General features: G+C 41.9%; 15 protein-coding genes across 15 annotated transcripts; 9 read left to right on the top strand and 6 right to left on the bottom strand.

Annotated features, from left to right (window-relative positions):
• Positions 1 to 21,835: 21,835 nt before the first annotated feature.
• K441DRAFT_571567 (uncharacterized protein) lies at positions 21,836 to 22,585 on the top strand (the record flags this gene model as incomplete). Its single annotated transcript, XM_067643988.1, has 2 exons — positions 21,836 to 22,135; positions 22,187 to 22,585. Coding segments are annotated over 2 exons (699 nt in total), but the record flags the coding sequence as incomplete, so codon positions are not given.
• An 842-nt stretch (positions 22,586 to 23,427) lies between these two features.
• On the top strand, positions 23,428 to 24,341 carry K441DRAFT_189634 (uncharacterized protein). Its single transcript, XM_067640429.1, has 2 exons — positions 23,428 to 24,228; positions 24,290 to 24,341. The coding sequence occupies exon 1, from the start codon at positions 23,668 to 23,670 to the stop codon at positions 24,148 to 24,150; it is 483 nt and encodes a 160-aa protein (XP_067501781.1). The 5' UTR covers positions 23,428 to 23,667; the 3' UTR covers positions 24,151 to 24,228; positions 24,290 to 24,341.
• Positions 24,312 to 26,038, top strand: K441DRAFT_189643 (uncharacterized protein). Its single transcript, XM_067640430.1, has 2 exons — positions 24,312 to 25,266; positions 25,315 to 26,038. The coding sequence occupies exons 1-2, from the start codon at positions 24,472 to 24,474 to the stop codon at positions 25,951 to 25,953; spliced, it is 1,434 nt and encodes a 477-aa protein (XP_067501780.1). The 5' UTR covers positions 24,312 to 24,471; the 3' UTR covers positions 25,954 to 26,038.
• Positions 26,039 to 27,575: 1,537 nt separating this feature from the next.
• Positions 27,576 to 30,122, bottom strand: K441DRAFT_640490 (gaba permease). Its single transcript, XM_067646617.1, has 9 exons — positions 29,744 to 30,122; positions 29,632 to 29,688; positions 29,481 to 29,569; positions 29,262 to 29,427; positions 28,881 to 29,204; positions 28,765 to 28,820; positions 28,421 to 28,709; positions 27,928 to 28,369; positions 27,576 to 27,865 (listed from the first exon to the last, which is right to left on the bottom strand). Exons 1-9 carry the CDS (start codon positions 29,835 to 29,837, stop codon positions 27,703 to 27,705), a joined length of 1,680 nt encoding a protein of 559 aa, XP_067501779.1. The 5' UTR covers positions 29,838 to 30,122; the 3' UTR covers positions 27,576 to 27,702.
• A 1,291-nt stretch (positions 30,123 to 31,413) lies between these two features.
• Positions 31,414 to 32,346, top strand: K441DRAFT_706881 (Prefoldin, subunit 4). Its single transcript, XM_067653687.1, has 4 exons — positions 31,414 to 31,550; positions 31,602 to 31,736; positions 31,789 to 31,856; positions 31,931 to 32,346. The coding sequence occupies exons 1-4, from the start codon at positions 31,536 to 31,538 to the stop codon at positions 32,121 to 32,123; spliced, it is 411 nt and encodes a 136-aa protein (XP_067501778.1). The 5' UTR covers positions 31,414 to 31,535; the 3' UTR covers positions 32,124 to 32,346.
• Positions 32,347 to 32,666: 320 nt separating this feature from the next.
• K441DRAFT_688541 (MFS general substrate transporter) lies at positions 32,667 to 34,446 on the top strand (the record flags this gene model as incomplete). Its single annotated transcript, XM_067652201.1, has 6 exons — positions 32,667 to 32,837; positions 32,968 to 33,214; positions 33,291 to 33,315; positions 33,365 to 33,482; positions 33,532 to 34,038; positions 34,078 to 34,446. The coding sequence occupies 6 exons, from the start codon at positions 32,667 to 32,669 to the stop codon at positions 34,444 to 34,446; spliced, it is 1,437 nt and encodes a 478-aa protein (XP_067501777.1).
• A 735-nt stretch (positions 34,447 to 35,181) lies between these two features.
• K441DRAFT_688540 (TGF beta receptor associated protein-like protein 1) lies at positions 35,182 to 38,955 on the bottom strand (the record flags this gene model as incomplete). The annotated part of the gene is made up of 4 exons (XM_067652200.1): positions 35,182 to 35,376; positions 35,426 to 36,016; positions 36,079 to 38,714; positions 38,808 to 38,955. The coding sequence occupies 4 exons, from the start codon at positions 38,953 to 38,955 to the stop codon at positions 35,182 to 35,184; spliced, it is 3,570 nt and encodes a 1,189-aa protein (XP_067501776.1).
• A 369-nt stretch (positions 38,956 to 39,324) lies between these two features.
• Positions 39,325 to 40,089, bottom strand: K441DRAFT_663546 (uncharacterized protein). Its single transcript, XM_067649213.1, has one exon. The coding sequence runs from the start codon at positions 39,751 to 39,753 to the stop codon at positions 39,523 to 39,525; it is 231 nt and encodes a 76-aa protein (XP_067501775.1). The 5' UTR covers positions 39,754 to 40,089; the 3' UTR covers positions 39,325 to 39,522.
• Positions 40,090 to 51,048: 10,959 nt separating this feature from the next.
• On the top strand, positions 51,049 to 54,018 carry K441DRAFT_640480 (putative Golgi membrane protein). The gene is made up of 4 exons (XM_067646616.1): positions 51,049 to 51,365; positions 51,420 to 51,587; positions 51,638 to 52,494; positions 52,547 to 54,018. The coding sequence occupies exons 1-4, from the start codon at positions 51,221 to 51,223 to the stop codon at positions 53,678 to 53,680; spliced, it is 2,304 nt and encodes a 767-aa protein (XP_067501774.1). The 5' UTR covers positions 51,049 to 51,220; the 3' UTR covers positions 53,681 to 54,018.
• A 660-nt stretch (positions 54,019 to 54,678) lies between these two features.
• On the bottom strand, positions 54,679 to 55,365 carry K441DRAFT_189545 (uncharacterized protein). Its single transcript, XM_067640428.1, has one exon. It carries the CDS (start codon positions 55,093 to 55,095, stop codon positions 54,724 to 54,726), a length of 372 nt encoding a protein of 123 aa, XP_067501773.1. The 5' UTR covers positions 55,096 to 55,365; the 3' UTR covers positions 54,679 to 54,723.
• Positions 55,366 to 55,427: 62 nt separating this feature from the next.
• On the top strand, positions 55,428 to 56,214 carry K441DRAFT_679170 (uncharacterized protein; the record flags this gene model as incomplete). The annotated part of the gene is made up of 2 exons (XM_067651233.1): positions 55,428 to 55,617; positions 55,673 to 56,214. The coding sequence occupies 2 exons, from the start codon at positions 55,428 to 55,430 to the stop codon at positions 56,212 to 56,214; spliced, it is 732 nt and encodes a 243-aa protein (XP_067501772.1).
• Positions 56,215 to 56,555: 341 nt separating this feature from the next.
• On the bottom strand, positions 56,556 to 58,507 carry K441DRAFT_189542 (glycosyltransferase family 4 protein). Its single transcript, XM_067640427.1, has 5 exons — positions 58,365 to 58,507; positions 58,280 to 58,311; positions 58,198 to 58,232; positions 57,752 to 58,140; positions 56,556 to 57,703 (listed from the first exon to the last, which is right to left on the bottom strand). The coding sequence occupies exons 1-5, from the start codon at positions 58,379 to 58,381 to the stop codon at positions 56,614 to 56,616; spliced, it is 1,563 nt and encodes a 520-aa protein (XP_067501771.1). The 5' UTR covers positions 58,382 to 58,507; the 3' UTR covers positions 56,556 to 56,613.
• Positions 58,508 to 58,642: 135 nt separating this feature from the next.
• Positions 58,643 to 60,957, top strand: K441DRAFT_571110 (P-loop containing nucleoside triphosphate hydrolase protein; the record flags this gene model as incomplete). The annotated part of the gene is made up of 2 exons (XM_067643961.1): positions 58,643 to 58,936; positions 59,014 to 60,957. The coding sequence occupies 2 exons, from the start codon at positions 58,643 to 58,645 to the stop codon at positions 60,955 to 60,957; spliced, it is 2,238 nt and encodes a 745-aa protein (XP_067501770.1).
• A 2,769-nt stretch (positions 60,958 to 63,726) lies between these two features.
• Positions 63,727 to 65,232, top strand: K441DRAFT_570921 (Asp-domain-containing protein; the record flags this gene model as incomplete). The annotated part of the gene is made up of 2 exons (XM_067643950.1): positions 63,727 to 64,055; positions 64,368 to 65,232. 2 exons carry the CDS (start codon positions 63,727 to 63,729, stop codon positions 65,230 to 65,232), a joined length of 1,194 nt encoding a protein of 397 aa, XP_067501769.1.
• Positions 65,233 to 65,651: 419 nt separating this feature from the next.
• Positions 65,652 to 66,857, bottom strand: K441DRAFT_663540 (signal recognition particle, SRP19 subunit). The gene is made up of 2 exons (XM_067649212.1): positions 66,385 to 66,857; positions 65,652 to 66,198 (listed from the first exon to the last, which is right to left on the bottom strand). Exons 1-2 carry the CDS (start codon positions 66,815 to 66,817, stop codon positions 65,888 to 65,890), a joined length of 744 nt encoding a protein of 247 aa, XP_067501768.1. The 5' UTR covers positions 66,818 to 66,857; the 3' UTR covers positions 65,652 to 65,887.
• Between the last annotated feature and the right edge of the window lie 1,198 nt (positions 66,858 to 68,055).

Raw genomic sequence — 68,055 nt, 5'->3', positions numbered from 1 at the left:
TAGAGATATATAGAATAGTTAGCGGAGTTAATATAGCAATTGCAATTGGAACTACCCTTAAGATAATTATAAATTGGCTTAAACTTCCCGCTATTCCTATAATCGTATATACTAACTTATATTCCCTCTATAAGTATTTAGTTAAGCTTAGTACTATAAAGGAAAAGCGTCTTATAATTAATATTATAGCCCTTTAGCAATCCTACAAGCGTTAAGAACTTTTTAAGATTTAATAAATTAATAGCTAAAATAACCCGGTAGATGCGATAATAAAGGCAAACCTAAATAAGGCACTAGAGACGTTCGTTAATATAAATACTCTATATATATAAGTTAAAGGTTAGGTTAAAAGGGAGTAGAAGGATTCTGTAGACCCTAATTCTAAACAGCTAATTAGGATTTTCCATCCCCGGGATGGAAAATTGCTATTTGCTCGCTTACGACTAGCGCCTTAACGGCCTACTTGTCTTTACGTTAACCCCTAACGCCCTTCTTCTTCTTCTTCCTTCCCTTAGCTTTATACCTTTATATAGTAGCAATCTATAAGTGTCTATAGATAGTAACTATAAAAAGAAGAGTTGCCAGTGTTGGGAATAGGGCAAATTGCCGCCATGTAAGGCAAATTGCCGTCACGTAGGGCAAGTTGCTGTCACGTGTCGCCGTGGCGCTAGCGTGGCGAGGAGCCTTAAGCTCTTCGCCCTTCCTAATAGAAGAAAAATATATAATAACAATTATTATACTATCTACGAACCGTAGCTACGTAATATCCCCTTGTGAGTCCAATAAAAAGGAAGGTCGTATTATAACTCTAAGAGCTCCTTTTTAAGTATCTAATAAGTAGGAGATCGATGGCCTTATTATAAGAGGAGTCTTTAAATTTAAGAAGTATAACCCTACTAAGTTTAATAAAGTTCGTATCTTTAAGTTAAAGATAGTTAATAAGATTAAGGGCAAAGCTACTAATGCCCTATTTAAGAAATTAAGGCTTATTATCTAAGGTTATAANAATAATAGTAAAGAAATAATTCTTATATAATCTCCTATAATTTAATAAGCTAGTTAGCGAGTTATTATTATATTAGCTCCCTCCTTAATAAAGAATAGAATAGCGGTTTATTTATAAGATATTACTTAAGCCTACACCTAATTAGAGACGCACCTTTAGCGCTTAATATTAGCATACCTTCTGGAGTAAATTCGCCACTAGTATCCTAAAGATATAATTATAGTTATGCTTAAGCCATTATATAGAATTATAGAGGCAAAAACTTACTAGTAGGCTACCTATAGTAAGCACTATAAAGAGAAGCTTTTAATAACTACTTCTATATTTAATCCCTACTTCCTTATTATAACTATAGAAACCCTATTTAGAATTGTTAGTATATAAACTAATAATATAATTATCTTAGGAGATAACTAATTCTTAGCTCTTAAAGAGGATAAGCTAGTAAAGGTAAATCTTATAGTAAAGCCAAAGGAAAAGCTTAATTTAATAACACTATTACTTTTTAATAGATGCATCCTCTCTTTAAATAAGGATTTTATTACTTTGCGCCAGAAGGGTTAAGGTAAGAAGATTAACGTTATTAACGTTAATTCTCTAAAGTAAGGATATATGGAGTAACGCGCTTATAGAGCTTATATTGCTTCTATCTATTAACCTAAGGCTTTATTTAATCTCTTTATTGCCGCCTAATACTAGAAACCAATTAAGGATAACGTTCTTACCCTAAATAAATATCTTTTCTAGTAAATAAACTATCTTAATTGGGGACTACTTTATATACCTATTAATCTTCCTACTATTAAGCTCTTTGTATTTATTAATAGATTATTTATAAATAATAAAGATTTTAGCTCCTAATTAGGATATAAGATTATTATTATAAATAAATTTACGGGAGAGAATAACTTTATAATCTATAGTAATCTTATTTATTAGAGCTTAACTAAGAGTAAGCGCGTTACCTAAAGTATTTTAGCGTTAGAGATATATAGAATGGTTAGCGAAGTTAATATAGCAATTATAATTGGAACTACCCTAAAGATAATTATAGATTAACTTAAACTTCCTATTATCCCTATAATCGTATATACTAACTTATATTCCCTCTATAAGTATTTAGTTAAGCTTAGTACTATAAAGGAAAAGCGCCTTATAATTAATATTATGGTACTTTAGCAATCCTATAAGCGTTAAGAACTCTTTAAGATTTAATAAATTAATAGCTAAGATAACCTAGTAGATATAATAATAAAGGCGAACCTAAATAAGGCACTAAAGACGTTTATTAATATAAATACTCTACATATATAAGTTAAAGGTTAGGTTAAAAGGGAGTCCTTAGAAATTTCTTAGTTATATAAGGTCTTAAGATGTTTAGGAACTTTAACTAGTAGTTAAAGTTATCTAATTAGTTAGATTCTCTTACTAAGACTTTTTAGGAGGGGGGATTTTATAAACCCTAACTTAACCTAGCTAATTAGGATTTTCCATCCCTAGGATAGAAAATCGCTATTAGCTCACTTACTACTAGCGCCTTGGCGGCCCTCTAAATAAAATACCTACCTATAACTTTTAAGTAAGAGAGCTACGTGCTAAGAGGCAAATTTTAGGATAGTAAGACTTATATTATAATAGCAATAGTAAGTAAGAAGAATTTATATTTATTATAATCATTAAGTAGTATTTATATATAGATAGCAACTATAAAAGAAGAGTTGCTAGTGTTAGGAATAAGGTAAGTTGCCGTTACATACGGCAAACTGCCGTTACGTAATGGCAAGTTGCTATCACGTGTTGCCGCGGCACTAGCGTGGCGAGGAGCCTTAAGTTCCTCGCCCTTCCTTATTCCAATTAATAAGCTTTATTAATAAACATTACTGTAACCTACTTAAGTAGTCGTTATTAGTAAGTCACCCTATATGACCAATATATACAGCCCTCTTTATTAATAAGCTTTTTAACACTAATAGCGTCGTCTCTAAAGCACTAAAAGCCGCCGTTACTTCACTAATACTCTCGCTTAAAGCCTCCGACCCTTTTACCGTCCTTAATAAATAGCTTTAATTAGCAGCTTTAGCTACGTTCTTTATTAACCGCCGTATTATATTAAGGTCCTTTACTTTCTAAGTATTTTAAGGCTTCTTTTTTATAGCTAATAATAGTAACTAGCTAACTAGAAATAACGCTATATTAAGTACTAATAGGAAATATAAGGGTATTAAAAGCCTAGATAAGGAAGTAGGTAAGGGAGTAATATTTTAGCCTTCTATTAGTGTACTAGATGGACTCTATTTAATTATTTAAAGCGAAGTATTTAAATACTTAGTATCCTTATTTTCCTTCCTATACTTTATATCTATATTAAATAAGCTAATACTATTATTTTCCTAATTATTTTAAGCCGAATTCTTATTAAGCGTGTTATTAATTAACGCAGCGTATTCGCCGCTAACCATCTTGCCCTTAAGAAGCTCCTTTAGCTATTTAAAATAAGGTAAATACTTCTTTCTAAAAGGCCTCCTCTTAATATACTAACTAAAATAGCCGTCTATTATTTTAAGTTTATTAGTATATAAAAGACTGGTAACCTTATACCTCCCTTAGCTAAAATACGCCTTTATATAAGCCTCCTATTTACGCTAGTATATCTTCTAGTAGTTATACTTATTTATTAGCTACTCTATAGTAAAAACCTAGCCTAATTTTAAGCTAATAAAGCTAATAGCATTGGTATAGTCGGTAGCTTAAAGGTAGCTCCATTTATTTCCTTGCCCTAAGTTATTAATAACTTTAAAAAGTCTAAGAAGGCCTTATTTAAGGCTAGAAGCCATAAAAATTAAGCCTACTTATTAATAACTTCGCCTTTTTATATAGTCTTCTTCCTCTAAGTCCTTTTAGTAGCCGGCTTACTAGTATCCTAATCCTTATCCTACTTATTAGCTATAAGAGTTATTACTACTATAATCCTCCTTAGTCGCTTCCTTAAAGACTTTTTTATAAATATTAATATAGGCGCTTATACGGGTTTAGTAGAGGTAGTAGCCGCCTTAAAGGGCGTTATACTAGGCATAGTATTTAGGAAAGAGGTACTAGCAGAGGTATAGATAGAGGTAGTAGCGTTAGTAGTATTAGTAGGGCTGCTCTCTATAGGCGTATTGTTATTAGCCATTAAAAGTAGTAAGTAGATATTACGAATTAGTTAATATTAATAAGGCTCTAACTAATCGTTTTATATCCTAGGCGGATTATATAACTATAGCCTCCTTACTGCCCTTTCTATCTAGCGACGCTCCTTTTTAATAAATTGCCTACTAAATAAACGCCTTCTACTAGGTGGAAAGCACCCCTATTTTAGTATTTAGAAGAGGCGCTTATACCCTATAGATTGCGCCTAGGTAGGCCTTAAAAGTATTAACCTAGCTACGCCTACCTAGTAAAGTCGACCTAGCCAAAAAAAGTTATTAAATGTACCCTTAGGTAGTAGATAATACCTATTTTACTATAGTAACCAAGACGCCTTAATATAGAACTGCATTATAGTAACCAAAACGCCTTAATATATAACTATACTGCATTAACTACGGAGGTCGCTGCTATAAGTTCTTGCACCTTCCTAATTAGGAAAGTAGCCTTGACCGCCTAATGGCAGAATACTTATTTCATCGTAAATTGACTAAAAGCTGCCCAAAAGGCTTTAAATAAAATGCGATATTGATGCGTTTGGTTTATTAATTAATTAGCTATATATTTTAAACGTTGCGAGCTCTACGCGACCGTATAATCCTGCCCTATACTGGCTTCTTTACCGACTCTACGAGCTTCTCTAGTGGAGACTCTACTTCTCGTCGCTGCCGTCTTCCTGATTGCTTAATATTTGTTTATATAGACTTTTGGTATTGTAGAGGCTCTAGAGGCTCTGTAGAACAATCTATAGGTAGCAACTTCTCTCTATTAATTAAGCTGCTAGTAGAGGCCCCGCCCTTATTTAGAGGCTCCGTAAAGGTAGTAGTAGAGCCTTTTTACCTTACTAGCTTCTTTATAGATTAATTAATTATATACCACCTAATATTTACTACTTCCTATTAATCCTCCTGCGGCTACTACCCTTACTACTGCCTAATTTAAGGCTCTATAAAGCTAACTTTAAATATTACCTTCTTAGTGTTTCTGCCCTTTATATTTAGTCAATTTTAAAGCTCTCGCGGCTAAGGAGCATTAGGAAAAAATTTAGCAGCATTTAGCTAGCATTTTTAGCATTTCGCAGTATTTAAAATAGACTATACGTATTAAGCAGTATCTAGGCAGCTATATATATATTATATATTAAAAAAAAAAATTTAGATAGATAATTGGATATAGTATATTATATAATATATTATATCCAATTGTCTATCTAAAAAAAAAAATTATATATAATATATATATAGCTGCCTAGATGCTGCTTAATGCGTATAGTCTGTTTTAAATGCTACGAAATGCTAAAAATGCTGGCTAAATGCTGCTAAATTTTTTCCTAATGAGGAGGCTTAACGGGCGGTAGAGGCTTAGGAGGAGGCTTTTAGGAGGAAGGCTTTAGCTAAGTAGTAGGCGGCTAATTAAGGGTCCATTGAGCTCGACGTCGGCGGCGCTACTTTAGCTTAAGATCGCTATATAGAGGCTTTAGATCTAGGAGTTTATTTAGAAGCTAAGGCCCTATTTATATACGCTCTAAAAGCTCTAGCTCCTGCGGTTTTCTTAGTAGAGGCTTTATAGGGTTAACTTAATTAAGCCCTAAAAGTACCTACTGTCATATATAAGCAATTATATTACGTTAATATCGCGCTATACGCTTTAAAGCCTTCCAATTATAAGCAGAGTTAGTAGCGCCTTTAATATAGTTATTGCCACCTCTATAGCGAATTACCTCTTAAATATATCGTGGTATTTGCTTAATCTAAGCTTAAATTTGCTACTGCTTAAGCTCCTCCCAAGCCTGCCGCTATACCCGTTTAGCTTCTACTTAAAACTTTAGTACTCCCTTCTTTATAGTAACTCGTTTAAGATATAGCTAAGCTAGCTTAATTATATTTAGATTAGGTAAATTACCTGGCTAAATAAGACGCTAGAGGTATACTGCGTTAAAGTAGATCTATTGGTAATACAATATATAAGATAGAGCCTTATCCTCTTAGATAATAGTATTTAAGCAGTTAATTTAATACTTAACGCTAAAAGGAATAAGGATTGGTAGGAGGATTGTTATTATATAGCGGTACTAATTAATACCGCCTTTCTTGCTAGTTCGTTTAAAGGCGCCGTTTACTTCTATTATATGGAACTAAGGCTTTTAACCTGGCTTATTATAAAGCCCAAGTTATTATATACTAGTGTTAAGTTCCTAAGCCTTATAAAGCTCTAGCTTAATTGCATTATTAATTGCTTTAAGCTTACGCTTTAAGGCCTCCTTTTCTGCTATAGTTTCTGGCTTCTATATATGGTAGGGCGACTTCCGATTATATAAGAAGGTGCCCCAAAATATAAACTCTGTTCCTTTTGTAACGGAACCTTATAGCAGGAACTACGGTAGGCTCGTTATTAGGCTAGGTGTGTAGGAAATGCAANNANANNAGTNANCAACGTNATAANAACTANTNGAGTGGTTGCCNAACAGATTAACTCNAATTATATTCTAAGAATNACTATAAGGAAGGAACTATCTAGGTAGGGACTAAGGGTCCTTAAATACATAACCGTACTCCTATAAAATCCTTCTTATACGTGATATACGTCTTATATATAAGGTACGTAAGTTCCTCTTATTCCTCTTGTTTAATACGTAGTATATTATATAACCTTAGTTACTAATCCTCGTTATATAGTTCTACGGGTTCTATCCTAGACTATGCTTATATTAACCAACTAGCTTCTTCTAACTCCTCTCCTAGTAGTTATAGTATTGTACTTAAAGCGTCCGTAACACTATCTCCCTTCTCTTTATCTTCGTCCTTAAAGATTTAAAATATCTCTAAGTTGTTTACTAGAGGTATAATATCCGTCTAATTAATTTGGTTAATATCGTTACTTATTATACCTAAAGCAATTTCTTCTTTATACGCCCAACGTCGTACCCATACTGTTGCTGCAATATTATCTCTTAGTAAGATTATGCCGTCTCTATGTTCTTATTGTGTGAAAGAGGGGTTAGTTTATATTACGCTAGTAAGTCCTTCTTCGCGATAGCTATCCTTTTACTCAGAGTACACTAAAGCAAATATTTGTTCGTCCTATAACGTTTGCTCTTCTTCTAATACTAAATATACGCAACCTATTACTCTTAATAGTCGTCTAGTTCCCTAATTAATTTATCTTAGGGTCTTATATTTAATCTACTACTACACAGCTAGATGGTGAACTATCTTAAGCCCTTACTAAGTTAAAACGTTCTCGTAATGCGGAATAGAAGGCTCTAAATACTTATATTACGGCATCTACTTAATTACTTCGCCTTAAAAAGGTTCGTAAGAAGGTTTACTTTAAGGAGTAGAAGCTTATAGAATAAGGTCTTTAAGAACTAGGTAATAAGAGAACTGGCTCTCCTTTTATAGTAAAGGGAACAACTCTAAGTAGTTTGGCAGTCGCTCTTCCTAAGTCCCCCTTAGGTAACTTATTCTTTAATACTCCTTCCCTATTAATATTGCCTGACCTATTTTCTTCTAATACTCCTATACCTTTCCTATAGCATTCTTTAAATTTTTTAGTAGCTCCTAGGTAGTCTTAATATAGCCTATCCACTTAACCTTATACTATATTTTATTATCAATGTCCTTATAACTAATAATTCTCAAAACTTACTATTTATCTTCTTTTTATCCTCTATATATATCTGCCTTATAGACTAGTGGCTTAATATTTCTATATGCTGGCTCTAGTATCGCAATATGCTATATAGGGTAGATCTTTATTTTAGCTGGTAGGTTTAACTTAAACGTAACCAGTGAAATCCTTTATATAATTTTAAAAGGTCCTAGTCTAACATAGTCTAACTTCTTGCTTAGTTATTAACTTTTAAAATTTTTGTATAGTAGCCATACTTTATCTCCCTCCTTAAGATCTGGTCCCTTAGATCTCTTAGTATCATAGTACTTCTTTATCCTTTACTGTACTACCTTAGCCGTTTCCATAAGGTTTATATAAAGATTTATTAAAGTCTCTATTCTTTATTTGGCTCTACTACTTATTTTCTTTACTTAACGTAGCAATAATAATGTTCTTAGTTTATACCTATAATTCGCCTTAAATAGTAACGTACCCATTTCTTCTTATAATATTATATTATATATAAACTATATAACTAGTAATAGTAATACCCAATTATTCTATACGTAATTAACATAATGCCTTAGATACTACTCTAGTGTTTAGTTTAATCTTTCCGTTTAGCTATTTATCTATAAATAATATACAGTAGAAGTTGCTACTCGAACTCCTTACTCCGCCAAGAATACCTCTTAGAATGCTGCTATAAATCTTAAATCTCTATCTAATATAATTTTGCTTAGTGCTCCATGTCTTATAAATACTTCTTTAATATAGATTCTAGCAATATCCTCCGCTGAGATTTCTTCTATATATACTATAAAGTATCCCCACTTTATAAGCTTATCTACTATTACTAAGATCGCGTTATAATCTTATCCAGTAATAGGATCTCTTAACTTTAGTAACTTAATAATAAAGTCCCATAATATAACCTCCTATAGTCTCTCTAGTATTTTAATAGGTTATAGCCCTCTATACGGCTTATACCTTATTAGTTTATTCCTTTAGCAATCTAAACACTCCTTAGTGACCTTCCTAGCTATCCTCTAGATTTTATTAATAATATACTCCTCCTAGAGTCTTAACACTAAGCCCATTACTTTATTATGTCCTTAAGTTAGTCCCTTATAGAAGTCCTCCACGAACTATTCTGCTATGCTTTTTAGGATATACTTTACTTCTCGGTTTTCGTATATATCTAACTATAGATCTTTTAGCTGTGTTTTTAGAATTCTTTATACCTAAAAGCTTTTTAGTATCTCATAGACTTTCTCTAACTTATTCTCTTAAGTTACTACAATCTTTAGATAATTATACCTAATTAATCCGTCTTTATCCTTTTGCAATAAAGCCCCTAATAGCTTTTCATTATTTTATAGTTTAGCTTTTCTACTTAAAGCGTCTGCTCATATATTCTCTATACCCTTAGTATACTAAATCTTAAAATAGTATTCTATAAGTATCTCTGCCCATCTAACCTGTTTTTAGTTAAGTTCTTTTATTATTAAAAATCCTATTAGGTTCTTATAATCTATCTTAACTATAAATAGTTTCTCTATGCCTTATAAGAATGCTCTCTATTCCTTTAATACTATAATTATACCTAATAACTTCTTGTTATAGATATTATAGTTTAACTCTAGTAGTATTATCTTTTAACTATAATATACCACTAGATGCTATCCATCTAGATACCTTTATATAAAATATACCCCTAGTATAAAGTCTAATATATCTGTTTCTATAACCATCTCTAGTTTTAGTTAATAGATCTTAAGAACTAGCTCCTAGGTAAACAACTCTTTAATTTTCTTAAAGAGTCCCTACTATTCCTCTCCCTATACCTATAGTTCTTCTTTCTTTATTAATCGCGTAAGTGGTTTAATATCTTTTAACTACTACGCTATAAACCTTCTACAGTAATTATAAAACCCTAGAAACGATTTTAACTACATAACGTTCTCTAGTTCTTACCAATTTACTATAGCCTTAATCTTCTTTAAATCTATACTAAGTTAGCCTAGTTTAATAATAAATTTAATAAAATTAGTCTTTCTTATAAAGAACTCGTATTTCTTAATTACTACTAGTATCTATTCTTCCTATAGTCTCTTTAAAACCCATTTAACATATTCCCCATATTCTTCCTTAGTTATTAAGTAGATAATAATATTATTAAGGTATACCATAACAAATTCATCTAAGTATTCTCTTAATATATTATTAATACGCTTCTAGAACGTTACTAGTGCGTTTATAAGCCCGAATTATATAACTAATAGTTTATATAGTCCTTCCTTTGACCTAAAAGCTGCCTTCTATTTATTACCTTCCTTAATTCTAATCTAATAGTATACCTATCTTAGATCTATCTTCGTGAAGATTTGCGCGTTACCTATCCTATCTTAGATTTTACTAATTAAGGGTAAAGGATACCTATTCTTTCTAGTAATGCTATTTAACTGCCTATAGTTAATATATAGCCTTAGTTTGCTATTCTTCTTTAGTATAAATAGTACTAGATAACCCGCTAATAACTGTGATAGTCTAATATATCCCTTTTATAAGTTTTCTTAAATAAACTCTTTTAATACTCTACCTTCCTCTTTAGTAAGCTTATAGATTAGAAAGAACCTTAGACTTATTCCTAGTTCCAATTCTATTTTATAGTCCCATACTATATACTCTAACAGCTTTTTACTCTCAGGTAACTATAGTTTTTTACTATACTTATAGTATCTCTTTAGTATATAGCTTAGTCCCTTTTCCATTTCTTTATAGGTCGCTCCTACTTAGTACTATACCAACTTAGCTTATTATTATATCTTACGGCGTTAAGTATCCCTAATATTAACCTAACCTATAATCCAATTAATCTTCGGATTATATTCCTATAACTAAGGCATTCCTAATACTGCTTTATTATTCCCTAATAGTAATATATTAAAAGACATCTTAATCTATCTCCCTTTAATAATTAGCTAAATAGGTCCTATTTTAAAATTAATAATGCCTCCTCCGTAGGCTATCAGATCTCCTAAAATTATCACTAATAGGTAAGGATATTCCTTCTATCTATATAGTAATCCTATTCTTTTAACTACTATTAGCAAGATATAGTTCCTTATTACTCCACTATCTATTAGCGCCTTAAACTATTAATCTTGCTATTTAACTCATAAATTTAGGTATTATCCTTAAATTCCTTTAAGGGTCTAAGGCTTTACTACTAGCTCCCTCTAGTCCCATAGGCCTCTACTTTTCCCAACTATTAGCTACTAGATCCTATTTATACTTAGTCCAACTTAGGCTAATACTTAGTTCGCTTTTTATCCTTAATGTGCTATAGACAGGTGTTCTCTAGACATTCCCACTATTATCGTCCGTTTAGGTATTCTTCCATAAGGAATCTTCCTAGTTAAAGTATTAAGTCCCCTTATTCTTAAACTTCTACTAGGTACTAACTATGCATATATTTAGCGTTTTAATACTTCGCCTTATCCGTCATCTAATATATCCTTATTAGATACTTCCGATTTTTATCTTTTAGTGCTCTATATATATTGCACGCATTATCTACGTATACTATCTATAATAATATATAATATACTTAGTGTCTTAGGTTAACTCTTAGCTTATCCTCATCCTTAAGTTTAAACCTCTCTTATATTAATCTAAGCGTTATAACTTTATTTATAGGTACTAAGATACGTCTTTTACTTCTCTAGTCCTCTAATTACTCCTTTAGATCTTTTAATATTATAATTAAGGCTCCCTTAATGTAAGTTATAGCCCTTTCTATGATCAGGTGGTCTTAGACAACTTTTTCGTCTAACTATATATAGAAATCCTCCTACTTATTATTATGTCGTTGCCTATACCACTTTTAATATAGCTACTTAAGTATATACAGCTCATCCGTAAGGAAATATCTCTTTATTACTACGTTGTGACAGCCTTTAGTATATCGTTCCTTAAACCTAGTAGGAATCCCTAAATCCTCTTCTTATTCTAGTTTAGTAAGCTACTTAGCTCTTAGTATGCCTGCTCTAGGCCTATTAGTAATCCTTTATACTAGCGCTCTGTCCCTTATACGTCCTAATATACTAAATCTCTTATTTAGTTTCTATTCTTGCTATAAGGTAATTCTTGCTCTAAATTCCTCTATAGTTTTCTTTATATTACGTCTTATAAGTAAATCCTTAAAGTCTCTTTACTTCTTGATCTTAGTATTAACTTTTTAATCTTTAGGCTAAACGCTATACTCCCCTAGTAAGTCCTCTAGGTTTATATATTTATCTCCTAGCCTAATTACTATTTATACTATAGATTCTCTAATTTATAAAAAAGCTCTTTACCTCTTATTTATAGGTATTCTAATTTATACTCCAAATTCTTAATCCCTTAAATTCTTTAATCCTAAGCTTGCTTCTATCTTAAGCTTAGCTCTAGCCTTAGTTTAACTAGGCTTACTTAGTGTCCTTATCTTATCTTAAGAGTCCTAGATCTTACTTATCTCGTCTTAAAAATCTTATACCGTTAGGAACTCTTATCCCGAGCTTATTTATATATCTTTAAACTAAGCTACTACCCTACTCTATCAGTTTTCGTCTATTATAGGTCTATAGGTATACCTTATCTTATCTTAAGAATCTTAGTTATCTCTTATCTTATCTTAAGAATCTTAAGCCTTTAGCCTTTTGCCTTTATTAAGTGGTGAGCTAGCACTAGCAGTCGTCTACTTGCTTAATTATCTCTAGATATTACTCCTTTCGTCTTATAAAGCAATAGATGCCATATCTAACGGTATTATAATACCCGTTATTAAACCTTACTCTATGGCGGTCTTAGTCTCTACCTCTATTACATTATTAAGGTTTAGATACCCCTAGTTGGTTCCTTTACTGTCCTTATTATTATTAATTAATAAATACTCTAATTCTATTATTATTATTACTGATTATTATCCGCACGTTACTATAACATCTTAATCTAGCTCGTAGAGTCAATCCTATTCTTTATCTAACTCTATAGTTCCTTTAAGTCCTTTTAACTCTAGCTCCTATAGCTAATAGCTTACGCTATATTTAGCGTCTTTATAAATTTAGTATATGTTGTTATAACAGAACGCAAAACTTCTAATTAAACACTTTTTTATTCCTTATAGTACACTATTATCCCTCTGTATATATATGTCTTCTACTATTAGTCTTGTTCCCTTTATTATATAGTAACTCTAACCATCTTTATAATCCCTCACAAAGTAACCCTATTTTCTGCAATTTATATAAGCTCCGTCTTTAAACTATTAACTTTACTATAGAGTTCGCCTAAACATCTTCTACTGCTAAGATCCCTAGTTTAGCCTCTGCTCCTTAGTCCTATAATTACTAGATCCTTAACCTCTAGGTTTCTATAGTTTTTTACTCCATCTCTTATAGGCTTCTTTAGTACCACTTAGGTCTATTAGCTCTACGCCATACCATATTTTCTAACTTAGCTTTAGTCGTTGCGTGCTTTACGTCTTATATAACTATAGAACTCTATCCTAACCTCTCTTAGTCTGTTCCCTTTAGTAGATCCTATTATTAATCTTTATCGCTTAATCTATTAGTTCCCTTAGGGTGTCCGCATCTTCTATTAGAATAATTATGTCCTAGACTTTAGCCTTAAGTCCCTGCTTATACTGTGCTATAAGCGCCCTATTATTCCACTTAACTTATATTACTAATGTTTAAAACTACGTTATATACTTAATTGCTAAGGTCCGTTATATAATATCTTAGAGTTTTCTTTCCGCCGTAGTTACTGCCTCTGGGTCTTTAAATATTTATATAAGTCATTCCATAAATCCGTTCTAGCTTAAAAATATAAACTGTACCTCTTAGTTTATAGTTATTATTCCGTTTACTTATATCTCTATAAGGTAAGGCTTAAACTATTTAAGTGCTCTTCCTGTTAAGAATAACCCTGTATATACTATTTAATCTATAGGTATCACCAGCTTTGCTCCCTCTTATATAACCTTAAAATGCATTTACGTAAGGAATCCTTTAAGCTTTAATCTCTTTCCTAAGAATCTTTTAATTAATAGTAACTTAACCTTCGCTACTCCTATCCCGTTAATCCTTTATTTAAGTGTCGCATTATTTTCTATTAATTAGTTAACTATTTCTTATAATTATCCTACCATTACAGGTTATTACGAGTTAGTATCCGCTATACTAGTATCACCCCCTAACCTTAACGTAGTTGCCGCCGTTAATAGTATTATAGTGGCTGCTTTTGGTGGCATATTATTTAACTTTATATTTAATACCGTAACTGGGTAGTAATTGTGTAACAGAACCTTATAGCAGGAACTACGGTAGGCTCGTTATTAGGCTAGGTGTGTAGGAAATATAAAGATAATAGTTAACAACGTAATAATAACTGGTGGAGTAGTTGCCTAATAGATTAACTCTAATTGTATTCTAAGAATTACTATAAGGAAGGAACTATCTAGGTAGAGACTAAGGGTCCTTAAATACACAACCGTACTCCTATAAAATCCTTCTTATACGTAATATACGTCTTATACATAAGGTATATAAGTTCCTCTCGTTCCTCTTATTTAATATATAGCATGTCATATAACCTTAGTTACCAATCCTCGTTACATAGTTCTATGGGTTCTATCCTAGACCGTACTTATATTAACCAACTAGCTTCTTCCAACTCCTCTCCTAGTAGTTGTAGCATTATACTTAAAGCGTCCGTAACACCTTTAGGAAAGCGTGGTTAAATTACCTTCTTATTTACCTTCTCACTAGCTAGGCGCTAAAGCCTATAGCCACCTCTTTAATGGCCTAAAACTACTCCCGTTTTATTAGTCCAAATAATATTTTTCTAGTTCTTAATTGTCTAGTATTAATACCGTAAGGCGAATTATAGGTAAGCTTCTCTTATTTCTAGTAAAAGGCAGGGCTTTCTTATTAGCTTTGTCTTGCGATATCTATGGCGGCGAAGAACTCGCTAGATGGTTTTTGGGGAGCAGCCGCACTCAGCAGCAATATACGCGGAAGACTTCTCTCTACCATATCAATTGGAGGTAACTTTCTTAATTATTCGCAATTCAAACTCGCGGTTAATCTTAATCTTTCTTCCGGTATAAGGAGCGTCAACAATATAGCCGTCGAGAAGGAGAGGACGAGACACTAGGTCCTAGCTACGGCTGCGGGCTTTTAAGAAGATATATTGTAGAGTACGGCGCTTAATTTGAGTAATATTTTCAATATAATTGAGAGTTGCTCCCATAGCCTTTATAGCCAGGGCCTGCGCCCTGGTCGCGAGCTGATGAAAGCCTATTAAGTTATTGTTAGTGTGACTGACGGAGGTAATTGACCTGTAAAAGTATTCTGCCATTAGGCGGTCAAGGCTACTTTCCTAATTAGGAAGGTGCAAGAACTTATAGAGCGACCTCCGTAAGACGTCCTAATATAGGACTATATTATAGTAACCGAGACGTCTTAATATAGGACTGCACTACAGCCTTAATATAGGAATAGAGCCTGTTTAGGTGTTGTAAATTTAGAGTAACATTACGCGACCGTCCAGAAGTACCAATCTAACACAAATTATGTACCTTTTCGCCCAAAATCGCGTGCGAAAGTACTCGGGGGCGGTCGCTGCGCGACCTCGTGCGGGGTTCGGGCGCGTTATCAGGGATGGCCCTAACCTCGTATTAACCCGGGTCGTAACCGCGCCAAATCAGCCCCCCCAATATGTGATAGGTAGCTCTAGCGCCAGCACCTGACTGGCCCTGTCCATGTTAGCTTGCTGTGGTGATGGTGACGGGAAGGAAGCCCAAAAATAGGCCTTGTCCATTTTCAGCCGCCCGCAATTCTCGAGCTCTTGAGGCCGCGCTGGGCGGCAATCGAAGACAAGCTCCAGGACAACTGTAGGAATTTCAATTTACACGGCGAGAGGTGAGATTCGAAATTTGAGATTCATTATGCTCGAACGCCCGAGCGGGACCGATCGGGAGCCGACAGATCTGCTGTTGTTAGTTTCTGCAACTCAACGATCAAGAATTATGCAGCTTCCATGATTTCAAAAAGCGATCTTCAAAATCTCTCGTCGTAATCCTCGAATGACTAATTATTGGACGGTTGTGAACTGGTGGCGCCAGGCGGGGCTTTGTGGGGAAGGGATGAAGACAGCGTCCACGCTAGACTGCTAGTGTCGCTGCAAACACTCAAATTCACAATCAACCTTGACATACAACGGCTCATACACTATGTATTGAAGTGGGTTCCAGTTAGCGTGTATTGCTTCTTGTCGGGTGGAACCTCTAACACTCTTCTATATAATTATCGCTTCCCCACCCTCTTAGATATATATGCTCAATAAAAATAATCATTAAACTATACCTATTTTAACAGGTTATAAGCCCAGAGACGCTTCTATCGCGCAGCGACCTATATACTACGTCTCAAGATACACCTTAGACATACGCACTCTAGACATTTTAGACATGCGTACTCTAAATACTTTACACTCTAGACACTTCGGACATACGTACTCTAGACTTTTTAGACATACGTACTTTAGATACTTTACACTCTAGACACTTTAGATATACGCACTCTAGATATTTTAGATATACGCACTCTAGACACTTTACACTTTAGATATTTTAGACATACGTACTCTAGACACCTTAGATATATACACTCTAGATATTTTAGACATTCGAATATATATACTCTAACTTAGATATACGCACTCCAGAAATTTTAGACATCCTATTAATTAAGATCGGCTTTTCTTACTATATCTTAGTTGCCTATTACTGTCTGTTAACCTTAAATTAGGTTTTCTATTAATGTCTTAGTTGCCTATTACTATTACTATTCCTAGTGCCATTATTATTATTATTATTATCGTCATTAGTCGTTAAATCCTTAGCACTATACTAAATACTAAAAAGGTAATAGTACATAAGCCAAAAAACATTATTTCCCACCTTTTTACTAAAACACTTGCTTCTTTCTTATAAGTTATTATAGTAATTAAATACTCTAGGTCTAATATTAATCTCTCTAATATTTAGACACTTAAAAGCCCTATAGACTATAAGAAGTGGAAGAAAGGTACTAGGTAGTAGCTAATTAAGAATAACTTTAATTTAGACGCTCTAGTTAACCTAGAAGCCGAACCAGCTATAAACTAACCTTAGGTTAAGAGAGACGCTTACAATAAACTTATTAAAACTTATTAGGCGGATCTTAAAGCTTAAAAGAGAAAGCAACTTAAAGAAGTAAACTACATCTCTATAACCTATAGCACTTGCGAATAAAACCTTATTAAAGACTATATTAAAATTAAGGATGTAATAAAAATCTTACACGCGGAATTTAAGCCAAAAGGAGACGCAATATACGCTAAAATATGCGCCAAATGGCGAAACCTTACTCTTGTAAACTGTAAGAACGTTAAAGAATACGTTATTAAATTTAAGGAGATATACTTAGACCTTAAGACCCAAAACTATACTATAGACCAAATAGACCTACTCTCTAAGTTTATTAATGGTCTTAGTCCTACTTTTAACGGCTAGCAAAAATCGTTTTACCTTATATACTCCCTTACTAATAAAACCCTTACTCTCTTAAAAGTTTAGGGCCTTGCCCATATATAAGAGCAACTTATACTCTAAAGTTAATTAGTAGCTTTCTAAGCACACATAAATTAAGCCTCTTACCGCTAGCAGTATTATAATTAGTAAGGCCAACAACAATATAATAGACTGTATTATAGGCTATATAAACGCGCTAGCTACTAGGAAAATAGATACTAGATCCTTTAACCCCACTTAAAGGAGATCTGGCGAAAGGAAAACCCTAAAAAAGCTATAGAGATAGATACGCGCTCTACTTATAGAAGGGACTTTAGAAAATAATAAAGAGCCTATTAGAGTAACTCCTTATTAGGATCTATATTATTACCTATAGCACTATTAGCGATAATAATAAATAGCAAGCCTTTTACTAAGTTAAGGCAATATGCAGGAATAGCTATTTAATTAACTACAGTCTAGTAATAAATAAGGTGGCTATAAAAGCTTTAACTCTATAGTAAGCTAACTAGGCCACAATTGCACCTTAATAATCGTGGCCGAAACTCCCGTATTTCCAATTATATTAGACGTTCTTTACTATAGATCTATCTACTCTTATATTATCTTTTATTTATTCCCTTCGGACTCTTTATAGCCGGCATACTATTCTTCTTTTATAGTCTTTTACTGCTTATATAGATCGCCCTTCAACCTTTACTATTAGCATAGAAACTATTAGCCTACATATATAACCTATAGAAGAACTTACGCTACTTTATACGCAACCTACTTTGCTAACTATGCCTTATTGCCTATCGGTAGCGGGTTCCCTATATTATTCGCATTCCTTCTCACTCCTATACCTCTAAGCTTACTAGACAACTTTATTTTATAGCTAAACTAAATATTAACCTCTTCTCTGCAATCATTATTAATACTAAGTATACTTAGCATATATTTCGGTTAAGAGAGCTATTTATTACCTATTAAAATCTTTAAGCTAATGAGAAAATTATTATCTCCGGAATTAGAGAAACGTATCTCCAGTTAATAAGAAAGGGAGATATATGCCTAAGACTTACAGTTCTAGGAGTTGAGAGAGAGCTTATTCTCACTAACGTCCTTTATATCCCTAATTTATAAGCTAACCTAGTATCTAGTTTACAGCTTATTAATAATCGAGTTTATCTTTATCTATCTAACCTTAGATGCAATTTTCTCTATAACTTAGAGCTTATAGCTTACACATTTCGCAAGTCCGGCCTCTTCTTTCTCCACACTTAAGCTAACCATTAAGAAGGGCTTATAGCCTTTATAGTTGGCTATTAAACCAGCCATATATCATACAGCAGCTCATAAAACCCAGCCGAGAGGTTATAGCACGAAAGGCTCGGTTATATTAGCCCCTAAAACTTACAAAAGCTCTAAAGAATATTAAAAGGGATAGACCTTACTTACTTACTAAACCTTTACGACTATACCTGCGAAGCCTACCTACGTGGCAAAATGCACGATATTATATATTAGGATTCTCTTATTAACTACGATACCAAGCCTTACAAAGTCATATTCTCTAATATTAAAGGACCTATAAAAGTAGCTAGCTATAATGGATTGAGATATTTCGTTACTTTTTAAAATAGAGTTAATAAAATAAGCAAAGTCTACCTAATAAAGTATAAGGCTGAAGTCCTATTCTATTTTTAACAATATTAAGCGAAGGTTAAACAATAAGGAAGTCTTATCTTACGGCTATATAGTAATAGCGGAGGAGAATATCTTGGATATGCTTTTTAGCTAGAACTTACAAATAAGGGAATTTAGTTCTTATACTTAACCCTAGAGAGTTAACAATAAAATAGAGCCTTAGAATAACTTAATCGCACGATATATAACCGAGCCTTTACCTTTATAAATAATTGCTTACTTCCTAAGAACTTCTAGCCAGAAGTAGTTAAGCACGCTAACTTTATATAAAATATCCTCCCTATTAAATCGTCGGAAATATAAACCCCTTATAAAATAGAGTAAGGCGAAGTCTTTAATTACTCCTAAATTCGCACCTTTAGGTGCGATATCTAGTATAGGGCCAGTAGTTAGAAGAAGTTTAGCTCTTATATAGATAAGAAGGCAAGATTAGGGAACCTTATCGGCTTTAAGGGTAAACATGTTATTTAAATTTAAGATAAAGAGACAGGACGGCTTATACGTGCCTTAGCTATCCACTTCTAAGAGACTATTTTAATAGTTCCCGGTAGCAATAAGTATTAAATTTAAGAATAATATATTAAATATGACTCCGATACTCCAGATATTGACACTTAGTTTAAGGGAGAAGAAGCTCTACCTAATTACGCTACCCAACGCAAATAGCATTAAGAAGAGAAATAGCTCCTTAAGAAAGCTCAAAAATTAAAGCGCCTTACCACTAATAAGACACCCCTACGGAAGTTAAAACGTCTAGTAGCTACTAATGGGCCTTAACTACCTCTTAAGTATCGCAATTCTGTCGACATTAGAGAAAACCCGCCTATTATAGTATTCTCAGCGCTTACCCACTTCTTAACCCCTTCCTTTAAATACCTCTACGCTATACTTAGCAACTTCCCTATAGCTAAACCTTATAAGCCAAGGTTATGGAAACAATCTACCCTTAACGTTAATAATAATAAATAGTACTCCGCTAGTAAAGACGAAATTAGCTTTTATAAAGCAAATAATACCTAGACACTTATTAACCGACCTCTTAATTATAAAGTTCTTAACGCCTAATAGGTTTTTAAGCATAAGCGGGATAGTAAAGGAAGGATTATATAATATAAGGTAAGGTAGGTAGTAAAGGGTTATAAATAATAAGCTAGGGTTAACTTTAATAAAACCTTTACGTTTGTTATAAAACCCATAAGCTATAAAGCGCTCTTTACTATTACAGCTGTATAAGACCTTAAGATCAAATAAATAGATGTTAAGACCGCCTTCCTTTACGGAAGCGTTAAGGAGGAGATCTATATTAATTAACCTAAAGGTTTTAATAATAGAACTAAACGGGTTTATTATCTAAACAAAGCACTTTATGGTCTTAAATAGTCGCCTTAAGTTTAGCATTAAACGCTCTCGGAGTTCCTTATAGATACTAGTTTTAAACCCCTTAACTTTAACTCTTTAGTCTTTGCTAAAGGTTCTATGTATATTACAGTTTACGTTAATAACCTCCTACTTATTAGACCAGATATTATTAATATTAAGATCATTAAAGCTTAACTTAGCGGACGCTTTAGTATAACTGATCTAGGCCCTATTACTTATTACCTTAGTATAAAAGTAACTTAAGATTAACAACTCCGTAAACTACGGCTTAGCCAATTCTCTTACCTTAAAGAGGCTATTTATAGCGCTGGTCTTTAGAACTGTTCCCCTTACCTTACGCTAATAGAAACCACTCGTCTTTAATTGGCGGCGGCAGATTATTAGGCTAACTCTACGTTTAAGACTTAATACTAATTGCTAGTTGGCACCCTAATATACGCTATACTCAGTACTTAACCTAATATCGCCTTCGCCGTTTCCCTTATTAGTTACTTTGCTTCTAATCCCAATAAGTCTTATATACAAGCTGTTCTTTAAATACTTTCCTACTTACGCGGCATACTTAACCTCTAACTTGTCCTCTAAGGAGAGATATAAGCGCTTCGGGGGTTTATAGACTCTAGCTAGGCAGATAACTTAGAAACTTAAAGATTAACGTTAGGATTTGTGTTTAATATTAAAAGCGGTATAATTAGCTAGTCCTTAAAGCGCTAACCTATAGTAGCACTCTTAACCTATAAAGCAGAGTATATGGCATAGACAGTTGCAGTAAAAGAAGCCATTTGGTTACGATAACTCCTTTAAGAACTATCTCTAACTAACAAATCCCCTTACGCAACAATTATTTACGCCAATAATTAAGGTGCTATTGCTCTTACAAAAGACCCTAAGTTTTACGCTTAAACTAAGCATATTACTCTCCAACATTACTTTATTTAGGAGAAGGTTATGGACGGAGATATTAAGCTAGAATATATATAAACAAGTCAACAAATAGCTAATAGTTTCACTAAGGCGCTGCCAAAAGATGCATTCTATACATTTAGAGATGCTTTAAGTTTAGAGAGATATTAACGTCTCTTGTAACCTTTATATTATTACCTATATTTAGCTTAAAGGGGGCTATTAAAGTGGGTTCCAGTTAGCGTGTATTGCTTCTTATCAGGTAGAACCTCTGACACTCTTCTATATAATTGTCACTTCCCCACCCTCTTAGATATGTATGCTTAATAAAAATAATCATCAAACTATACCTATTTTAACACTATGTTAATGTCCTAATGGGGTGAGTACACTAAGTCAATCACTGCTGTTGTTATTGTTTCGCTGATAAAGCAAACAGCAAGGCGTATTATTCTCGGTGCGGACGAACGTTCCCCTCGCAGCAGGCATTACAACAGCACTACGATGATTCTGCTAGCCATAATCCGTGCGAGGTCTGTGGGTTTGATGGATCCACATGGGAGAAGTTACTACGACACCACCGCAAGACACAACATCGAATCGTATGCCAGGGCTGCGATGATGGAGAAGGAATGACCTGGGTTTCTGGCTCGCAGGAATATATCGATCATTTGAAGGAGCAAAATGTTTGCAAAACTTGCGAACGGCATTTTGAAAGCCCCAGTAACCTTGAGCATGTGGGGAGATCGCCTTATCCTGTCGAATTCAATGCTAACAGACTCCTGAAGCATCGAATGGTCCATTTGAGACGGTCACTGGAATGCTACAGTTGCTACCAAACATTCAGTACCTATCTAGCGATGGTAATACATTTAGAGTCCGGCGCATGCGAGTCCGAAATCGATATAATCGATCTAAATGAATCCGCCGCTATGTGTTTCCAGTGGAAGGCATATCTTGATGAAGAGTTTCGTGATGATTTGCTTGATCGTCATGATTTACGGTCAGCGTACAGTGACTCGGTCTATCCGTTCAAGTGTCCTGAATGTGACACAGTCTTCACGAAGCTATCAGGTCTATTTCAACATGTGTATAGCAAAGCGTGCGATCAGGATTTATACGAAGGCAAAATAGGTAAACTGGTCAGATGGCTGGAGGTACGGCATAGTGCTGCCGAGAGTGAATGAGCAAATATACGCAAACGATGATAGGGAGTGAAACAATTGAATTCATATAAGTTCACTGGCTTGGCCATCTTAACGTAGTGCGCATCGCAATGAGTTCTCGCAAGCGTTGATAGCAATGTGGGTAGAATGAACTAAGAAGGAACTGGTGAATTCCCTATGTTACTTCTACTGTAAGGTTGATAAAAATACAGACATAGGCATACGACTCTGAGCTCCGCTCCTTCTAAATCCCTTACTTACTGATGGATCGCACGCTCGTATCGTGATCGCAATCTTAAACCCGCCTCGAATCCCTTTTATGTGCAATCAGTCCATTCTAATGTCCCCCCCCAGCTAAGCGAAAAACCCTGTGTCCGAAGGGTCCGCGTGCAACTTGCAACAGAATAAAGCTAACAACAAGATAGAAGCAATGGTATCTTTGGAATAAAGACATTAAGACACATACTTCAGTTTTACAAAGTATCATCTACAAAGAGTCCCTACTTACAATAGAATATTACTTTTCAATTTGAGCGGGGCATAGGGGCATCATCTCACATGGCTTCGGTTCAATTATGCTACGAGAGAGTATGTAAAGACCTTATTTCGAGGGACTTGACTGTATATTGGTGACAATGGTGTTTCAATGTTGATTTAATGGTGCGTTGACCGGAGCTGAAAAATGAAGCCCGCACATGCTGACAGTAAGAGTAGCCGAAAGCAGCTTAGCTGTATTTTAACCTTTTGCTGACATTTGCACAACCGGAATTCTGACGCCACACAACCACTTAGATCCAAGCAGACAGCCTCAGCCACAACTTGCCTAACTTAGTATTTGTTCTACCCTATTCAGGCCCTCCTTACAAAGACACCCCGAAACAGCCTCACCACCATACCGTCGACCTCCTATACCTCCTCTCGATGATACAGATGTGTTCAGAAGCTGCGATTTCAAGGTTCATGATGGCGTGAATTCCGTGTTTACGTTCGCTGAAGACTCTGTCCATCGGTACTCTCGTGCGCAGATTCAGCGGGCCAAGGACGCTCGACAACGGATTGGTCAGAAGAAAGAGAAACAAGAGGCAGTGGAGAACAAGGAGAATATGGAAATAACCATCTCGGAAGATCTTGGAGACAGCCAATTCGCAAAGCTAGACGCATCCCTCAAGCCTCTCAGCGGAGACGAACTTGAGCTCCTTATACCTAGCGATGAGTTGGAAGACGACGAAATCCATATTATCGAGACAACTACAGGAACCCAACAACTGGGCGGTGGGAACCACACACTAGAACACTACCAGAAGCAACTGATGCTCCTCGAGCAACAGAATAAGAAGCGGCTGTTGATGGCAAGACAAGAACAAGATACTATTCAAGGTTCTCAACCCCTACGTTCTAGCGGATACGCAAGGGTATTTGAGGAGAAACCAACAACGAAAGATAAGATTCAGGTATCATCGGCACAAAACTCCTCCGGAGATCTTAGTCTTAGCGCAACTCCACTCACACTTGAAACGCCTGCGACGCGCGCTGATCAGGGTACTACCCCTGCCGCAAAGAGGCAGAAGCGTCGCCATGGAGCATGAGATGAGTCGCACAAAGCAGCCGACAGTGGTATTTCCAATGGCGATGATTCGAATGCGCAACAAGCAGGGCCAGTTGAGGTGGGCGATCACTGCCATTAACTCTGACATAGCGGTCAAGTTCAGATACTAACTCGACCAGCGCCTGCCCCTCACTTCGACCTTCTTTACAAGATTTCATGCAACGAGAATCACTTAGGTTCCCATCCCGTGCCAGCCTTCCGCGATGTTCCCGTTCTCGACGCTTTCAACCCCGAAACTCCGCTTGCATAGTCTCGTTCGCACCTCAACGGAACGGTTGCTGTATTTGATTTAGCAGCCTTTATGGACAATGACAAGGATGACATTGCCTTCGTTATCATTAGAAACGTCGAATGCTCAGAAGCCTCGGTCATGATGGCTCGTGCTAATGGTGCTCTTCGTTGGACTGAAGCCATCTACATGAAGTCGAAGATCTCAAAAATTGCATTCCAGCAAACTGCAACATGTTACTTCCAAACTCCTCCCGAGGAGAAAAAGGATAACTATCCCTTTTCACACCCCCAGACTTCATCCGACCTTAACAAACCATTATATGAGCAGAATCAACTCAATCCCGCAGACTTATTCCTCTTCCACCATTATCGTTCGCTGGCAGCCTATGCCGTACAACACCCGGAGTCAAAAAGTCATGTCGACGCTCTCCTTGATTACATGCGTAATCAACGTAGCAAAGAATTTACGGATGCAGAGAATCACTTTGCGCGATGTCAAGTAACCGGTGCGTGTATTCTGTACCTGATCAAACCCAATGATCTCATCTTGAGTGGAACATACGGGCGGCCCGCCGCGTTTGTGCTGCAAGAGTGGCCCAAGTTGAGCAGTGATGGCTGGGTCACCCTCAATTGCTGGTCCTTTCAGACTGACGGTTCTGGCTTCGCTCGCAAACAAAGTGTGCTGAAAATTCCACCCATAGAGTTGGCAGACACGGACATACAGAAGCTGGTTGCATATCCTCTTTGTTTTGCATCTCCAAAACTACGGGAGATGATTGGAACTCGTGGAGAGAAGCAATGGAAACTTCGCAACGCAACGCAAATCACGTATAAAGGTTGGAACGTTAAAAGGGACCAATTTTTTGTAAGTCAAAAAATATCGTGTGCTCATACGTTTCACTAATGCTCCTAGCCCGATGCCAGATTTATAATCGATCGCACCATTTATCGCAAAATGCATGAATTCGCTCAAGCATTTCGATTCGATTGGCCAACCACAACCCATCCATTTGATCGCATGCCGGCATATCTCAGTGCTGATCAAGAGCCTTCAGAAATATCTTTTCTCCTGATGCCGCCGGATATTCATAGATTTTATCTCGATGAGAAGAAGTGGATCAAGCTCTTTGTTGACTGTGTCCATGATGTATCATGGAACAAGAAGGCCTATGAGAGATTGGTGCTCCCGCCTCAGACCAAAGACCTTATCCGAGCTCTGGTCACTGTCCGCACGTCCCAAAGGGGCGTCAGACAAGGTCTTGGTGTTGCGGGCAAACGAACAGACATTACTGGTGGCAAGGGCAATGGTCTGATCATGCTCCTACACGGTGGTCCTGGAACCGGCAAGACGTTAACCGCCGAGAGTATCGCAGAGGTAGCAGAAATGCCCCTTTATCGCGTCACGTGTGGAGACGGGAACAAGCGCAGAAGCAGTCGAGAAATACCTCAATACGGTGCTGCACCTGGGAAAAACATGGAACTGCGTGCTCTTATTGAACGAGGCAGACGTCTTTCTGGAGGATCGCTCAATGGCCGATCTCAAGAGGAATAGTCTTGTGTCTGTGTTCTTACGCATTCTCGAGTATTACGACGGAATCTTGATCTTGACGAGCAACCGCGTAGGAATGTTTGACGAGGCTTTCAAGTCTCGAATCCAAGTGGCACTGCACTACGAATCTAAACCGATCTGCACGGAAAAAGATACGGCAGAATTTCCTCGACATGCTCGAAGAAGACGAGGAGGACGTCAACTTTGACGAGATCAAGTATCACCTCGATGACCTTGCTGGAAAAGAGTTGAATGGACGGCAGATCCGCAATGTGCTTACAACGGCGAGACAGCTGGCCCTTTTCAAGAACGAACGTCTGGACTGGAAGCACCTGGAGCAGGCGCTTTCGGTCTCGTCCGACTTTAGCGAGTATTTGAAGCGCATGCAGGGTCACACTGATGACCAGAGAGCCAGAGATATTGGCTTGAGGTGATGCAAACGAACATTATCCCATGCACGTCCCTTTTTAGTGGACCAATCAGATCGGCTAGATTTTGTATCCTCATCGTCAGATTAAAGCCATAGATTTAATCGATTAATTGAAGTTTAAGAGCTGCAATAAAGTCCAAATTTAATATATACTGATACTATAAAGACTTAATTCGATCAAGGTGTTCTTGCCAGCAGGGTCCTTCCTTACAATTGGTAAAGACTATTGTTAATATTATTTTGATGTTCGCGCACGGGCCACGCGGGCTTCACTTTCCAGCTACGGCCAACCCGACATAAAATCATCATAAACACACACGAGCAACCACCAATATACAGTCGCTTTGCTCGGCATAGGATCTTGCATGCTTACTTGTATCTTGGTAGAGTTTTTATAGAGAAATACTGGCTTTTGAGTTAAGGGAGCCTGTTTGAAGTGACGACTCATGCTGCGCTCAAAATGAAAAGTGGTATTCTACTGTGACTGGGAATTCTTAGCAGGAGATACTATATGCAAATGAACTTTATGTCTTAAAATCCTTATTCCGAGATTATCTATGTTTCTACCTTCTTGTTAGCTTTGTTCTATTGGCAGATGCGCGTATAGTTTTCGGACCCAGGGATTTTCGCTTTGGTGGGGGGACGTTACTTGACCAGCACACGTGGTTCGTAGCTTGCAAATGTGGCGAAGCGCATTGGCGAAATGTGGCTGAAGAATCGCGAGTAACTTACAATGCGCCACAGTTATTCTGAGACTGGTTCAAGTATCAGAGTATGATACAGTTTCGATACAGTATGATATAGACACGCTAATGCACGCCAACACACGCTAAATCTGTCGCGGACCCCCACGGCAAGACTCTTGGAATGCATGTTCCAGAGGACAGAGTGTCTGCTAAGCTTAGAGCCATATTCTTTCTCACTGGGACTATCATACTATGGCTCCGAAATTCGAAATATGTGGATAATTGCGATTAAGCAGGGGGGCTACGGTTGAAGCGGCTCTCGATCTGTAAACGAATCAATTGACAGCATCACCGAGGCCGCGGTAATTTTCTTGTTGCAGACTAGTTGCCTAAGGAGAAATGCCTAAGGAACAGTGACACAGTGATTATAACTTCATAGACTCGCAAGGGAGAGACTTAAGATACCTAAACAGTGATTAGAGAGGAAGTAAACTAAAGAGTCACATCTTAACCATATCTAGATCGTTCACCCTCACCTGATTGAATTCTTTCCTGTCTAGAAATATATAAATGATCACACAGCGCGACTTCCTATCACTTCACTAAATCAATCATACCTCCCACCAAAAAGAGCCGCTAAGCTTTCTTATCAGGATCCCCAGGCAGCTCTGCCGGTTTTTCCGTATCACTATCATTCGGGGGAGCAAGTCCTTCAATTTCCATGCCTTCCGCCCGGAGTGCAGCTTCCTGAGTCTCAGTAAGCTCGTCCGTGTTGAGCGTGATCTTTGGTCCCGTGAACCTGTCCAACATGTGTCAGCAACTCACATCCATTCTAGATTGTCGGCGAGCGGAGATACTCACCATTTCCGCGCATCAACGAAGTAGTAGAGCAGTGATCCTCCCCATACAGCGCAGTTGATAACTACAGTGTAGTTCATGCTCTGCGGCGTCGGATTTGGACCACCCACGGGCATCATACTTAGAACGATGCCGAAAATGAGGAATATAATGGCGGTCCAGCCAAGCGGCTTGCTCATCCTTCCAGTGTAGAAAGGTCCAGGCTTAAATTTAGCCTCTCCCCAGACGAGGCGGCAGAAGATGGGAATACCCCAAGCAAGATTGTTCCCTGCAACGGCGAGAGAGAAGAGAGCCGCTGCGGCGGCTGGAGCAATGAGGCAAAGAAGGCCTAGCACGAGCGCAAGGAAAACGCAACCCCAGATTGTGCGGAAGGGGATGTAGCCGAGGTTTCTGGAGATTGGGCGGAAGAAGGAGCTAAAAGGTAGGGCACCGTCACGGGAGAAGGCTGTAGTGATATCAATATTGAAGTCTGCATACTCTGCTAGGAAACACTCACCCCACGATTGCCGTGAAGCAGCAACCAAGATTGACAACCCCATGAGGAACTGCACAATGAAGAGAAGAGACATTAATGCCAGCGCGCCTTTCTTGCCAATAGCATCGTAATAAATTTGAGCCATTGGCTGTCCGAAACTGGAACCCAGCACAGCCTCGAGGTCGGGATTTACGCAAGCAGCAATGACAATGCAGATGATGAAACCGAAGAGCCAGCAGCTTCCGATGGACATTAAAATGCCGTAGGGGACGGCTCTGGTAGCATTGGCGGCTTCTTCACTCATGTGAACCTGAGAACTTGTTAGTTACTACATAATTAAATCTGGAAATTGTAAGAAGACGCACGCAGCTGTCGAATGCTCCAATGGTCCAGATTGGGCTTAGCCAAGAAAGAAACCATGCTACACCATATTAGCTTTACTTTTCTATTACAATTCCTGGCGGTGGTGGTTCAAACTTACCCCATCCGGTAGGCCATGTTGTCAGATTGCCGGTTGTGGCAAAGATATATTTTCCGTCATTTCGTTCAGAAGCGCGGCCGATTGGGAGTGCAATAATCGTTGCAGCGATGATAACAAAGTTGGCGATGGAAAAGACTGTCTGCAGCTTGCCCATGACCTTCGATAAACTGGAAGCCAGCACTCCATGCAGCAAGACGCAGCATAGGAAGACGGCGTAGGTAACGCCATTTGAAGGCGTCCAATTGCCATCCCTAGCAATCACAATGACCGACAGGAACATTAGGGAGAATCCGTAGTCGATGGAGCAGAGTCCGCCAACCAATCCTAGATGCCACGTTAATTGAATAGAAAATCCGACTCTCGCTAGCAAGTTGCACATACCAAGCGTATTACTATACCCCACCAAAAAGCTAAGAGCATTCCGTGTTTTTGGTGAAGCAAAGAAATGGGTCCACCAGTATAGACCTCCGGAGGTGGGCATCGCGGAGCCTAGATCAGCCATTGCGAGGCCCACAATGAAGATGAAACCACTGGCAACGAACCAGCCCTACGTATATAATCAGTTTTCCGTATTATGGGGCTCCATCTAGCGGCACGTACCCAAACGAGACCGACAGGTCCTGCTGGTAAACTATAGGCTAATGTACTGGCAATTGATGGAAGCAATCCCATGATAGAGAAAGCAATGCCTGCATGACGTTGCTACGTTAGTCTCAAGCTTCGATAGAGTGTTTATTCGCGTGAATCCTACCGAATACTTCGATCATGGTGAAGTTGCGGCGCAACTCTTGCTTGTAACCAAGCTTGGCTGGGCGTATTCATTAGTTAAAGCTCTATACACTTTGATATAGTCTTTTCCTCACCGAGTACCGCAGCGTCATCCTCACTAGCAAGGCCTTCAGCTGCTGCAGCGGCCACACTTGAGCGCCGTCCCTCTGGTTGTTTTTCATCTGACATGGCTATGGTAGACGATTCAGTACACAGTGAAGAGACTAGTAGACAGCAGAGAGCAGATCACAAAGTGAAATATCGATCGGTTGATTGGAGAACTCCACCTTTTGTACCACGCACCTTCCTCTTGGGATTTTAGCAGGGATCGCATGGTGGATTGCGTGCAATTTGACACTCAAATGAAGCTCATTCATTGGACAAGTGGTGTCTTGAAAACCTCGGATTGATAAGGCCGATAGGCTCATACATGGTAAACCCTGGACCAAGCTAAAGAGGGAAAAGAGATGCAGGTGCACCGCATCTACTCCCGAAACAAGTATTCCTTCCAATGGTGAAATGTATCCTACGGTTATCGATAAGAGCCAGCCAGTAGAATCAATATGATCAAGGCTCCGTGATCATACGCGTACTTTGATTCTGGTGTTCGCGCATGGTCCAACCATTGGAAGGCATCACCATTTCCTGGCCCCGCGTTAAGCGGAATCACTCCGCCGGGAGGCTATTACATCGTACCGTTCCCGGTTGCATGGGCGGGGGGCCCTTTATAATGCTCGGGGCGAATAAACACCTACAAAATTGGGCGCCCTCATCGAACCGCTAGGATGGTTTGGGTCTTCTTGACAATGACGCCGTTCCTGTCAACGTTAAGGACAAGGCTTGGTTCCGCACATGTATCTTGGCTCGGCGAGATGGCCACGCTCTCGGTCCAAGCTTCTTTCCCTCCTCGGGATCGCTCCCCGATCTTTCGCGGGGCTGGCGGCTTACTGCAGCTTTGGGATGCAGCTTTTACTGCGAAGGTAAGAGGTGCGCTAGGGAAGGCCGAACAACCTCTACTGTAAGAGGGTCTGTGTTGGAGCCCACGCCGGCCCACAGCCCAGTAGCATCCAAGCAGCATCTGAAGAGGTCAATGCTCCGCTTGAGAGTCGGAAAGAGGGCGCCTCTGAAGCCCTTATCAGTCGTGCCACATGTGGGTTTTTCTTCGAGCCTCTGACTCGCCGATTGCTAGCTCTTTCAATCGAACATCAGGAGATCGGCTATTATGCTTTGCTGGATTGTTGTAAAATCTGTGAGACTCCAAACACCTAAGAGGCTGCAGATGCCAATAAGCGACTGTTCTTGAAGAAGTTGACGTGATACAAATGCTACATTTTTTTGACAGCAGACTGCCGGTATGATAACTTCAACTAATGGTCTGACCACTCTGTGGTCTTGTTGGAATTCATACTCATGATCAGGTATTTGATGCATTGCGCAAGCTCTCAAGGCGGAGAAAGGGTCGATTAGATTTCCAAATGGTGTTGGATGGCGGTCAGCTGCGGTGGAGAAAAGCAAATAATGCTTAGATTGAATGTTGTTTGGAAGAGGAAATGGCCGTCACCATCGAAATTGCAATGAGGATGCCATTTAAGAACCAAAAAACTCGGTCGGAAAAATATTAGAAAACGGCGAAAGAGACGAATAATGCTTTCTACGTAATTGTACTTGAATTTAGTCCTCATCGTATTTTTCGGGTTAGAAAAGGAACCTTGAGAATTAACGTTAAACGTGTGCGGAATGGGAATTGGCGGAGGCGATTGTGTGACCTTGTTCGCGCAACATCTCCAACATCGCAACTCGTTTGCATTTCACTCACTTGCCTACGTCACATTTATCCGAGCCGGCCGAACGCTCAAGGCCAAGTGTCCCAGTCGAAGAGCACGAAACATGCAGCGTCGAATGGTATTTCATCTCCGCAGAGCTTCTCTTGGGTGCGTCTCTAATGAAGGGCAGCTCACGAAAGAGGACGAGGCCTCGACAGGCGGCGAAGAAATCGAGGTCCGCCGTGAGGACCAGGAGAAGATCAACAAATTCAGCACCCTTCACCAGAAGGAGACAGGACTTGAGCAAGAACTAAAGAACAAGCAAGTAAGGCGCCCAATTTTCACTAGTGATGCTCCGGCTGACTGCGTCTCTATAGAAAGAAAAGGAGGACTTGGAAGAGATCTCCACCGAACTGGAGCTCGTCGATGAGGACGAGAAAGTTCCGTACGTTTATTTCATCTTTGGTCAAGAGGTCTATCTATCTCATGGTTTGCAATCATCTTACGCCCGTGATATAGATACAAAATTGGAGATTGCTTCGTATCATTGCCACAACCAGAGGTGCTCGAGCTGTTATCAGCATCAACCGAGAACATTGACAAAGATGTTAACGGTCTTGAGGAGAAGCTTGGAGAAATTAGGGAAGAGATGCAGGGGCTCAAGGTAGCATTGTATGCACGATTTGGCAGAAGCATCAACTTGGAAACCTAATTCCCGGTCCTATGCAAAATTCTTTTCCGATGCTACAGCGAAGCTTCCACCAGTGTCTCATCACCATAATATGCTATCCGAGGTCCACACGAAGCCCAATGGTTTCACTTCGTCCAGAATGTCTACATGCCACCTTAGCCGTCATTTTGCTTCCCTTTCTTTAGAATGTGCATTAATCAGGGACCCTGTTCACCAGCCATTGAGGCTTTCTTTACTCTCCCCCTAGTATCTCTGCGATGCCGGCGATGACCACTGGCTGCCGTCATAACCAAGCGAATTCCTTAACCCCATACTCCACTGATGAAGAGAGAAAGCCATCATGCATCTGTAATTCCTAGTGGAGACCTGCGGGCATATCGCCCTGAGTCATATGATCATGGCGGTGACTCCTTTCATTATTCTTCTTAACACACTCTCCAGATTTCAATTTGTCTCTCATTTTATTTGCCCATCCACCAACCATGTCTGATTTTGAGAAATCGGCTCCGTGTGAAGACCAGGTAAGAGATTCAATTCGATTTGGCGGGGAAGGCAGCTAGTCTAATGGTACGTATCGAAAATATAGGTGGTCTGGGATTTGAACTGACCACTTGGAATGCAGTCAAACGGAGTCAAACACCAACACGAATACGGCTGAACGAGAAAGATGTAGACGCTCAATTTAGGCTAGGAAAGGAGGGTGGGTTCAGAGGAGCTTCCTCATCTGGCCGCTCAGTTCAGTCTACTCAAAGCACGTCACGGGGGATCATCTCATTCGGGGGGGATGACCCCGGACAGCCAAACAATTGGACGAACCCACTATTATTCCACATACAGTCCAGAAGCTTACAAAGCTTTTGAATAGAAAAAGAAAGTATTTGTGGTCTTTGTGTCCAGCGCAACGGTTATTAATAGTACGATGTCCTCGTCCCTCGCCGCTGGTGCAACTCACCCTCTGTCAAACTATTTCCATATGACAGATCAGGAGCAGCTTGTCCTTCCCACATCCATATTCCTTGCCGGGCACACTTTCGGGCCGCTGTTATTTGGGCCATTGAGCGAATCGTTTGGAAGAAAATGGACAATGATATATGCCTTCATGCTCTTCCTGTGTTCCAATAGGCAGCGCCCTCGCACCAAATTAGCCTGCTCTAATTGTATTCCGATTATTTGTCGGTATATCTGGAGCCTGTCCTATAGCAGTGGTTGGCGGGTATGTATAATCGTCCCCAAGTTTTACGCTTCAGAGCTTACTCTCATAGGATATGTGCAGACGTATGCCACAATCCCGAAAGCCGCGGACGAGCTATGGCACTATTCATGGCCGCTACTACTTTTGGCCCTGTATTGGGTCCAGGAATTTCAGGCTTCATATCTACTGTAACTTAGGGCTGGTCCTTCTGGATCGGCGTAATCGTCGCAGGCCTAGCATAGCCATTCCTCAGAAACCTACGCACCCGTAATCCTCAAACGGCGTGCACAAAAGCTACGCAAAGAGACCGGCGACGCCTCCATCGTGGCTTCAATCGAGCTAGAGAAAATCGACATTGGCCACATCGTCACCGTTGTGCGAACTCATCCAATCCGCATGATCTGCTTCGAGCTGCTCGTCCTTTGTTCCTGCATCCACACCTCTTACGCTTACAGCATCTTCTATATCTTCTTCCAAGCCTACCCAATCATCTACACCGGCATCTACGACTTCAACGCCGGCGAAGAAGGCCTCACCTTCCTCCCGATCGGCATTGGCGCCGCCATCGGCGCAGGCATCTACCTATGCTGGGACCCGTTCCTCCGCCGGGCCCAAGCGCGCAACACGCCGTGGGCGCGCAACGAAGAGATGCAGCGGCTGCCGCTCGCCTACCTCGCGGGGCCATTCTTCGTGCTCTCGCTCTTCTGCGCGGGCTGGACGGCGCGCAAGTCTGTCCCCTGGATCGTGCCCACCCTCGCCGGCATCCCGTTCGGCATCGGCTAGCTGTGCCTGTTCATGGAGCTGCCGAACTACCTCGTCAACGCGTACGAGATCTTTGCAGCCAGTGCCATGGCTGCGTCTAGCACCTCCCGCAGCACCTTCGGCACGGTCCTACCGTTCGCTGCTCGCCCTATGTATGAGAAGCTTGGCGTGCCGCGGGCGTGCAGCTTGCCCGGCTTTCTGAGCTTGATTATGTGCGCGATTCCGTTTGTGTTCATCAAGTATGGTACGAGTCTGAGGGCCAAGAGTAAGTTCTGCCAGTACCTGGCGCAGAAGAAGAGAGGAGGCGGCGAAGCGGGAGAGGGAGCCCGATGGGGGGATGCCGGAGGATGCGGAGACAGGAGGGAAAGATCATTTCGAGGGGCTTCATAGTAGAATATGGGTGGTGAGGGAGTCGGTCGACTTGTTAAGGGTATGGTGATATGTTCTTTTGAGCGAAGAGTGATGAAGACCATAATGATCGAACCTTGTGATAACGACAGAATAGCGAGCAGCTTACAAAGGGATGGAAGCAGCTCCAATTTATAGTGAGCCCAAAGCCTTGGCTTTCCTCTGAACGTGCCTATTCCAGTCAGCATCTTCACTTCCACATCAATTATTTGCAGCCCCAAATTCCGACGCTGCATGAAGCCATCCAGGGGTACGCAGAATTCTGTTCGTGGAGATGAGAGGCCCACAGGCGCTTTTGTCTCTACAGGGAGCCGAGAACATCTGTTCTGTATTTTGAAAGTTCCATCTCTGCCAATAACCTATCCGCTCTCTCAAAGCCACTTCAAGCACTTCTTCATAACAAACACTGCTTCATCTAATCCATTCCATATGATTTATGACTGGGAGAAACTCGCCATCCGAATCTTTCACCCTGTTGGGTCCAGCCTTTCAGGTAATGGCATACACGCTTCTTAAACCGAAAATCGTAATGTCCCAGCCGCCCCAATCTCGTACTTGGACATACAACATACCCTATATCCATTACTGTTACATGTGATCCAAACGCTCAGCGCTGTCTCCGCAAAATCGTATCCAGCGGTTCCTACAGTTAATCCCCGCTCATAGCCCGTATGGAAGAATACATTTAGAGATGTACACTAAGTTTGAACCTACTTATTAGACTCTGTCAATAGTCGGTCCGACTTCATCTGCTCTTCCAATGAGCTCAGCGCTGGTCTTTAAGTTCTGTGCGCCGCTGAGAGCTTTATTGATAGTAGTTTCACTTCGCTCTCTCACGAGCCTTCGCAGTGCGTTGATCAGGAAACCGGAGAAGATCTCAATGGACCATGAGTCAGGGATCATGCTCAAAACCTACCCCTTTGTCAGCTAAAGGTGGCAACAGAACGCCCGCTGTACTTACGGTAGCCACATCGAACCATCCACCAAACCTTTCAAGTAACTCCCCGGTTCGTTCGATCCTATCGCTTAGGTCTTCGATGTGCAAGAACTCATGCAGTAGGTAGCCAAATAGCTTTGCCTGTTCGTCCCGCGAAGGAATCGATTCCTGGGGAACAAAGCCGGATGCTGGGCGAAACATGCTTGACCCTCCCAGCAAACAGTAGCTGATGGCAGTGTCGAAGTCACCAAGTCCATGCGTAAGCAAGCGAATGGCTTCTTCATGTCGGCCTTGACGGCCGTTGAGAATGATCATCTCTGGCACAAGTTCTTTTTCGTAAGGTGTCAGGCGCGATAGGATCGATGGAACGTCGTAGGATGATGTTGCGCCTTGATTAGTACCGAGCAGTTGTAGTAGCCGGAGGCGGCTATTCCACCACTCGGAATTGATGGCGTTATCGGTGATGAATTGACGATAAGTAGGTTTTGGGGGATGTAAGGCTCGGTATGTCTCGTAGGTCTGTAGCAACCCTTCTCTTGATTCTAGAGAGCCTTCCAATTCCGTGATAACAATGTCGAGATAGAATGAAATAAGGTCATTAACATATTGTGTATGCTTTAGACAAAGATTAGCAAATGGATCTCGATATATTAAAATAGTTCGGGCTGAAGACGGACCTTCTTGCCAAAGACGAGATGCTCGAGATAGTCTTTGACTGCACCGGGAGCTCGTTCCTTCAACAGAGCTACAGCGTGAGTTGGCTCGAACTTTACCCTGCCATGGTCATCTGCGAAGACCTGAACACCTAACTTAGGGTTCCTGTTGGCTAACCAAGCCCCGTATTCTTCCACTAACTTCTGGTCCCTTATTCTGCTAAGATATTTTCGTAATTCTAGTTCGCCATCAGTAAACTCTCCTCCTTCGTCGGTCTCGCCATCTAGAATACGTCTCCACGTGGCAAGAACTTTGGATGCTTTCGCATGCATTTTGCTGCCCTGATAAAGTCGGCTCAAGACATACAGCCGCTTGAAATGCTCCAACAACGCGATAGCTCGATCATAACAATCCAGTTCCCGGTCGACCACATCGTACAGCTCCGCTCGGATGGAGCCTGCCGTGGCCTGCCCTTTTGGACTGTCGCGGTCAAGAAGAAGTAGGATATGCAGTAAGGCGGCATCGATAGTTTGGAAAACGCTCGGGTCATTGGTGACGCTTGCCATTCCCTTTCTGCGTTTCCAGAAGAACAGATATCTTTTAACCAGCTGCAAAAGGTTATCACCGAAGGGTCCGTTTACCATAGCAGGCATACTGGAAAGGTCATTCTGTTGCAGGAATTCTTCGACTAGCGACGTAAGCCCGCCAGAAATTCGGATGCCCTGAGGGCCTTGTACGACCTCTTTTTCAAGAATAGGAAGGAGAGCTAGGATGACGCGAGGGTCGACTTCTCCTTTCATCAAGGCCTCCTCTGTCGATCGTTTTTCGTTCTCAAAGATGATTATGTTTGTTGTACTGCGAAGGATGAGCTCTATGAATAAAAGTACTGAGGCCTTCTGGCGAATGTAAATCAAACCCAGATACTCCGCTTCGCTACGGGGTTCTTGACCGCGGATATCATTAAGCAAGCGCTCTACTAGTTCACGGTTTGGCTGGATACGCACACCGTCGCCTGTGTGAATTGATTTTGCGAGCTCTAGACGAGAATCGAGACGGACAACCAACGGGTTACGAACAACCCACCAGATTTGATCACCAGCCCAAAGAACAATGCGAGTCTGTAGCTGCGAAAGGCGGTAGGTAAATTCGGCGTCTGCTTTCTCCTGTTTCGTTTTCCGCTTTTCCGCTTGAGGTTCCTGTTCAAGTGATGAATTGCCAGAAGATGTCGCTGAGAGTTTCAGGCGCTTTTGAGTTAGCATCTCACTGATCTCAGAGAGAACGATTTCATTTGGAGCTACGATGGTCCGGATCCCTAGTGGCATGGTTGCGTCCTCACCAGAGCCGCTACTTTCGGCTACACTGGGAATGGAGGTCAGATCTAGCCACTCCTTTGTTGTCTGGCCCTCCCCAGCCTCCATATCCCACCGCTGAATCTCCACCCCGCATTCTTTTCCGTTTTCTCCTTCGTGCTGCATCACAGCTAAGATGTAGCCTTCTTCTGGAACCTGTCCGGGGGCGAGAGATGCCGAAATATCGATACCGCTGCCATCCACGACGAGCGCATCAGGGTAGTTGCTAAACTCAAGAGTGCCACGAACAACATCACCATCTAAGTTCACAAACATCCCGACGCCTGGATCAGATGGCGTAGTACCAGTCGTAAGGAGAAACTCAGATGGTGTAGGGGATGCAATGTGTGGCTTGAGCGGAATAAATGCCTTCTTTTCTGGCGGTGGTATTTGCTGAGCTGTGCTTGTTTCTGATGGAGCGGGCGGTAATGGTTTATCAGGTGTAAGTGTACCCGCTCTAGGAAGGCTAGAAGTCCTCTCTGGATGTCTCTCCGGCGATTGTGCAGGTCCCGGAGAGTGTATCCTCTGAAACGATTCTGGAGTATCAAATCCATATCTCTGGCCACTGGGCGGCCGTGGGCTCTCTGTACGTGCTTGCCTGGCCCCGCTACTGAAAATACCAAGACTTGTGCTCCGTCCATGACCACGCTGCTCCTCATGAGGCGGAGACCTTGGGTACGCGCTTGTAGATGATACACTCCTTGAGACTGTGTGCGACGACATAGCAGATGGCATATTCTCTGATACGCCCCTAAGATTACCGGCTTCCTCATCAAGAGAAGATATTGGGAAAAGGCCAATCTTTTGCTGATGTTCTACATCTAGCAGAGCATACGAACGAGCGTCTGCTGCGCACGAAAAATTGTCCCGACGGACAGAGGCCAAGCACCCCCCATATTCAATACTTCTAATACTCCGGGGGCCATCCTCTCCTACCCTAACTAGCCTGATCCTACTTCTTTGACATATCATCACGACGATACCGTCATTGGCACTCGGGTCGTCATCCTCTGCATTGAGGTCTACACCCCCAACCCATGTGCACGCAAGTGGCTTTGTACTTGGAAATGCTGGGCTAAGCTCTGGCAAAGAGTAGAATGTAAGGGTATTGTTGCACAGAATGCATGCCTTGTTAACTTTAGGCAAGAGTAGGATCTGCTGCACCCCGGCACCAGTGGATTGTGTGTAAGCTGGTTGGAGTCTCGAGGCAATGATAGCAGTTGGCTCCCCCGAAGGGTCACTGGGTTCAGGTGGTATAAGGACGAAATGGAGAATTTCAGCGGCAGATGTGCCTATGTACAAATTGCTATCTAAGATCGCAAAATATTAGCTTCGCACATGAAAGGCTACATGACCCTTGAGAAGCCAAAGCCTAGTGGCCGAATGATACTATAGTTACTCACTCCATAATTCAACACAAGTGATCTTGATATCTGTAGACTGGCCATCCGCGGAGAGTGGGATGTCGGACACCAGCCTGCGGAGAATGTAAGACCCAGCCTGCGCGTGAGGTAACTCTGTCAATTGCTCCGGCGTGGATGAAGTTTCCATATTCCGTGCCGGCTGTATTCCCCATTGCTTGTTACATGGAAGGACCAAAGGCCGGTGGTGCCTAGAACTGTCAGATGTTTGGCGTTGAAGCTGTTTGACGAATCGGCTGCGCTTGCGACGCCACATCTTCACAGGGGGGTGTTTGTAAAGTGCAGAATTACATAAGCGCGCAAAGTGCTCGCTCCCGAATGCGTCGGTGACTTCGCAGGCACCGATTCCCGATGTTTACTGTTGGCGCATCTAGCAATCAACGGGGAACGCGGCTTCCTCGCTCATATCCATTAGGTTCACCAAGCATCATCAAAATATAAGGTTATTCAAATGTATAAGGAATCAATTGTACATAGATTTTCTGGTGTACTACACGCTACGTCTCATTAAGATTCTACGCCAAGCTTAGCTCCAAGCAGTACAGGATCACATCTTCCACTTCTTACCAGCGTTGTGGACCTCAAAAATGTTAAAAAACTGACCACCAGCAGCCTGAAGTTCAGCGCTGGCAGCAGGATCGTTGTTCGATTTGATCGCGGGCTTAATATCACGCGCTCTATACCTTTTCTTCACCTCCTAGCCAGCAAACTTCCGTAGCTTTAAATTATGCTTAAACCTGTCTAATTCTTCAAGCGTGTGGTTATGTTCCTCGCAGTCGCCGTACCGTATAATTTTGACGCGATCAGGAATAGCACAATCTTGTAAGTAGTACATCGATATCTTCATCTTCATACTACACTCCTTCGCGACCGTTATAGGCTTATTCTTCTTACCTGCGCCCTTACTTTTTTGCTCTGCGGGCGCCATAGTCGACAGAGGTAATAGTCGTCACCGCGTCCGTTCTTAACCTCTCCTTTCTTTTAACGAGACCAAATATTATCTATGTACGGCCAGAGAGTTTGAAACTGCTCCCAATCAAGCTCTATATCTTGAAAGAGAAGGAAGAAGGCTTCGCGCCACTGTTTAATAAGGGGGGGTTGCTGAGAAGAATATGGGCAGCGGCAGCAGCGTCGGCAGGAAGGTCGGCAGGAAGGCTCTGTTTGAGCAATGAGGACGACATGGTGGTAGAGGAGCTATTACAACAGGATATTGTTAAGATAGGCGATTTGTATGGATTTAAAAAGCTTCAAACTTAATGCGGACGATAAGATGCTAGAGGTGTTGAGAACGATGGCAAGGGAAGCCGCGTTCCCCGTTAATTACTATGGCGCGTCCATAGTAAACAACGGGATCGGTGCCTGCGAAGTCACCGACGCATTTGGGAGCGAGGGACGTAACTCAACTGCCCATACCGCACGGGCCCGCCACTAAAGTAGTCGTATCACTGAGCACCGGTAAAATACTCGTTACATAGTAATTTAATATAACCGGAGCATCCTTGGTATACCACACGTGACTTATTTATTTACTTACTAGCGCGCCTAAACATAAAGTTATTTAGAATGCAGGTTCCTTATATATTTACTATATCACGAGTTTTAGCATGGTATTAAGCTTTAAGCAATATATTTAATTAGCAATCTACCTATCCCTCTACTTTCTCTAAGTCGTATATCTCCTCCGGCGACTTATAGCCCTCATTATTAGAAGGTAGATCCCTATTACTGCCACTATTGTTAATATCCTTCTAAAACTGGCCTAGTATATAGGACTTCCCTGCCTTATATTATAAGGCAGTTCCATAAGGCTCGTAATAATAGTCCTCTTCCTACTAAGTCTCCCCTTCTAGTAATGCCTTATTAACTTTAACGAGGCCTTTTAAATCGGCTATAAGGAACCTCCGAGATAACGTTTTTATTAGTGGGCTAGTAGCTAAAGTAAGGTTATTAATCTAGGTAATAAGGATATCGCCAGCTTTTTTACTTAGTAGATTTGCCACCTTATTATAAAGGTTATAGTAAGCGGTTTTAAGTCGCTTAATAACCTCTCTAGCTTATAGATCTTGTTATTCTAGTGCTCTAATTTCCCTTATTATTGCCTGATTGATGTACTGCTTTATATAAACTTAATAAGCGTTATAGCCGCACTTATTAAAGAGAAAGGCCTATTTATCCCAATCCTTATCTATAAAGACCTTATATAGCAACTGTTGGTGCTATAGGTAATAGTAGGGGATCTACCACTTGTAATAGAAGAGGTAGTAGTAAGCTCGCTTATCCTTAAAGTTCTAGATATCTGCAAGCTTATTAGCAAGCTTTTAAGCTTTACGGATCTTGCCGTATATTAGTTACTAGATTAGATAGGGGAAGCGCTTTAACTAAGGGTATTTAATAGAGATGCTGAGGTGTTTCATACAGAATTCTTGCTATTATTGCTCCGCTATAGCATCCTATTAATTAGCCCGTTTATCTATCGTAAGAAGGAAACTAAGAATACTAAATTTGCCTTATAATTTCTTTAAGCCGGTAGATAGCTTCTTAAGGGAGTTATACTATAATTTGTTTAGGTTAGTAGTTAGAATTTAGAGTAGTAAAGGACTATAAGTACGTAGATAGTTAGCCTAGAGCTTACGTGTATTAACTTAGTGGCAAATAATATACTTAACTAAGTTAAAGTTTAATTTATCCCGCTTACGTTTCTTAGAATGCTCCTTAATATCCTTAGCTATAACTATAGCTTAGTATAACAGAACCTTGTAGCAAGAACTACGATAGGCTCGTTATTGGGCTAGGTGTGTAGGAAATGCAAGTACAAAAGTCAACAACGTAATAACAACTGGTGGAGTGGTTGCCCAATAGATTAACTCCAATTATATTCTAAGAATTACTACAAGGAAGGAACTATCTAGGTAGGGACTAAGGGTTCTTAAATACACAACCGTACTCCTAAGAAAGTTATTGCTCTGTCTACTCTATCTGCTTTACTCGCTCTGCGATAGATTTTATAGATTATATAGATTATACAGATTACATTACGTAACTCTACTTATCATTCCTCGTTATATGGTTTTACGGGTTCTATTCTAGACCGTGCTTATACTAACTAACTAGCTTCCTCCGACTCTTCTCTAAGTAGTCGTAATATTATACTTAAAGCATTCGTAACACCATCTTCCTCCTCTTTATCTTCGTCCTTAAAGATACCTAGTATCTCTAGGTCGTTTACTAGAGGTGTAATATCCATCTAATTAATTTAGTTAACATCATTACTTATAATGCCTAAAGCACCTTCTTCTTCTTCTACAGCCCGTCGGTCTTGTACTATTACTGCGATATTATCTCTTAGTAAGATAATACTATCTCCGTATTCTCGTTGTGCAAAAAAGGGGCTAGTTTATATTGCGTTAGCGAGTCCTTTATCCTAGTAACCTTTCTCTTATTTAGAGTGCACTAAAGCGAACATTTGGTTATTTTGTAACGTTCGCTCTATCTCTAATATTAAATATGCGCAACCTATTACTCTTAATAGTCGTCTAGTTCCCTAATTAATTTATCTTAGGGTCTTATATTTAGTTTAAGGCAGAAAAACTTAAGGGCAATCTTGCCGCAGCGCTAGCGGAAGCCCATCGTCGATCCGAAGAATCTGCTCGTGCCCTTAAGGCTTAGTAGTCTGCCTTTGCGAAAGTTTAGCGTCTTTAACGTGTTCGTAAGAAGGTTCGCTCTAAGGAGTAGAAACTTATAAAATAAGGTCTTTAGGAACTGGGTAATAAAAGAACGGATTCTCCTTTAATAAAGAAGGAAATAGGTCCGAGTAGTTTAGCAACTGCTTTTCTTAGGTCCCCCTTAGGTAACTTATTCTTTAGCGATCCTTCTTTATTAATACTGCCTAACCTAATCTCTTCTAATACTCCTATACCTTTCCTATAGCGTTCTTTAAATTCTCTAGTGGCTCTTAGGTAGTCTTAATATAGCCTATCTACTTAACCTTATACTATGTTTTATTGTTAACGTCCTTATAACTAATAATCCTCAAAACTTACTATTCGTCTTCCTCTTATCCTCTATATATGTCTGCTTTATAGACCGGTGGCTTAATATTTCTATATACTAGTTCTAGCATTACAATATACTGTATAGGGTAGATCTTCATTTTAGCTAGTAGGTTTAACTTAAATATAACCGGTAAAATCCTCTATATAATTTTAAAGGGTCCTAGTCTAATATAGTCTAATTTCTTACTTAGTCGTTAACTCTTAAAATTTTTATATAGTAGCTATACTTTATCTCCCTCCTTAAGATCTAGTCCCTTAGATCTCTTAGCATTATAATACTTTTTTATTCTCTCTTATACTTTTTTTGCTAATTCTATAAGGTCCGTATAAAGATTTATTAATGTCTTTATTCTTTCTTTAGCTGTACTACTTGTTTTCTTTACTTGCTATGGTAATAACGATATTCTTAGCTTATATCCGTAATTTGCCTTAAATGGTAATGTGCCTATTCCTTTTTAAGGTGTTGTATTATATGCAAACTATATAATTAGTAATAGCGATACCTAATTGTTTTGTATATAATTAATATAATGCCTTAGATACTGTTCTAGCGTCTAATTTAACCTTTCCGTTTAACCGTCTGTCTACGGATAATATGCGGTAGAAGTTGCTGCTTAAACTCCTTACTCCGCTAAGAACACTTCCTAGAATACTATTATAAATCTTAGATCTCTATCTAATATAATCTTGCTTAGTGCTCTATATCTTATAAATACTTCTTTTATATAAATTCTAGCAATATCTTCTGCTGAGATTTCTTCTGTATATGCTATAAAGTATCCCTACTTTATAAGCTTATCCACTATTACTAAGATTGCGTTATGATCTTGTCCGGTAATAGGATCTTTTAACTTTAGCAACTTAATAATAAAGTCCTATAATATGACCTCCTATAGTCTCTCTAGTATTTTAACAGGTTGTAGTCCTCTATATGGCTTATGCCTTATTAGTTTGTTCCTCTAGCAATCTAGATATTCCTTTATAACCTTTCTGGCTATCCCCTAGATTCCGTTAATAATATACTCCTCCTAGAGTCTTAACACTAAGCCCGTAGCTCCGTTATGTCCCTAAGTTAGTCCCTTATAAAAGTCTTCCATAAATTACTCCGCTATGCTTCTTGGGATGTACTTTACTTCTTGGTTTTTGTATATTTCCGTCTGTGGATCTTCTAATTATGCTTCTAGAATTTTTTATGCCCAAAAGCTTTCTAGTGTCTTGTAGACTTTCCCTAGTTTATTATCTTCTTAAGTTGCTGTAATTTTTAGATAATTATACCTAATTAATCTGTCTGTATCCTTTCGTAATAAAGCCCCTAATAGTTTTTCCTTATTTTATAGTTTAGCTTTACGGCTTAGAGCATCTGCCCGCGTATTGTCTGTACCTTTAGTATACTAAATCTCGAAATAGTATTCTATAAGCATCTCTGCCTATTTAACCTGTCTTTAGTTAAGTTCCTTTATCGTTAGGAATCCTGTTAGGTTCTTATAATCCGTTTTAACTATAAATAGTTTTTCTATACCTTGTAAGAATGCTCTTTATTCCTTTAATACTGCAACTATACCTAATAACTCCTTATTGTAGATGTCATAGTTTAACTCTAGTAGTGTTATTTTTTGACTATAGTATGCTATTAGGTGCTATCTATCTAGATACTTTTACATAAAGCACGCCCCTAGTGTATAGTCTAATGCATCTGTTTCTATAACCGTCTTTAGTCCTAGTTAATAGATCTTAAGAACTAGCTCCTAGGTAAATAGCTCTTTAACTTTTTTAAAGAGTTCTTTCTGCTCTTTTCCTCATACCTATAGTTCTTCTTTCTTTATTAACCGCGTAAATGGCTTAATATCCTTTAACTACTGCGCTATAAACCTTCTATAGTAATTATAAAATCCTAGAAACGATCTTAACTATATAACGTTCTCTAGTTCCTACCAATTTACTATAGCCTCGATCTTCTTTAGATCTATACTAAGTTAGCCTAGTTCGATAATAAATCTAACGAAATTGGTTTTCCTAGTAAAGAACTCGCATTTCTTAATTACTACTAGTATCTATTCTTCTTATAGTCTCTTTAAAACCTATTTAACATGTTCCCTGTGTTCTTCCTTAGTTATTAAGTAGATAATAATATCGTTAAAATATGCCATAATAAATTTATCTAAGTGTTCTCCTAATATATTGTTAATACGCTTCTAAAATGTTGCTGGTACATTTATAAGTCCGAATTGCATAACTAATAGTTTATATAGTCCTTCCTTTAACCTAAAGGCTGCCTTTTATTTATTGCCTTTCTTAATCCTAATCTAATGGTATGCCTATCTTAGATCTATCTTTATAAAGATTTGCGTATTACCTATCCTGTCTTAGATTTCGCTAATTAAGGGTAAAGGATACCTATCCTTTTTAGTAATGCTGTTTAACTATCTATAGTTGATATACAGCCTTAGTTTGCTATTTTTCTTTGGTACGAATAGTACTAGATAACCCGCTAATAACTGCGATGGTCTAATATATCCCTTTTATAGATTTTTTTGGATAAACTCTTTTAACGCTTTACCTTCTTTTTCGGTAAGCTTGTAGATTGGAAAGAACCTTAGACTTATTCCTGGTTTTAATTCTATTTTATAGTCCTATGCTGTATATTTTAATAGCTTTTTACTTTTTGGTAACTATAGTTTCTTGCCGTACTTGTGGTATCTCTTTAGTATATAGCTTAGTCCTTTTTCTATTTCTTTGTAGGTTGCTCCTACTTAGTACTATACCAACTTAGCTTATTATTGCATCTTACGGCGTTAAGTATTTCTAATATCAACCTAACCTATAATCTAATTAATTCTTGGATTGTATTTCTATAACTAAGGCATGCCTAATACTGCCTTATCCTGTCCTAATGGTAGAATATTAAAAGATATCTCGATTTATCTTCCTTTAATAGTTATCTAAATAGGTCCTATTTTAAGATTAATGATCCCTCCTCTATAGGTTATTAGATCTCCTAAAATCGTAACTAATAGGTAAGATTGCTCCTTTTATCTGTAAGGTAGTCCTATTCTTTTAATTACTGCTAGTAAGATATGGTTTCGCGTTACTCTACTATCTATTAGCGCTTTAAACTGCTGATCTTGCCAATTAATTTATAAATTTAGGTGTTGTCCTTGAATTCCTTTAAGGGTCTAAGGCTCTACTACTAGCTCCCTCTGGTCCCGTGGGCCTCTACTTTTCCTAACTATTAGCTGCTTAATCCTAGTATACTTAGCTTACTCTTTAGCTAATACCTAGTTCGCTTTTTATCTTTAATATACTATAGACACGTATTCTCTAGGCATTTCTACCACTATTGTCCGTTTAAGTATTCTTCCGTAAGGAATCTTCCTGGTTAAAGTACTAAACTTCCTTCCTCTTAGCCCTTTATTGGATGCCATCTATATATATACTTGGCATTTCTGTACTACTGCTCGTCTATTATCTAGTATATCCTTATAGGGTACTTCTAATTCTTTTCTTTCGGATTCTTATACATTTCGTATATATTATCTATATATGCAATCCATAATAACGTATAGTGTGCTAGGTGCTTTAGGTCAACTCTTGGCTCGTCTTTATCCCTAAGTTTAAACCTTTATTATGCTAATCTGAACGTTGTGACTTTATTCGCAGGTATTAAAATACGTCTCTCACTTCTCTAGTCCTCTAAATATTCCTTTAGATCCTTTAACGTTATAATTAAGGCTCCTTTAATATGCGTTATGGCCTTCTCTATAATTAGGTGGTTTTGGATAACTTTTTCATCTAACTACATATAGAAATCCTCCCACTCGTTATTATGTCTTTGCCTATACTACTTTTAGTACAGCTACTAGAGTATATACGGTCTGTCCGTAAGGAAATATCTCTTTATTACTACATTATAATAGCCTTTAGTGTATCGTTCTTTAAACCTAGTAAGAATCCCTAGATCCTCTTCTTATTCTAGTTTGGTAAGCCACTTAGCTCTTAGTATACCTGCTCTTAGCCTATTAGTAATTCTTTGTATTGGTGCTTTATCCTTTATACGTCCTAATATGCTAGATCTCTTATCTAGTTTCTATTCTTGCTATAAGGTAATTCTTGCTCTAAATTCCTCTATAGTTTCCTTTACGTTGTGTCTTACAAGTAGATCCTTAAAGTCTTTGTGCTTCCTAATCTTAATATTAACTTTTTAATCTTTAGGCTGAACGCTATATTCCCCTAGTAAGTCTTCTAGGTTTATATATCTGTCTCCCAGTTTAATTGCTGTTTATACTGTAGATTCTCTAATCTATAAAGAAACCCCTAACCTCTTATCTGTGGGTGTTCTAATTTATACTCCGAATTCTTAACCCCTTAAATTCTTTAATCCTAAGCTTGCTTTTGATTTAAGTTTAGCCCCTACCTTAGTCTAACTAGGCTTAACTAGTGTTCTTATCTCGTTTTAAGAGTCCTAGATCTCACTCATCTCGTCTTAAGAATCTTATGTCGTTGGGAATTCTTATCCCGAGCTCATTCGTATATTTTTAAACTAAGCCACTACTCTGCTCCATTAGTTTCTGTCCATTATAGGTTCTTAAGCTTACCTTATCTCGTTTTAAGAATCTTAGTTATCTCTTATCTCTTCTTAAGAATCTTAAGCCTTTGGCCTTTTGCCTTTATTAAGTACCGAAGTAGTTTGCTATCCTACTTCTTTTACGTTTTATAAAGCGATAGACATTGTATCTAGTAGGGTTTCGATCCCTACTAATGTTCCTTATTTCATAGTAGAATTATCCTCTACCTTTAGTATAATATCTCTAAGGTCTACTCGCTTCTAGTAAGCGGCCCTTATTACCTTATCGTTACAGAATGTTTCGCCTAGGTCGAATTCATCGTCCTTAATATCCGATCTGCGAACTAGTTCGTTGGTTCCTCTACATCCTATAAGTGCTAGCTCCTATAGCCAATAGCTTACGCCGTACTTAGCGTCCTTATAAATTTGGTATACGTTATTGTAATAAAACGCAAAACTTTTGATTAAACACTCCTTTGTTCCTCGTAGCATATTATTATCCCTCTATACGCGTATATCGTCTGCTGGTCTCGTACCCTTTACTATATAGTAACTCTACCTACTTCTATAGTCTTTGGCGTAATAACCCTATTTTCCGCAATTTATATAAGCTCCTTCTTTAAACCATTTCTCTTGCTATAGAGTCCGCCTAAATATCTTCTACTATTAAGATCCCTGATTTAGCCTCTGCTTTTTAGACCTCTAATTATCTAATTCTTATCCTCTAGGTTTCTATAGTTTGCTCCATCTCTTATAGGCTTCTTTAGTACTACTTAGGTCTATTAGCTTTGCGCCATACCATAGTTTCTAATTTAGCTTTTATTGTTGCGTACTCTACGCCTTATACAACTATAGAACTCTATCCTAGCCTTTCTTAGCCTGTTCCCTTTAGTAGATCTAATTATTAATCTTAATTACCTAATCTATTAGTTTCCTTAGGGTTTCCGCATCTTCTATTAGAATAATTGCGTCCTAGACTTTAGCCTTAAGTCCTTATTTATACTATGCTATAAGCGCCCTATTATTCCACTTTACTTATATTGCTAGTGTCTGGAACTACGTTGTATACTTAATTACTAAAGTTTATTATATAAGGTTTTGGAGTTTTCTTTTCACTATAGTTGTTCCTTCTAGGTCTCTAAATATCTGCGTTAGTTGTTCTATAAATCCTTCCTAACTTAAGAATATAAATCGCATGTCTTAGTTAGTGGTCGTCATTCCGTTTACCTATATCTCCGTAAGGTAAGGTTTAAACTACTTAAGTGCTTTTCCTAATAAGAATAGTCCTATATAGGCTATCCAATCCACGGGTATAGGTAACTTTGCCCCCTTCTATAAGACCTTAAAGTGCATCTATATAAGGAATCCTTTAAGCTTTAACCTCTCTCCTATAAATCTCTTAATTAATAGTAGCTTAATCTTTACTACTTCTATCCCGTTAAGTCTTTCTTCTAATACTATATTATTAGCTGTTAACTAATTAACTATTTCCTATAGCTATCCAACCGTTACAGGTTACTATAAGTTAGTATCTGCTATACTAGTGTTACCTCCTATTCTTAAAGTAGTTGCTGCCGTCAATGGCGTTATAGTAGCTGCTTTTGGTGGCATATTGTTTAACTTCTTATATTAATACCATAACTAGGTAGTGATTGTGTAACGGAACCTTATAGCAAGAACTACAATAGGCTCGTTATTAGGCTAGGTATATAGGAAATATAAGTATAAAAGTTAACAACGTAATAACAACTAGTGGAGTGGTTGCCCAATAAATTAACTCTAATTGTATTCTAAGAATTACTATAAGGAAGGAACTATCTAGGTAGGGACTAAGGGTTCTTAAATACACAACCGTACTCCTAAGAAAGTTATTACTCTGTCTACTCTATCTGCTCTACTCGCTCTATAATAGATCTTATAGATTATATAAATCATACAGATTATATCACGTGACTCTGCTTACTATTCCTCGTCATATAGTTCTACGGGTTCCATCCTGGACCGTACTTATACCAACTAACTAGCTTCCTCCGACTCTTCTCCAAGTAGTCGTAACATCGTACTTAAAGCGTCCGTAACACTTAGTTAAGGCTATTAAGGCAGCCTTACTTAGTGAACCTTATCTTTAATATAACACGAATATAGTATTAGATATCCTTATTCTTAATACACCGTTCTAATATTCGCTCTAAGTACACCCAATAGTGGAGGTATGTTACTTCTTGCTCGCCTTCCTTAAGGCCTTAGAAGGCAAGCTTAATAGCAAGCTACTTAGCAGGCAAGTCATCGGTTATATAATATCGTGGGTTCTAAGCCTTCCTATACCAGCGTTTAATATAATAAAAACACTTAGCAATTATAAGGCTATCCTTATTACTAGTAAGGAAGTGCGCGTACGGGCAGAAGCTTCCTATATTGTTCCGTACTATAATAGTAAACAAATACCACCCTAGGTAGTTAGTTTTGTGCGTTAAGTCTATAAAGGAAAGCCTATATAATAAGGAGGTTAGAATATACGTTTTAAAAGAAGATTTGCGTATAGTATAGGCTAAAAAGGGGGTAAATAATATATAATCCGCACTTAGCTAAAACCTTAAGTCGGTGTTTTTTAGCAAATATAAGGCCTATTATATTAACTAAGCTGCCGTCTTTTACTTTATATTAAGCCTTAACCTTCTCCTATATCTAATTGCTGCCTTTTAACCACTTTATACCCTTATCTAACTGCTTCTTTTATGGATTAGTATTACCCTAGAGTTATATATCCGGATTAGCGCCATAGTAGCCTTAGGCGTAGTTATTAACATCCTTCTAGTTTAAAAAGCGCCTACTAGCTTCCTTTAGTGGGATTCTACCTTTTAGTTAAACTGTGCTATGGAAGGTATATAGAACTACTACTAGTTTGTATCCACTTTTAGTTTCACTAATAACGTGCTTACGTAAACCTAAGTTCTTTTTAATTAAGTCTGATGCGTTAATATTATAGCTATGCGTTCAATTGTTGTGCTATTTAAGGATTCATATGCCGTTAATATAGATAGTAATATTTATACGGCAATCGCATTAAGTACCTTCGCGGATTATCTTCTGCACAAGGCGCTCGCCAGAAGGTTCCTTTAGGTCCTATATTTTACAATAGAAACGGCAGAAGTAGTAGATTAAGTAACTACCATCTTTTCGCGGCCTATTTTTACTCTTATATAACCAAATATTATTAATATATAGCTAATAAGTATTAAATTCTTCGGTAGTAAGGGTAATGGGTTTATTAAGATAAAATAAAATCTTCTGCCAGGCGGTAAGGCGCTTAGGATTAGCTAGAAGCTTACTTATATTAAGTAGTTAACGATTAATTAAGGTTAGGAAGGTGGTATTAAGGAAGGAATAATATTAAGGATATTAACGCGCTGGTGAGTAAACAAATAAGTCGCGTATGGTATACCGAGGATGCTCCGGTTATGTTAAATTACTATGTAACGAGTATTTTACCGGTGCTCAGTGATACAACTACTTTAGTGGCGGGCCCGTGCGGGCCCGTGCGGTATGGGCAGTTGAGTTACGTCCGGGAGCGAGCATTTTGCGCGCTTATGTAATTCTGCACTTTACAAACTCCCTTCACAGGGCTGTGTCCACTTCGATGCGGCTTTAAACACTTAACACCAATGCGAAAACTATACGGAAGTCAACAATCTTGAACATTTTGATCGAATGAGCACCTTCGGCCTGCAACCCGGCACTCTGGACCTTGCACACGGCTCTCTCGCTCGCCAAATTCTGGGGATATGGACGTAGCCGCAGCCGGGGAGAGCAGGAGCTCTCAGGATGCGGCCAGCTTAAATGTCAAGAAAGAGGATGGCTCTAGTAACACAGAAGATATCGAATCATCCGGTGGCAATAAGTTCCAGACTGCGATAGCCGCATGGAGGAGTAAGGGCCCCTGGGCAGATTTATCTACATCAATGCGCTAACGGACTCTACTAGACATTGACCTGACATCCCTCATCCCTCTCCTCGACACCGCAGCTTCGGATATTATAGCACATCAAAGAGATGCTCTTACACAAAGGAAGGACCTTGCGCAGAAGACGAAAGACTTCAGGAGACTTGATGATGCCAGCAAGCTCAGTGACATCAAGGGGTTGTTGAAAGGTAAGACGAATTATGCACTATAGAAATACAGTTCAACTAACACATTGCAGCATACCAGACTTTTATTGATCTAATCTCGAACCAATCGAAAACCGTACAGGCGGCGTTCTTTCAAGTTTACAGTCCGTTGTCAGAAGCGCCTGACCCATATCCCCTCCTCGAAGCCTCCGTCGATTCCCTTGTAACTGCGGAAGAGACTCTGCCAAAACTTATAGCCGAAAACCAGCAACTCCAGAAAACTGTTTCTAGACTCACAACTCAATTAGAAGGCACTGAGAAGAAGCTGGAACACGAGCGGAGTGCCCGTCAGGCGCTTGAAGAGTCGAGAGATGCTAAGATCAAAGAGGTAGAATCTTCATGGTCAGCGGTATTAAGTGAGAAGCAAGATAATTGGGAAGCCAAAGAAAAGAGTCTGGAAGAGAAGGTGGAGAATCAAGATCGTCTCTTAAAAGAATTGAAGGCTAGCTATGAAGTATCCCAGCGCTTGGGCAGAGGGGAAGAAGAAGAAAGCGAGGCTAGCAGAGGAGGCGCCACCGCTGCGGAGTTGGAGATTGTCAGTTCAGAGTTGGAAAGGGCCAGCATTCGCCTGGCAGAAGTCGAGGCAAGAAACGAGCAACTCCGATTGGAATTAGCGCAATCCGCATCGAATACCCAAAGCTCACAACAGCATGTTGTCGTGGAAGATGACCCTGCTTTCCTCCGACTACAGTCCGAGAACTCATCTCTACTCCGCAAGCTAGAATCCACACGATTCGAGAAAGACTCTGAGAAGAGGCGGCTTGAAACCGAGACTCGTAGCCTAGAACGCGAGCTGTCTTCCCTCAAGAGCGAGAGGGAAACTCTTCGAGAAAAGGTCCAGAAATGGAGTGATTACGAGAATGTCAAACAAGAACTTGAAGTTCTCAAGGTGGGATCAGTAGCTCCCTATCCCGTATACTAAACTTACGAACTTTGGTTAGTCTATCGAATTTGCGACCGGCGAAGAGGAAGACGATGACAGTGTATCACCCGACTTATCTGCTGCACAGCAAAACGGCTCGGCCGGTAGAGGCAAGGGTGAGACTTTAGAGCAGTTACTGTTGGCACGGAATAAGAAGCTCAGCAACGAGCTCACCGTCCTGCGAGTGTCTCACCAAGACCTCCAAAGCCGGCTCGAGACCCTGCAAGAGGATCTATCGAACACCAACATGGAACTGGAGAAGTCCAGGAACTTGACAGCAACGCTAGAAAACGATCTGGAGAAAGTCCAGCAGGAGGTGTCAAATGCCTTCCCTTCCTCTGCCATGTCCGTTGCGGGGACATACACATCACGGTACCCGCAGTCGTCATTCGCCGGAGGCCGGCGCGGAAGGTCATCGCCCACATCCTCCATTATATCCGGATTTGATCCCCACCAAGCGTCTCAGAATACGATGGAAGCCATCAGAGCGGGTGAGCCTGTGGGCGGTGGGTCTGGGATTCTACCGATGGTGACTGCTCAGAGGGACCGCTTCAAGAAGCGCAACTCGGAGCTAGATGCCGAGCTCTCCAAAGCCTACCAGACGGTATCGTCGCTTCGGTCAGAGATTGCGTCTCTGCAGAAGGATAATTTAGATCTGTACGAGAAGACCAGATATGTCTCAACCTATAATAGGGCACATCCTACGGCATCTTCGGCTTCGGCATATTCAGCCAGCCCCAACCCTACCACGATACATGTATCTTCAGAAACTTCGTCGGGTTTGGCCATGGATAGATATCGCTCTGCATACGAGCAGAATATCTCACCGTTTGCAGCATTCCGGGGTAGAGAATCAGCCAGAGCGCTCAAACGAATGAGCTTCTTCGAACGAACAGTTTTTCGAATTACCCGGCTGGTTCTGGCCACACGAACAAGCAGAAACTTATTTGCAGCATATTGCTTGGGACTGCATTTATTAGTACTTTTCATGCTTTACTGGATGGGCACGACAGATATCGAGAAACACTCGAGCAACCTGGGTGAGAGTGCAATTGCGGCGGTTGGGGCGGCGGCTGCGGGAGGGCCTATGGGAGGCAGCGGAGATTCTAATCCAGGAGACTGGCATCAGGAAGGTTTCCAAGAAGGCAGTTGATAATTTCATGATTTTTGGGCGGGGCCCGTCCGGCAGAGTTTTGTGTGCCGTTGTATTATTAGCCACACCACCACAAGGGACAGCCGTAGACTCAGCGAGCATGGGTGGATGTCTAAATTTACTGGGATGTTTTGTGCGTTATCTCTTTCTCTAACGGCAAGTGTTGATTATTCCTGGCAGAAGGACTCTTTGAAAAAAGGGCTTTTGTGCATGGCGGCGGCAAAGGCTGGGCCAATGTCTCGGCGACAACAAACACTTTGCAGTCTTGATCCCCACAAGACGTTGTACAGGACACAAGACGTCCAGCTTTTGCTGCTAAGCTGTGCTGCCCAGAAGATGTGGACAGAATCCACGTAATCCTGGTGGAGCAGTTTCTTTGCGGATGTGAAGATGCCCGTTAATAAATGTCATCACACCTCTCAAGTGTCTCAAGTGTGCTCAGGTGTGCTCAAGGGCTTGTGGCTTGCTTGCCCAGTTGTGAAAAATGGGTGTGAGAAAAGTCAAATGCTCACAGCAGCAGTACGAGAACAGCTGATAGAGGGTATTCGGCAGTTGCTCTTCCGAGACTCTCACGCAATGCTTCTCTACCGTTGTTCATGGAATGTGATCCATGAGGGTCTCAAGGCGGAGAAGCGCTCGCCCAGCGTTCTCGAAATGAGACACCAAAATAATCCCGGGTCGGCGGGGGTACCCCCAATAATCCCCACCGTCGCGCTTCCGCCGTTCGGGAATCCGGCCGTGCATTGCTTCTCGCTGGATTCCACGGGCGTGTCAACCAGTCGCTGGCCTCGCTGGCCTTGGTCCTGAAACGGCCAGCAAGAAACGCAATGCGGAGCACAGCCAACCAGACGACCCGTTTCTCTTGCCTCTTCGAAGCGCCCGCGATCCACTATTGGCTGCAGCTTGGCCAGCTTGGCCAGCTTTGGCCTGAATTGTCCACAAACGTCCAATTTGCCCTTAATTTGCACATCAATGCCGCAAAGAGGATATTTGGAAAGCCGGGCTTGTCCCCATTAGGACAATTAAGAGTATTTTTGACCTCATCATCCGAGAGGTTCTGCAGCACAGACGCCACCGGTAACGTGGGCCGCCCATAACGCAACGGCTTGCTGAGGAAACCTCTCGTAAGAACTCCTCCGCAGTTGCATCCTTCCGCCATCTTTCTCTTTAGAGTAGCATAAACTACAAGTGCTGATCTTACAGCCGGTGATATTCTCACCTCCAGGCCTCTCTGAGCCCTCGACTTCTAATCTAGGGCAAATTACTAACGTCTCACCCACCAAACAATTTGATCCCAGAAATAGCCTCGCACAAGACACGGGAGCTAAAGTGCTTGGCTCGATCTTGGTCGGGGGGTTGCAACCAGTCGAGCGGCTCCAAAGGCCAGCCCGGCCAATCAACACCACAACCCCCATGTAAGTTATTTTTGCATCGTCGGAGAGTTCTTACGCGCTATCGGTGAAACGTGCACGTCGTGCGACCTCAGCAGCGAACATATAAAGAAATTACCCTCTGGACGGTTCCGACCTACATTAACATTCTACCATCGAATTTTCGCCAACCGTGTCTGTGCCTGGTGCAGTTGGACTCATTTTCCTTTGCCGTCTCGCCGAACTGTTTTTCTGGAACGCCTTTTTTCGTACTTCCGTATTTGTTTGCTTGGGGTTTAATATATATCGTCTTGCGATTTTTTTCTTCGGTCTATCGTCAACACTTCTCTTAGAGCAAACACCTATCAACAGTCAAGATGCAACTATCATCCGCACTCACCATCCTCCTGGCGCTCGCACCGCTCTCTATCCGTGCTCTACCAACAACGGAAACAAGATCTTCGCCTACTATCAACGACCTCTTGGAGAGCCGCGACCTGTCTGCTAGCGCCGTTCAGCTACTCACAGATGGCGACTGTAATCTAAACGGAGTGCAAATGCCAGCTGGTAAGGATATCTTCATCTCATGAAACCCTGCGAAACTGACTTCCCCTCTCTCCAGCACCAACACCTCTCCCACCACCCACTCCTGGCCTCGTACTCTACCACGTCGCCCTGGGCCGAGGAACGCAAAACTACAGCTGCACAACAGGCCAAGAAACCGAAACGCCCACCGCGCTCGGCGCGAAAGCCGTCCTCTTCAATGTCACCTGCGCCGCCGCCCGCTCCCCAGCCGTGCTATCCCAGACCCCAGCCCTAGCGCTCGCCTACCCGATCCCGACAAGCGACACGGCCGACCTCCTGCTCTCGGGCCACCACTTCTTCACCGACGCCACCACGGCCTTCTTCAACCTCGACACCGCACAGCACACCTGGGGCACCGTGGCCGCCAGGAAGATCTCCAACTCCACCGCGCCCGCCAACGCGCCCAAGGGCGATAACGGCATGGGCACCGTCGCGTGGTTGAAGCTCAGCGGCCTCGCGGGCGACTTCAAGGAGGTATACCGCTTGGACACTGCCGGCGGTGTGCCGCCCAAGACCTGCAGCGGGATAACAGGGACGTTCGAAGTGGCTTATGCCGCTGTGTACTACCTGTGGAAGTAAAGGTGTGAATAAAAAGAATGGTCACGAGTTTTTACGTTATCTTCTTCTGTTCGGTATGGCATTGAGCGATATACCACTTTTTTTCATTCTTTCGCATTGCATGTCCGGCGTTCCTGATGGATGTCCCGGCGTTTTCCGCTTATTACTTTGGCATTGGCCACTTGGGATTGTAGGTGGCATGGGTGCATTAGATAGCATATATTTCTCCACAGTCCTTGAGCATGCCATGGTTGCGGAGCGGACGACCGCTGTGGCAGCAATAGGGATTAGTCGTAATTCATAAATATTTAAAACCCATCCATTACGCCTGGGGTCCAGCGCGCCTGATCTTGCTGTGAACGTGGGCCTCGATTGGTCTCTTGAGGAAACCGTGTGCGGTGGCTCATCGCGGCGTCGCGTTTACGCTTCCCGCCTCTTCTCACGGTGGTGTCTTGCGCCCCTCTTCCTCCCGACCCCTCCCGCGTCCTTCATGGCCAGGTCTCCGTCCCTCTCATTCTCCTTTCCTGCGTCCGAGCTCTTCTTCGGCCAATTCCTGGCCAGATCGATCCGCGCTCTCGGCGCGAAGATCTCCAGGAACACAAATAGCAAGTAATCCACAATGACGCAAAGACAGAACAGCTTCCCCGCCCAAATCCCACACCCATAGTACCTCTTCAGCCTCTCGATAAGCGCAAAGCTCTGCACGCCCGCCCGGCCCCTCGTAGCACTCCACCCACCACCCGCACCAACACCGGTCCCGGGGTAGAACTCGTCGTGCGGCAGCACACCGCTGATACCGTCGTAGACACGCTCGGTCCGCTGCGCGACGTCGGTCCACGAGTACATCTGCTTGACCTGGTTGTGAAAGAACTCGGTGCGGACCTTGCCCTGGCGCAGCCTGGCGATGGCGCGGCCGGTCGCGGCGACGAGATCGTCTTCCTCCGGCTTCGCGAACTCGGTCATGTAGCCCGGAAGCACTTCGGGGATGCCGCCGACGCGGGTGCAGACGACGTAGAGGCCGCATGAGGCCGCTTCCACGATCACGGTGCCGAACGCTTCCGTCAGCGACGGGTGCAGGTAGATGTGCCCGCGCACCATGACGCCGCGCACTTCTTCGTGCCGCACGGGGCCCAGCAGCGATACGCGGTCCTGGAGGACGTTGCGTTCTAGCATCTGTTCGAGGTCGATGGCTTTGGGGCCTGACCCCGCGATTATAAAGCGCACATTCGGATGGGAGGCGAGGATGCGTGGAATGGCAGCTATGAGGAGATCGGTGCCTTTATTGTAGAACAAGCGGGATATCACAACGATAGTTATGGTATCATGTGGTCCGAAGCGATGTGCCAGTGGAGGGCCACCGCGATGGTTGGATTCGGTTGGGGAGACGACGGAGTTTGAGTGTTCGTTAGAAGTGTAGGAAAGAGGGCGGAAGTTCTCTGCGACCACAGCGTTGGGGATCACGGAGACCATGAGGGGATCGAGGGAGGCGCGGAGGACCGTGTTTTCCTTACTAGACGGCCTCGTTAGCCCAAGTTTTCACTTTGCAAAGGCGACATACCATGTATGGCTGACGCATATAACATGGTCCACGTCGCTCAAGGTAAATTTCAATAACTTATTTGTCAGGATACTGGCCGCATCTGCAAATCCGAAGAGGGAGTGGTCGGTGAACACCGTGCGCAGGCCCATAGTCCGCGCATGTAGGATAGCCTCATGGCACAAACTGCTGAGACTCGCATGTCCATGTACAATCTCTATTTGCTCTCTAATTATAATGTTCCGAAATATAGGGAAGAACGAGAAGACCGTAGGAAATGTTGTTTCGCGGTATATGACGAAGAAGGGAACATGGTAAACTTTCAAGCCATTCGTGAGGTATCGAACTCCAGTGCGGCCAGCATAGGCATGCGTAATTATGATCACCTTGTGACCGCGGTCTATGAGTTTCTGCGCAAATAATAAGCTTGGTGACCAGAGATCAAAGGGATGTCCGCATTTACTGACCGTGGAGAGCTGGTATATGTGACTTTCGATTCCTCCTACCAATAATTAGAAAACATCCTAAGATCAGGAACGTTCAAATGACCTGGCTGTGGGAAGAAGAAGTCACTGATCATCCTGAGAATATTGTTAGTGCAAACTTGGAACATTGAACAGACTGTGAAGCATACGCAATGTTGTAAGGCATATTGAATTACCACAGCCGTCACCTCCTCGCTTGGTCGATAAGCGGTAATACATTGCGCTGTCGCATTATAATAGAAGAGGAAGTTCGAACAAAGCGACAATGTCCATGGTGTTGATGGGTGTTGCGATGGTCTCGATGAGATCAGGGCGGGCCCGTGTGGCAGAATATTTTGGGTATTTTCGAAATCCTGGCGCGTAGCCCAGAAACTTGGGCAAACCATCTCCACTGTGGAATAATTCGGCCAATTCAAAACAGCCCGCAATGGCTACCCCATTCTACACGCGGTACATCCCTCCCAAACCCGCAGCCCCAAAGCCTGCGATTGTTCCAGCTTCACCTGCTCCTACGCCAAAATCCTCAATAGCGGAAGACCTACCCAAGGACAAGGTAAAACGGACTAAGGACCGGCCCACGAAACGGAAACGAGAGAATGAGAACATAGTGGAAGAGCAGGATAATGGGGAAGTCTCAAAAAAACACAAGTCCGTCTTTTCGAAATTCGAAAAGTCGTCTAAGCTAGCAGATGTTGCCCGGAAGAGCTTAAAAGGAACAATAGTGGAGGAGCTTCATGAGAGCCCAGCTCTTAAGCTTCACGGCAAGAACTATTAACTCAACCTTAAACACTTATAAAGTCTAACCAGTACATAGATTTGACCCCTCTTCCTCAGCCAGCACCGGTCCCTGAACCTCAGTATGAACCAACTTTTTCTGCACTCCCACCTTGGCTTGCAAAGCCTATCGCTGTTTCATCATCAACCAAAACACCGTTTAAAGATCTAGAGCTAGATCCAAAGCTAGTCGAACAGCTTGAAAAGAAGGGGTATAAAGACGCTTTGGCTGTCCAATCTGCAGTGTTACCATTGCTGCGTCCAGGTCTCCAACGACACACTGGCGATGTTTGTGTATCAGCGGCTACGGGCTCAGGGAAAACACTAGCTTATATTCTACCCATGATAGAGGGCTTGCAGGGTAGAGCCGTCACAAAATTATCTGGGCTAATTATCGTTCCTACAAGGGAGTTGGTAGCCCAGGCACGCACAGTCGCCGAGCAACTTTGCGTAGGGACAAAATTGAAGGTTGGGACAGCTGTTGGAAATGTCCCATTTCTGTCTGAACAGGAGCTCATTGTCAAGAAAGGCAGCAGGTACGACCCGGACGCTGCCAGAGGGTTGCATGAGATCGCAAACGAGCAACTGCGTAGTGGTTTCATGGAGAAGAGCGGGACCTTAGATGACCTGATGGACATGCTACCTGGCCATGTTCCACATTACGAATCCAAAGTGAACATCTTGATCTGCACCCCTGGACGATTGGTGGAGCATATTCAATCAACCACGGGGTTTCATTTACGAAATGTCCGATGGTTAGTCATTGACGAGGCAGATCGCTTACTTGATCAGAGTTTTCAGGAGTGGGTAGACGTGTTGATGAACTCCCTAAAGTCTGAAAGTTCTTCAGATCAGCTCAGTGTCCGAGAAAGGATATTTTCGAAAAAAAATTGGCCAAAAGAAGCTCCAGAGCTCACTAAAGTGGTTTTAAGCGCGACTATGACAAGAGATCTAGCAAAGTTGGGTTCACTAAAACTCCGAAGGCCAAAATTGGTTGTAGTCAAAAGCGATGAGAACATGCCCAGTTCTCTCACTCCGAATGCTGCCGCAAATGGAGACGGAGAGACATTTGAGTTACCATCAACTCTCAAAGAGTGGGCAATACCCGTGGGTGAAGGCCTAGACAAGCCTCTCTACTTGTTAGGCCTCTTGCAAAATACAATTTTGCAGAAGCAAAAACACGCGAAGCTACGCAGTACTTCGAGAGGAATCAGCTCATCACAGGGCAAAGAGGAATTCGAGCCGGACCCGGACGAATCAATTTCGTCAGATTCGCCCTCCTCCGAGTCGACCTCATCTAGTTCAGAGGATTCCCAAGCGTCGACGTCAGCAGAATCGGAGTCATCATGCTCCGAAGACAACGACTCTGATAGCAGTTCCTCGCCCAGACTACGTGAACAAAAGATTCTGCCAAATAAGATAAAGAAAACAGAAGTGAAAGTGTCTGCAGGACTACCGCGTGTCCTCATTTTCACAAACAACAATGAGAACGCCTCGCGATTGTCTCACCTATTGGGCATACTTCATCCGCCACTAAAAGAAACAATGGCAGCCCTCACTAAATCTTCTACAACTAAATCAGGCCAGAAGATACTTACCGCCTTCACAAGAGGCAAATTCAGAATTCTCATAGCCTCGGACCGAGCATCAAGGGGTCTTGATGTCCCTAACCTTACACAGGTTGTCAACTACGACCTTCCACGAAGCGTTACTAACTATGTGCACCGAGTTGGACGAACGGCTCGAGCCGGAAAAGAGGGGCAAGCTTGGACTCTCTTTACAAAGAGAGAAGGTAGGTGGTTCTGGAACGAGATAGCAAGATCACCAAGTATTAGGAGGGGTGGCAGGAAAGTGGAACGAGCAAAGGTCGATGCAGAAGCAGTGGGTGACGAGAGGCGAACTACGTATGAGGCTGCTTTGAGAATGCTCCAGCTCGCTGTGGAAGGTAGCACGGAACGGGCCGTGTGAGGGTAGCCGACATTAGCTGTGGTAGACGGACCGAATCTTAGCTCCGGAAGGGGCACCACTCCGGAGAAGCCGTTATCTAATGAGGGGCGATGGGGGCGATGTGGAGGCTTTGGTCGGTGCGTGCCGGAAGATTTCAATCGTTGCTCTTCAAACCCCACTCTAAGGCACCAAACTCCTAGAATATCGAGTTACTCTCCTAATTCAGCTCCACCACGACATTTTGACACCGTCAGCAGACAAGTCCGGGCATTACACACTGCGATCAATAATGGGCATTCACAAATTTGAGTCGCCTAAGTCTTCCTCAAAGCGCAGGTGAGCACTGCGAGTAAATGTGCCTTGGAAGTTGAACCTACATATCTCGTACCTACGCTGCACCCACACCTTTTAGGTTCAGTACCAAGCATTTTACGATGTCGATCTCTACATCGGGGCTGATCCAAGAACGGAATGTGCTTTCGAGTCTCACCCCGGACCAGATCACGCCGGTCTTAAATTGAAAGCCGGCTCCTCTGGCTTCCAGAACAGTGATTCTAATCCAACTGTGCAAACATCCACATCATCCTTTTAGCATATCAATTCCGAGGTTGGCAATCCAGGTTTTAGCTCCCATCAATCCTCTTTCTTCAAAGGGATCAGTTCAGCTAGCCTAGAGCGCCTATCATCTATGTTCGGACCTCTTGGAAGCACTTACTGATCTAATCGCCGAATAATCGTCAGGAGGGAATGTAGCATGGCTTCGGGAGGTCGGGAGGATTTGTACCAGGTATCGTTCCTGCACATCAGACCTTCCACTTAGCCATACAGAGTTCCGTATAGCACTACTCACAATTTTAGCACTGTAGGAGACTTAGGAAGTGTCCCCCAGATTACCTGAGGTCTGGAATTGCCGATTCAGAGGCACTGGTGAACCAAATTGGTAGCCAATTTTCTTGATGTCAGTCCTCTAGGCTAGTTCGCTTGTACACTCGTAAAATCAATGCCAATTATATCGCCATGTTGTTTGTACTATAGGCCACAGGTAAGGTGGATCAAGGATGCCTTGTAGGACAAAGACGATCCCTCTAGCATTCATTCCTCTTGTCCGCCTCGTATCCGGACAAACAGGGAAGTGACCTAGAGGTAACAGTAAGCACATCCCAGATCATGAGAGCCAGTTGTATTGCGCCAACGCTGCAAAGCTTCTCGAAAAAGGAGCGGCCAAAGGGGAGGTTGTTGCTTCGATTGCCTATTCTCTGGAGATCCACGGGTGAAGGGCTGATGTCTACTCGCTTAAGTGTCCCCAAAACGGCAGGTCAAGACTTTAAGTTGACAAACAACTCCATGCCCATTTCCCATCACTGAGTGTTTGAGGTTTCTGGTTGGCTACACGTCCGCTTCCAGCACTCTCCCTTCACAGCGGGTGATCTCTTATTTGGATCTATTATCGAATCGAAATGCTCCGCCGTTGCTGACGACCTTGTTGGCGGAGCTGTTCAAACACAGGTACGCTTCTTGGCGGTCCAGCGCTGCACCACCAAGAACGGCAGCGTTATCGAGACCCCAGCGCTTTGTCCCTATGATAGGCCGACTTAATGCTTAAGCGTTAATATCGGATCGGCACAGGACAGGTTCTCGTCGGCTCATTTAATCAAAACACTTGAGGTCATTGGAGCGCCTTCTGCGCCGCAGCCCACCACCTGCCTTATTCCAACGGCTTCGAGGATTCGTTTCAACAATCGCGTGCTCGTCATCGACCTACGTGCTTTCCCATTGACACGGCTACGGCCCAGGCATCCAGCCAGCCAGCCAGGTAGAACAGGGTTTGAATGTTTGTCAGAGGCAAACACGCTCCCATATCCAAGTCTCACGACCCTCCGGCCGTGCACATCAGCTGGCAAGGCCGTGACACCAGGCTCAACCTTATCATCTTGGCGCACAGATGGCGGTGGATGACCCCAGAGTTTCTTATGGCTGTGGCTATCCACTCAAGAGATCGCTGTTGCCAAGCTGGAGGGGAGAGGCTTGATAGTGTACCCTTTCGCTAAGTGACTGGCGGAGCTTTTCGGCAAGAGCGCGCCCATGTGTTAATCGGTCATGTACAGAGTGTTAGTGATGTGCACTAGTAACCTATCGTCGAACCTGTCCTTTCATTTCACTATTTCTCCAATCGTGTTCAGTCCTTTGGGCTTGGCTAGGCAAGATGTTTCTTCCCACGTCAGGCAGATTTGACAAGGACGGCCGCTCAAAACATCAGTCACAGAGCCTCGAGTTCATCAAGACGAAAGGCCAATACCAAGAAAGGCGTAGTCTGGGATGGGTGGACAGTGGTGGTGAGATAAGGCGGCGGCCCGGCGCAATCCCATGGATAGGCTCTTAGCAAAGGCTTCATCATGCTGCATTCCGCCCCCAATGTGGCGTGCATGCGCCTCAAAGTCGGAGACAGCGCCCGAATCAGAAGGTATCCGGAGAGTTTCACACTCAAGAACATGTCCCTCGACACTTTGGCTCTAAATCTAGCTGTAGCTGCCCAAGATACAGGAACGTACCGTCGAGTGGTTACCGCATTTGATTACCTTCTAGATCTGCCTGCTAAGTCCCGTTGGGGCAGTCCTGGATATCCCATTGTGGGGGACGGAATGCTCGTCATGCCTTCCCTCTCAGACTATAAAGATGGGCTCAACATCCTCCGTTTGGTCCAGCACCCTCTTATCTTCACTCAAGCAGTCCCGAGGACCTCCACAGCTAGTCATTCGCTCCATTCGTCCTTGATCAGGCCTGTTCTTCATCATGCCTTATTTACTCTCTATAACAGCCTTGTTGGCCTTCCTCGGTACTGTCCAAGCCTCTCCGGTTGACCTACTTGGGAAGCGGAAGACATTCAGCGTTGTCCAAGTTGTGAAAGGCAAATACTACAAGAATGGCGCAATTACCATAGCCAAGACTTTTCAGAAATACAACAAAGAGGTGCCGGCAGTTGTTGCGGCCGCAGCAGCAGCCGCCGCAACGGGAGAGGTCTCTGCCACTCCAGACGATGCTTACGATTCTGAGTATCTCTGCCCTGTCAGCGTTGGCGGTACAACGATGGAACTAAACTTCGACACTGGAAGTGCTGATCTGTGAGTAATCTATTTTATTCAATTATAATCGCAGGGCGTGCCCAGATTTCCTCAAAGCGGCATCAAATCCCAGCATGCATGTTCAATGTTCAGATCTTCTCTTAGCTTAACGTAACCTTGACCGGCAATAGTTTTGGAACATCGCAGGGGCAGATTCATGCAGTTGGCGGATTTGTTTCTTAATCGCATAATCCTCGCAGACACGCCCTGGCGGCTTGACTGTTTGGGCTCTATCGCTGTTATTCTCTCTCGGGATATGTTATTAAATGTCTTGGAATTTACTCATAATGAATCCTGCTAACTCTTCTCAAGCTGGGTTTTCTCCTCTCTCATGCCCAGTTCGCAGACTTCTGGACACGCAGTCTACCGAGCCCAATCCAGTAAGAAGCTCCCTGGCGAGACTTGGTCAATCACATACGGTGACGGTTCCGGCGCGTCTGGTACCGTCTATGCCGACACTGTTGTCGTTGGCGGCGTGACTGCAACCTCTCAGGCTGTCGAGGCCGCTACCTCCGTTTCCAGTGCGTTCCAGCAAAACACCAATGACGATGGTCTACTCGGCCTTGCCTTCAGTAGCATCAACACCGTCTCGCCTACTCCAGCTGAGACTTTCTTCGACAACGTCAAGTCCTCGCTCGCCTCACCCCTCTTTGCTGTCACCCTCAAGTACCACGCTGCAGGCACTTACGACTTCGGCTACATTGATTCAAGCAAATATACGGGTTCGATCACGTATGTGAACGTTGATACTAGCAACGGCTTCTGGGAATTCACCGCCTCGGGCTATGCTGTCGGCTCCGGCTCCACAAAGACTCTCTCCATCGATGCCATTGCTGATACCGGCACTACTCTTCTCTACGTCCCCACCAGTGTTGTCAAAGCCTATTACGCCCAGGTTTCCGGCTCCTCGAATTCTACGACCTACGGTGGCTATGTCTTCCCATGCACCGCTACTCTTCCCGACTTCACGGCCATCATCGGCGGCACTGAGCACACCATTCCCGGCAAGTACATAAACTATGCTCCAGCTGAAAATGCGGGCACAACTTGCTTTGGCGGCATTCAGGATAATGCTGGTATTGGTTTCTCCATTTTCGGTGATATCTTCTTGAAGAGCCAGTACGTCGTTTTTAGCGGGGCCAGCACACCACAATTAGGTTTCGCGCAGCAAGCATAAGGGATATGGCGGAGTGATTTTACGGAGGTGCATATTTACGATATGGGGAAATGTTAGAGTTGATGCAGAGATGTCTTTCTTTCACTTCTTCATTTCTCATATTTTCTTACTTTTGTTCAACATTTGCACGCATGCCAAAAGGCAGCGCCTAGACGCACAATGTCTACCTCAGACTATGACGATAATGTCAGCAAATAATTTTTCCAAACAGCGAGCATGATAGGAAATGCTGTAATGAAGCATGTCAACGTGACCTGAATGTGTCTAGGAGCATATTGTTGCCCATGAGCAGCATGAGCAAAAGCCGCATTGGCAAGATCCAATTTCGTTTGAAAGCACCAAATACCATGTTGTAAACCGAGATTCGGAAGTTTGCGCAGTTTGCGATGCCATTGCGGTTGCATTTGGGCACTCTTCGGATGGCTGCGGTCGTACTGGAAGTGTTGATTGCTTAATGAGCACTCGTACTCTACTTTAATTGAAGCAAAATACCCAGCAAAGTGTCTCATTTCCATGGCGAACGTTCTCACGTGTGATATTTTCTGTCATCCCATACAGAAATGCTCCGGGCACCGATGCCTCGCCACAAACGCCTCTCAATGCATATGCACCGTTTTCCCGCCCAATTTCCGCTTCGCCAATTTTCGAATCACATTCATCCCTTTACTCTCTTCTTCTCTTTCTTTTTCTTCCCTTCCCCCCCGCTGCCTCCACCAGCTCCGCCCGCAGCTTCTCCCTGCATCTCAGCCATCATTTCTTGGAAGAAATTCTCGCTTACACCACCACCAGTAAGCGCAGGTGAGTGTAGAGGCAGGATAGTGTTCATTTTCCATCCCCGCGGAATTGCTGGCTCCGGGAGAGGCTCCTTTGGTGGAGGAAGGCCGGCGATGCGAAGGCGGAGCGGCGATGAGGTAGTTGTGGGGTGAGATTTTAGGTATTCTGAAATAAGACGGTATAGTTGGTGCTCTGGAGAAAATTGCGAGGTCAACAAAGTTATCCAAAGGTTGAACGTCCAAAACTGAAACTAATAACTCTCGATGCACGGATAAACAGACTCTGAAGCTTCGAAAGTCAAGATGTGCTTTAGAACTTGTGCTATACAAAGGCTACTTTAAGTGTAGTCTTTATGACGCCAGAACTGGAGCTACTCACTGTTCTTAACGTTGCGTGCTACCTGCCGTCCGTTCTCTTTTAACAGTATACGAACCCGACCCGGGTTACTCCAATCCTTCGGATGAGTCTTGTCCGGCTCAAAGACAACGTTCAAGCCCAACGATGCTGCTGCGTCTACGATTTCACGGGCCAGCGGATTCGGCACCGCTTGCTCCTGTCCAACACGACGTCCTTCAGCGCGTGTCCGGCTACTATCGAAATATATTGGGTAAAGGCACTGCCAATGCTTTGACTTCTCGCGATCTGTAGTTTGCTGAGCAGCAGAAGGTCGAAGCTGGGGTTGTAGCATAGGGCCTGAAGAGGGAATGTTGACTGGCGACATAATACTGGCGGGGNCGAAATCAGAGATATCCATCCCAGCAGGGTCGCTGTCGCTATCACTGATTTCTTCCATGCGAGCGTGGCGAGACATCGTGAATTGGTAACAAAGTTACCAATATCTGTATATATCCCTGGGATGTATTTCTGGCGCCCTGAAGTACGCTCTAACCGGGTGTATAAGAGTAGGATATCATCGGTGGAGCTTTGCTTGGTGTTGAGCTAATTCCCTTCAGGACTCGCTTCTGCACATCGGGATTTCCTTGACTCCGGCCGATAACGTTGCAATGGCGACTCGTGCCCACAGAAAATCATTCCGAAACCTTCCAACGGCTTCGGTCATTTCGCTTTAGAGTATCGTGTCCTATTTCGCAATGTAGGACTAGTAAGCTGAAAAGTCTTCTTCGTCAGAACAGCCGTCCAATCTTTGACCTTCGTCGAGTGACAACTGCACGCCGTAAACCCTGATGGACTTTCCCCTCCAAGACGCCGGCCTCGCCAAGTTGTGGAGTCCAGACCTCTATGCTCCAACCCTTCAGAACACCATGCACCCTTGTTGCGTAAAAGCGACGATCTTCAAAGGCCTCAGCAATCTGCTTCGGTCTTATTCGGCTCCCGTGGGGCATTAACCATCGTTCTGGACGTGATCATCTCAGTGATCGTCGTGCCTGGCTATGTCAGGGCGAAAAGTTCCGGAAGAGCAAGGGACTAGAGTCTGTACTGTATTACACTTGAAGCAAGAAAACGACCATCAAAGCCTTTGAGGTTATTCTGAATAGCCAGAACTTAGATGCGTCCCAGATACATATACTTAAGACTACTTTGCGTAAAGTACTAAACTCGTAAACTCCCGAAGTCGAATGTAGCTTTGGCAAGATTGTTCACAATCCGATACCCCATCCTGGAATAGTGGATGACCGGAAGACACGGGCTAAATCGAGAGCTAAGACTGACCTTTTTCCTCAAGCTCATTCCCGTCGTGCCTGGTCCCGCTCTCGGACATTAGGAGCCTATCAAAAATCTTCATGCTTTCAATGGTCTCGTGGTACTTGCCGCTGCATCTGCAGTCTCTTATTCTTGGGGTAGTGTGGACGTCCGCCACATTTTTGAAGCAAATGCATTTAAGGCTAGAATGGCGCCACTCATGCACTTTTTAGAAGCCAAATGACCAGCCATGGATGGATAATAGACAAAAGGCTATGCCCATTAAAGCAACGCTTTCGGCCTGCCCGATGATTCGGTGGATACCATCTCTAGGTTTCGCAGGAGTCATGCTATTGCGTAGTAGTTTCTGTATTTCACGGCTTAAAGGGTTTCACATACTCTCCTGTT

This window comes from Cenococcum geophilum, assembly GCF_001692895.1.
Source record: "Cenococcum geophilum 1.58 unplaced genomic scaffold K441scaffold_33, whole genome shotgun sequence".
NCBI lineage: Eukaryota > Fungi > Ascomycota > Dothideomycetes > Gloniales > Gloniaceae > Cenococcum > Cenococcum geophilum.
Note: the sequence above shows the minus strand (reverse complement) of the source record. Positions and strands in the feature narration are given on the sequence as shown.

Bases quoted from the DNA above. Each gene is read 5' to 3' on its own strand.
- K441DRAFT_189634 (XM_067640429.1), top strand. From the start codon at position 23,668: ATGGAAATAACCATCTCGGAAGATCTTGGAGACAGCCAATTCGCAAAG.
- K441DRAFT_189643 (XM_067640430.1), top strand. From the start codon at position 24,472: ATGGACAATGACAAGGATGACATTGCCTTCGTTATCATTAGAAACGTC. The intron at 25,267-25,314 runs GTAAGTCAAAAA...TAATGCTCCTAG, and splicing joins TTAAAAGGGACCAATTTTTT to CCCGATGCCAGATTTATAAT.
- K441DRAFT_640490 (XM_067646617.1), bottom strand. From the start codon at position 29,837: ATGTCAGATGAAAAACAACCAGAGGGACGGCGCTCAAGTGTGGCCGCT. The intron at 29,205-29,261 runs GTATGTGCAACT...CGTGGCATCTAG, and splicing joins GGGGTATAGTAATACGCTTG to GATTGGTTGGCGGACTCTGC. The intron at 28,370-28,420 runs GTGAGTGTTTCC...ATATCACTACAG, and splicing joins TGCTTCACGGCAATCGTGGG to CCTTCTCCCGTGACGGTGCC.
- K441DRAFT_706881 (XM_067653687.1), top strand. The intron at 31,737-31,788 runs GTAAGGCGCCCA...GCGTCTCTATAG, and splicing joins AAGAACTAAAGAACAAGCAA to AAAGAAAAGGAGGACTTGGA. The intron at 31,857-31,930 runs GTACGTTTATTT...CCCGTGATATAG, and splicing joins GATGAGGACGAGAAAGTTCC to ATACAAAATTGGAGATTGCT.
- K441DRAFT_663546 (XM_067649213.1), bottom strand. From the start codon at position 39,753: ATGGCGCCCGCAGAGCAAAAAAGTAAGGGCGCAGGTAAGAAGAATAAG.
- K441DRAFT_640480 (XM_067646616.1), top strand. From the start codon at position 51,221: ATGGACGTAGCCGCAGCCGGGGAGAGCAGGAGCTCTCAGGATGCGGCC. The intron at 51,588-51,637 runs GTAAGACGAATT...AACACATTGCAG, and splicing joins CATCAAGGGGTTGTTGAAAG to CATACCAGACTTTTATTGAT. The intron at 52,495-52,546 runs GTGGGATCAGTA...AACTTTGGTTAG, and splicing joins AAGAACTTGAAGTTCTCAAG to TCTATCGAATTTGCGACCGG.
- K441DRAFT_189545 (XM_067640428.1), bottom strand. From the start codon at position 55,095: ATGGGGGTTGTGGTGTTGATTGGCCGGGCTGGCCTTTGGAGCCGCTCG.
- K441DRAFT_189542 (XM_067640427.1), bottom strand. The intron at 58,233-58,279 runs GTCATTTGAACG...AATTATTGGTAG, and splicing joins CTTCTTCTTCCCACAGCCAG to GAGGAATCGAAAGTCACATA. The intron at 58,141-58,197 runs GTCAGTAAATGC...TTATTTGCGCAG, and splicing joins ACATATACCAGCTCTCCACG to AAACTCATAGACCGCGGTCA.